The sequence below is a fragment of the Megalops cyprinoides genome, chromosome 12 (genome assembly GCF_013368585.1).
Source record: "Megalops cyprinoides isolate fMegCyp1 chromosome 12, fMegCyp1.pri, whole genome shotgun sequence".
NCBI lineage: Eukaryota > Metazoa > Chordata > Actinopteri > Elopiformes > Megalopidae > Megalops > Megalops cyprinoides.
Genome location: NC_050594.1, coordinates 4,322,638 through 4,392,007, shown reverse-complemented (window position 1 = coordinate 4,392,007; position 69,370 = coordinate 4,322,638). Strand labels below are relative to the sequence as shown.

Below are 69,370 nucleotides of genomic sequence, written 5' to 3'. Positions count from 1 at the left end.
GCAGCTGAATTTGGGCAAGATACTTAACCCACAATTTCCTCAGCAAATATCAACCTGTGTAAATGGATAAAATTGTACATCGCTCTGGGAAAGAACGTCTGCAAAACGGCAATAATATAACGTAATTCCTCTGACATTTCAAAGAGGGCTCTTTGAGGCCGGAGGGTTGTTTTTTGGTAAATTGGGCGTGTGTTGGCAGCGGCACGGGAGACGGCCTGGCTGCAGAGGGAGGAGAGGGCCCGGCAGCACCAGGAGAGGCAGCTGGCCGAGCGGCGGAGGAGACTCGCCGAGCAGAGGCTGAGGGAGGAGAGGAGGAGGGCCGCCGTGGAGGAGAAACGGAGGCGGAGGCTCGAGGAGGAGAAGGTGGGCGACTCGGGTGACCTTCGACCTCTCCAGCGAGCTCCTCGGGCTTGGCGTTCTTTTTTTCGAGCCAATGCCAGCATGAGGCAGCCTCGCATTTCTGGCAGTTTCAGGGCATTGAAATGACCAATCCTCTTACTGACGCGGCCGTTTGCGTCATTCCAGATCTCGCCAAACGGACTAAAAGCCTCTGGCGTACGGTATGCCCACACACTGTGCTTTGCTCCTTCTTGAGTTCATTCTCAGAGGTGGCGCAGATTATCGGAACCACTTGCTGGTGATTATTACACATCCCCCTTTTGCAATCTGGATTAAAACAATGCGGGTTTCTCCACATGTGTGGCTCTGCTTGTGTTTGGTTGAAGGAGCGTCACGAGGCGGTGGTGCGGAGGACCCTGGAGAGGAGCCAGCGAGCCAATCCCAGGACGAGCCACTGGGCCTGGAGGGGCAGGCTGCCCGGGCACGGTCCCGCCAACACCAACGGTAAAGAGCCGCCATCACTCTCCTACTGCGGGTTCCCTCACTGAGGGAGAGGCTGTGCCATCCACAGAGTTATTACATGTGAAAGTGCTTTCAGAATGTGGATGTATTTTTCTGTCGCTAAGAAGACAGTACGAACTGAAATTACATGTCAAGGAAAAAAGAAATGAATTTCTTAACGGATAAACAGACGCACATAATTCTAATTCATGATTTTAGGAAGTGTTGTTTTTCCTGCTTACCGGCAGATATGGCAGTTTGACCCATTTAATGTTTTCCTGCATGCGGGGATTCATTGTTACTTTGTTGATTTAACACACCAGTGTGTAGGCTACTGTTAACACAGGCATGTAGCTCTCTAATTCTAATACATGTGTGTGTGCATGCATGTGTGTGTGCGTGTGCATGTATTTTTATGTGTGTATGTGTGTATGCATGTGCATGCATTTGTGTTTGTGTGTGTGTTTATGTGTGTGTGCATGTGTGTGTGTGCGTGTGTGTGTGTGTGTGTGTGTGTGTGTATGTGTGTGTGTGTGTGTGTGTGTGTGCTTACTCCCAGCTAAGCACTGCCTGCAGCTGATGCTCTCAGAAAGCAGGTCTGTCAATTGCTTGCTGACCCTCAAACACTCCTGCCGGCCCAGGAGCTGGAGCCTCACCTCTCTGTCAGGACTTTCAGGTACACACCTTTGGCACCTCCAAGCTGGCCAGGGTTTACAGTGCTAGCACAGCCTTCCGTCCATGATCTATTAAACACACACCTTCAGCTGGGGCTAAAAAGGCACTGAATTCAGAGCAAGGAGTCTGAGGAATGTTAGTGAGCCTTTATGAATGAACCCTGTGATATTTGGATTTCATATGGGCTATGCATCTGCATGTATGCATTATGTGCATGTAGGTATGGAGGCTTTCTTTTTTGGTTGTACTACATCTGTTGCCTAACCAGTATAGGGGTGTGGCCCATTTGACTCATTACTAAAGGAAGATGTACAACTTAGTGGAACTAGCCAGACACCAAAAGAAGTATTTGGCTCAGGCATGTGGAGAAAAGCGACTTTGAAACTTCGAACTCTGCATCTTTACAAGACAAGTTAAAAAACACCAGCAACCACCATCGATGAGGTGGTCCTTTTTTCTGTGCATCCTCTCTTCATCTTGATATGTGTTGTTGTCCCTGTTTGTCCCTTTTTAGCATCAGGTCACCCCCTCAGCACAGTGTCCCTGAAGTCTCTGCCCAGGGTGGCCTTTGGCAGCGTAGACTATGGCAGGCCCAGGAATCCCCCCTCATCCGCAATGGTACAGTCCACGTTCTTCTCTACTGAGCATGTGCAGTCTTACAGTAAGACTGGCCCCACAGACGCTCAGGAATCTTGGTTCCTGAGCAAATTTCTCTGGAATACTCAGTTTCAGGCCTTGTTTTTTAAGGCTCCAGTGAGGTACATGCTAGGTTTTGATCTTAATGTGTGGATCTCACTTTTTTATTTTTCTTTTCCAAAGATGGATAAACAAGAGAAGGAGAAGGAGAGACAGTGGAATGGTCTTTCCGTTTCCATGGCTGCTGCCACCGTGAGGCCTCGAGCCCCTGCCAACCCGCAGAGCAGAGTCACAGTGCCCCCTGCTGAACGGTAGGAGTTACTGCATAGGGCCCACTACAGTTTCAGAATGCAGCCCACAGGGACCCTCTCTGTGATTCATTGTGACAGGGCAAAAGTAAGACGCAACACGTCATATAACTGGCCCAACTGTTTCCTCCTGAGGTATTGGACACATACCCAGATGTGATGTCATTTGCCCCAGTAGAATTCATTTTGGCACTGCTTTCCTTCAGCAGTATTTGTCCAGCTGAAATCCGTTTTTGGCTTGAAGATTTTTAATTTTTGGCCCGAGTCAGCAGTGCTCGTTTGCGTCAGCATTTTTAATAACACCATACACAAATTACACTGTTCAGACATTGACACGTTTCATTTTTATGCTATAGTGAGAATGTTACCCTATAACTAGGGTCTATAAGGGTGTGAAGGCCAGAAAGACTCATTTTGAATGTGACATTACATTACATTTTATTCATTTAGCAGATGCTCTTATCCAGAGCGACTTCCAGCACAAGAGAACAGAAGTGTATTTGTTCAAGTTGAATGAGCAGCAGTGTCAGACCAGGCTAGCAACACTCCCAGACCAATGAGTGTGAGCATAAAACCATTCAAGCCCAACCACAAGTTAACTTGTGCACCCTGAATAGACAAGGGAAGCCAAGTATACTATCATACGTCACTCACTAAATCACATCCAAAACACATTGTGATACTAAACATAAACGTTGTGTTTTGAGGTTTCATGATGCATAAATAAAACTCAGGCATGAGATGAACTACAGGGCTTGTTTTTATTCTGCCCACCAACAGCACGTCCCACAACCCCAGCCAGAGGCCTGGCCAACCGCTGCAGGGGACGCCCACCCAGCAACCCAGAAGGGGGTCCCCCGAGTCAAGCCACGCCCACTACACCAGAAGCATGGAGGCAGTGAGGAGGGAGGGGGGCTGCGGCGGGGAGGGGTTGGAGTGCACTGAACCAACAGCAAACGCCTTGCAGCTGTCCACCACCGAGGCTCCAAACGGTGACAACGGTGAGAACCAGAGAGGCTCAGAAATCACGGAGGGCTTTACTTATCCTGCTGAAGACCACAGTCAGTTTCATTAATCTCGCCTGAGACCTTGGAGAGGTTGCTTGCCTCTCCTTTGAGAATATGGCACAATTGATTTATCTTGATTTTTCTTGCCTGAATGCTCCTCAGAAAAATATTCCGCATCGTGTAGCTTGTTTAATTTCTGCATACAGCATCTTCAAGTTTTCCCTAGCTTCAGTGTGCTGTGCCTGTATGTTATTTCAGCAGATAACATTCCCTTTGTGTACTGATGCTCTTAGGGGCAATGATAAGGATTGGACACTGCACCTACATGATCTAGAAAGTGGGTGGGGTTAACATGTTTCATCAGTGACTGGTTGATTTCGAAAAGTCATAGTGTTTTGCTATGGATTCTGATTGGTTAACACAAGTCAGTGATTGACAGCATGCAGTAGGTCCGCCCATCCTGGGGTTCTTGAAGCTTCACTCTCCCATCACCAGGTAATGGCGTGACTCTTCTCTCCCCCAGCAGATCTGGACCAGGTTGCGCCCTCTGCAGCGCCCCCTCCTGTCGGCCTCAGCAAGCCGCGGGCAGGCACCATGGACCCCGAGGAGGCGACCCGGATGCTGGCGGATCGGAGGCGTCAGGCACGGGAGCAGAGGGAGAGGGAGGAGGAGGATCGCCGTCAGAGGGAGGAGTCTGAGAGGTAACCCAAGAGCTTTTACTGTCCCAGCAGCCAATCAGAGTCGAGATTCAGCGTGTCATGTGTGCATGGTTTCTGTGCCTGGTAGCCATTCTGGATATGTAGGCCCTCTTCTTAACTCAGCCCTATAGACAGATTCTGTTCCTTGTTGAGAATTACTATGTCCCTGATGATGTAAGTGAAAGGTCTTGTAGGTGAAAGTGAAAGATCTTATAACTGTGCTACTGGCACATTGATATGGAGACACTAGATACTGAAGAAATGGCTATCATAATCAGAATTTTTGGAATTCCCCTCCATCCAAATCTAAATTATCTTGTGTGGTGAAGTCTGATTGAGAGTTATGTTACACGGTGGAGTTTTGGGGTGTGGAATTAGGCCATGCGATGGAGCCTGATTGGTAGAGCTTCATTCGGTGGAATATGATTGGTGGAGTGGACTCGTGGCCATGTACGCTGCTGTAGGCGTGCGCGGGAGGAGACGGCAAGAAAGATGGCGGAGCAGCAGGCGCGGAGAGAGGAAGAAGCTCGGCGTCTGGCAGAGGAGAAGAGGAAGAGGGAGGAGGAGGAGAAGAACGCTGCGGAGGAGAGGCAGAGAGCGGAGGCGGAGCGACTCCACAAACAGGTTGGGAAACACAGGTCCTGGCACTCTGGGGCCATCAAATGCCGAGTCACTCGAAATACTAATACAGTTAAATTTAACAGCATTGCCACCGAGTAGATTCATTCTTATATTGGTTCCTCATTATTAAGTTGCTGGCTTCTATTACAGGCTGTATATACAGAGATTAAGCATAATGTCCATATAAGATCCACAAAGTTACATCATCATGCCAATTGTCTGTTACTGAAGGTGGCACAAACAGGTGGGAATGGCTGGCGCATCGAGTGGAGAGTTATTCGAACCAATATGGTGAAATTTAACAGTGCTACAACCAAATACTTTCATTCTTGTACTGGTTCCTCACTATCATGTGGTTTCTGGCTTCCATTACAAGCTGTGTATAGGGATCCTAAGCTAGGATCCTAAAGCGTACATCAATGCCATTACTGAAGGTGGCTTTGCTGCTTTTTGAAGGTGTAGGTCAGCATTTTGACCTGGGGAGCTCTATCTTAGGGGTGCTTGATGCTGGACATAGACAATAAGATATGAGGCATAGACATAAGTCCTACAGTCTTCCCAGCTGTCATTAAATGACTAGAAATCACAGAGGAGTCCTAAAATGGGTTAACCTTGTAGTGATTAATTGAATAAAATGTTTAAAAGGATGAAGGCACCTCCTCGTCTGCAGTCCTTCAGGAGCAGATTTAGGCCCCTGCGTTGGATGCTGATCTGTCACCAGCGGGTGGCACTACTGTGGGGTGATATGGTGCTCTCCTGTGTAACCGTTTCCAGAGAGAGGAAGAGGAGGCCCGGCAGCGGCAGGAGGAAGAGCGTCTGAGGCTGGAGAGAGAGAAACACTTCCAGAAGGAGGAGGCGGAGAGGCTGGAGAGGAAGAAGGTCAGTGAGAGTGCAGATCCTGACTCCAAGCTCCCACTGCCCCACATAAGGGCTGGTATGAGGACTAGGCTCTGGTGAGATCACCCTGGGTCAGAGGTCAGGGCAGGTAGTATTCAGATTAGTATTCATTTACCTGCTGGATTAAGGGCCTCAATCTAACCCTGAGGTGCTGTATGTTGCATGCTGCTAAATTTTTAAAAATGAATATTTTTAAAATAAATTTTAAATATTAATATTACATCACTAATGTTACTTTTACATATTTACATGTACACACCTTAGGCTAGGTTCTAATGTTGACCCTACAGACTAATATCAGGTAGAGCAGACCAATTCAAAGGCAGGCAGAACTACAAAGAGCTGCATGAGTGGTCAGAGCATCGGACTGTGTGGGTTTGACCAGCGGTAAGCCACATTGTCGCACCAGATAAGTACATTCATACCGTAGTGCCATAGTATATTACAAACATAACGTCCGGCGTGTCTGATGGGGGAGAAGTGTAGAAAAGATGATGAAAAAGAATGTGATGTGATCAAAAATCAAAGTTTTGCCAATATAAAAATAGTCAAAAGAATGGAGATGAGACGTTGTGAAGGAAAGACAGGATAATAATGATCTGTGACAGCTAAGGCTGATGTTGAAAGTGGTGAGGTTTCATTCTGTAAGCGTCTCTGCATGTTCACCTCTGCAGCGTCTGGAAGAGATCATGAAGAGAACCCGCAAACCCGACCCTGCGGACAAGGTGAAAACAGCAACACAGCATTACACACACCAATGGGCTACAGTAACAAGGTTCATACAGTAATAGGGTAAATCGTCAGATTTCGGTGGTGAATGACGCCCCGCTCTCTGTCTTCCAGAAGTCCATCTCACACGGAAATGGGGAGTTGCCCCGTCAGAAGTCAGGTATTAAGTGCTGCTGGATCTGGGATTCCTTACTGCACGTCTTGATTCCTTTTCACCTCTAATCTGTTTCATCTACATTATCCTAATGAATCCTTTTGATGACATCTGTGTTGCACATTTTATACGTTACACAGTCACAGTCTGCCATCTCTACGAATTACAAGAATTACCATCACAGGGCTGTACCTGCATCATTAAATTGCACTTAAAAGGTTTTACATATCGTTACACCCCAAGCAGCATGTTGGTTGCTTCAGCAGTGTGTAGTGTGTTGTGACATGTGCCCTGTCCACTTTAGTGTTGCCTTCAGAGCAGGAAACACCATCAGAGGCAGTGACCCAGGCCCGGCCAGAAGAAGCACAGAGCCCTGTGTGCAATGGGAGCAGCAGTCCCTCCTCAACACTGCCCCCTGCTGATTGGAGGTGAGATGTACATGTCTAACAGTCTCTGAACCAGTGATCCAAATCACTGTTTGGTGGACATGTTACGCTGTTTTGTGAGGAAACGGTTCATTTTCTGTCTCCGTTGTGACCAGGAGTACTGCAGGGGATGCCCAGGTGACTGAAAACTGTATTCCCTCACGGAAAATCAGTCTGCCCAAGCTGGACATGAGCGGTGAAGACATCGTGATCCCTGTGATAGCCTACAGGAGGGCGGGGCCCCTACGGACTCGGTCCAGCATGGGTGACATCACTTCGCCTCAGAGAGCAGGTGAGCAAACTGTGATTGTTACCCGCCCTTTCTGATGAGACTGTATTGCTGTCCATATGGATGATTTTACTCAGTATAGATTAGGTGTGTCATACCATGTTTCAACAGAAGGCAAAAGCAGCATTTTTGCCCTGGTAAGAAGAAGAAAGCATTGGTAAGAATAGTTAATAGCATTTGTTATTCATTGTTCATAAACATTTATTATGGCTGACACCAAAGCCTGTAGAATGTCTTTTATAACGTGCTGTGATCTCTTTGCATAAATTCTGATAAGTGTATCAGTGTATTGTTTGGAATCTTTATGAATGCTTATGAATGCTTATATAGCATTAATTGAAGCATTATAAGTGTCAACCGAAGTGCAACCGAAATACCTGTCATAAAGTTATTGATGAATCCACAAAATGCCCTGTTGGTAAAATAAAGTCTCGAGGTAACAAAGCCTTTCCTTACTAGGAAGAAGTTCAGATATCATTACACTGTAAATGAGGGTTATTTGCTGTTCTTGTCATGTGTGATGAGCTTAACTGAATGAATTGTCTTCTTTTTTTTCTACATTCAGAAGTTATCTGAACTCCCCTACAGCAAGACGAAGCATTCCGGGTTGGACAATTTTTAATTTTCTTCCTCAAAGGAACGGCTGAGGCAATTTTCCTGTCCTCAGGCTTTGAGAGAATATTTATAGGATGAAAATATTTTCTATCATGAACATGGCCAGATGATGGCTCTCAAATTACTGAGATGAAATGGCTTAAAACATGTCGTGTGTTCATTGGATTTTCACAATCTGCTTAAAAATGGTTTTGACCCAACATCTAACTGGGCTTGTTGGTTATTTCTTACACAGAAGAAAGTTATTTCTTATACATTTTAAAATATGTTTTTCCTTGCATTTAGTATAACATATTATTGCAAAGTGATGATTTTCTGAACCCAGTGGTTTAACATTGAAGGTAAACGAAGGTGTATTGGTTTAAAACAGTTTTTGTCCCTGTAGACTTACAACAATGTGTGCTTGGTGGATTTCTGTGTTATCTTTAAGCAGTGTAATTATTTCTTGAATATTTTCTATTCTATAATTTAACCATGTGTTCTTTGTTGTTATAGTGCACCCACGAAAAACTCTCAAGAGTTAACCTGTATAAAGTATCTGAGAGGACATATCAACTTGTATATTTGATTGGAGCAGTGATCAGATAACATCTATCTGACTGTAGCCAGTTGAACAGGTGATTGGAGAAATTATCAATTAACCTGTATATCAGATTTCAGCAATTCTCAGTTGACCAGAATATCCCACAATTTCTGCAACAATTCAATAAATTATTACCATCTCACATTATATGCTGTGAAGCATTAGTCCTAAAAGTTTGGCAATTCCATTCAGATTTAATCAGATAATTAAATATCTTTGTATGGTACAGTCAAAATGAACTGAAAACAGGCTCACTTAAAACATGGATTTGATATACTAAATCAATGCTTAAGCACACGCTTTAGTTGTTTTTATTTTAAATGAATATATAGTATATAAACTCACAACTTATTTTTTTATAAAAACAAACAAGTTTGACAACAATGCAGAAGCTTGTCATTATGTTTTGAACGATGTCAATCTGTGGTTTCCCATGGTAACAGACTGAGTCAGCATTACAGCTGCTCCGGCTCTTGTTGCATTTCCTCATGCTTCATTCCCGTCCACAGACACAGAAACTTATCTAATAAGGATAGACCTGTATTGCTTTCCTCCCATTCATTCTGTACAGCGTGTAGATGGGCAGCAGTGCAGTGCGGTGATAAGGACAAGGTAGTTAATCCACAGTTGCCTCAGGAAATGTTCAGCTGTAAAAACTGTAAACTGGATAAGAGCATCTGCTTAATGACAATAATGTAATGTAAAATTATGTAATGAGCCTCATTTGAAAAAAATATAAAATTCTGTCCAGCCTGTTGTTTTTTCCAGCTGTTATATTTGAACATATTCAATGTTCATTTCTTCAGCTGTACTTGGAATGCCTTCATGTGATATTTGAAAATCCAGGATGACCCCCTCCTGTCAGAAACTTTCGGAGTCAAAACTGTGCAATCTCACTGCAAAGTAGTTCATCTTTGCCTGAGTTTAAGCAACTGGGATATTTTTCTAAGCATCCTGCAAATTTCAAAAATTACTATGTTATGAAAAGGTACATTTTTAATTTGTTACTTAGACAAAGTGAATTGCACTCATACTGAATAGTGCTCTTCCCAGTGCAGTGAATGTTACTGCTAGAAAGATGGATTAAAGGTTCCATCTCCTCAAACACTGAAATGAATGATGACATCATACAAGTGACACCAATAAATGAATTTCATCAATCAGACCTAAAATTATTTTTTTAATTCAAGTAAAAAACAAACATAAAACGCACTAGAGCACACTAAAAAAAACTATTGTAAACACACACAAGTACACAGCTGTCCAATAGTGGGCCCCTCCTTGTCCCTGAAAACCCCGGATCCACCAATAGTGTGCCTCTCCTCAACGTGGACAGAGCGGAACAGGGCCAGGCTCATCCAATGGGGGATCAGTCTGTGCCCAGGGCTGGTGGGGGCTTGTCCGGGGTGGTGGGAGGGGGCTGGACCGTCCTCAGCAGCTCACTCATCCGATCCGTCTGCTCCTGCACTCTGAGCAGCTGCTCCTGGACTGCACTCCCCGAAACTGCAGCTGCAAAGCCCCCATCTGCAGGGTGAGCAAGTTCACATACACGTTACAACACAGGCACCCCTAAACGGCACAGGGTCTGCACAGGTACAGCAGTGTAACACAGGCATGACCAGGATGGCACAGGGTCAGCAGAGGTACAGCAGTTTAACACAGGCACCTCTACATGCCACAGTGTATGGATGACTACAGTAGTTGTAGACCAACATCAACAGTAGTGTGGTTAGTTATTAACAAACTTGGAGTAAACGAAAATGACAAAATCAACATTGACAAAATTTCTCTCACTTAAATGAGAAATGTCCTCGGCTATATTCTTGAAGCATGGAACATATTTGAATGTACAGTGTTTTATACAACCCTTTATTAAAGGAAATAAAAACAACACGGCTTGTCACAAGTGAGTATGTGTTACAGCTAAAACAGTCAATACACAGATTTCACAGAAGTGATTATGGGAAATGAAGTCCGATACTAGAAAAGTACACAAAAACTATGACACTGGACGTCACCTCCCATTACACAGCTTTTGGCTGTTAACCCCTGAAGTGGAAGGCAGCCAGCGTACATAACGAACTGAAATAACCATCGGACCAAAGCTGACCTTTCCTCAGCATGCTCAGGGTGGCGATGGCGAGCTGTTGGAATCTCACTTCCTGGGTTTTAAGGAATTTCAGCAGGTACCCCAGGACGGCGTCACAGTGGGGCCTCAGTGATGCAGCCGCTTTATGGGGTACAGTAACAAAACACATCAGCTGTGCTCAAGATCATAGGCACTATACAGGAAAATAAGGACCAACAACTCCTGCAACAACACCTGCTATCAGAGAACCCCGGGGGTAACCCAGCACTGTATTTGTCATCAGTGAAATGCATTACCGGTCAGTCCCAGCTCGCAAATGATGGAGGCAGCATTGAAGGACAGCTCTGGGTTTTCCATATGGCTGGCAAAACTCACAAGACAAGATACTTGTTCAGCAGTCATCTTCTCAGCGACGTGTGGCCTTAGTGAGTCTGTGTGAGAAGGTAAAAAAGTACAAAAACAAAGATGTTTCTGATAAACAGTGTTTACAATGCATATTTTAAACATGAAATTCCAGTATTATTTTTAGCCTCACGGGCTCCATTTGATGGAGGTTAATATAAAAGACAAATGGTAAATGAAGCAGTTAACCTTCAACATTCAGTTCTGAATTCTCACCCAGACTAGCCAGGCGATGAAGACATGATGTCACACAAAGCAGAGCTTCCTCTGTGGTGTCTGTCACAGACAGCGCCTCGAGCAGCCCGGACAGGCAAGCGCTGTCCATCACAGCCTGCAGCAGGGAGCAAAGGGTCAGAGGTTAATTCACAAGATTAGGGCCGCATTGGGAATTTGGCCATTGATCTTGGTTCTAAAAATGCGCTATTATAAATAAAATTTAACTTACTGATTGATTGACGGTTTGTTTGACTGATTGACCAACAACCTAAGAAGCTTCCCTGTGCAGACTTGATTTGATTGTGTGCATGCACGCTGTTATTGTTTTTGCTTTCCTCTGTGCTCCTAAGAGGAGGTGCACCCCCACCGTACGCACGTGTGGTCAGGGGAGACGGGGTTACCTGTTGGCCAGCTGGCAGGACGCTCAGGTTGGCTATGGTGACGGCCCCATGGCTGAGGATGGTGGTGTTCAATCTGTGATGAAGAATAAGCCCTCCAACTGTCTGCAGCAGGTCCTCCTCCACCAGGGAGTCCTACAGGCAACCGGAGCACACAAGAGGGCTCACAGTTATACAGGGTTACAGTGCGACGGAGAATAGGAGAGTCTTACCCTGTTAGGGCAGTGCTGGGATGGTTGGAGCAGTCGTACCCTGTTATTGGGGTGCTGGGACGGTAGGAGTGGTCTTACCCTTGTTGGTGGGGTGCTGTGACAGTGGGCGGGATCTTACCCTGTTAGTGGGGTCACTCTGACAGTGGGAGGAGTCTTATCCCGTTAGGAGGGTGCTGTTACAGTGGGCGAGTGTCTTACCTTATTATGGGAGGGTGCTGTGATAATGGGCGGAGCCTTACCCTGTTATGGGAGAGTGCTGTGACAGTGGGTGGAGTCTTACCCTGTTAGGAGGGTGCTGTGACAGTGGGCGGAGTCTTACCCTGTTAGGAGGGTGCTGTGATAATGGGCGGAGTCTTACTCTGTTAGGAGGGTGCTGTGACAGTGGGCGGAGTCTTACCCTGTTAGGAGGGTGCTGTGATAGGGCGGAGAGCAGGGTGATGGCTGACTCAGACACTCCCGCAGCAGGGGACCGCAGCATGGTGATCAGCAGGGACACGCAACCCAGAGCCATCAGCTCCTCCTGCGTTCTCACTGCAGAGACACACACACAGGGAGACACGGTCACCGACAGAGCTGCGCTCCCCAACACGGCACAATGCAGGTGATGTTCGTTTAAAGAGCTGCGCTCCCCAACACGGCACAATACAGGTGATGTTCGTTTAAAGAGCTGCACTCCCCAACACGGCACAATACAGGTGATGTTCGTTTAAAGAGCTGCGCTCCCCAACACGGCACAATACAGGTGATGTTCGTTTAAAGAGCTGCGCTCCCCAACACGGCACAATACAGGTGATGTTCGTTTAAGGAGCTGCGCTCCCCAACACGGCACAATACAGGTGATGTTCGTTTAAGGAGCTGCACTCCCCAACACGGCACAATACAGGTGATGTTCGTTTAAAGAGCTGCACTCCCCAACACGGCACAATACAGGTGATGTTCGTTTAAAGAGCTGCACTCCCCAACACGGCACAATACAGGTGATGTTCATTTCAAGACCTGTGCTTCCCAGCATGCTGGAATACAGATGATGTTTATTTAAAGAGCTGCACTCCCAGATCAACACACAGATATACATTTTCACTGGATATGGAGAAAACGCATACCATTTTTCATCAATACAACAGTCTATAGTCATGTTAGTCAAATGTTATTACATTTTTAGTCTATAAAAAATGTAAATGTGGAGCCAGGAAATGCTTTGCTTGATCAGGGAAAGTCTGGGGGGATGTTTTCTCAGCCTGGGCAGTCACCCTCCCTAAAATGCTAAGAACAGCTAAAATGCTAACATCTCTGTTGCACTTTGATGTGATATGCAGCAGATATTAAATCAGAGTGCGGTATTTTTCAACCTTACCATTCACAGACAGGTTCCTGAGACACCGCAAAGCCTCACAGGAATTCTGGGAAAATGAGAAGTTCAGTTGAAAGAGGCAGTTAGAAAACAAACACTTGAATTGATGTTCGTACATTCTGATGCCCACCCTCACCCCCCTCTAAGAAGTGAAAAATAAACACACAGTAACACTCTCCCTCCTCGCTGAATTCTGTCACCATCCCTGTGTTTGCCTAAGGTAGGGATGTCCGTGCTCAGGGTTAGCTCACTAACATTTGGTGAGCTAAGATTGAAAACCAGATCTATCTCAGAGTGCATATTAAAATATAAAAACTATGCTATGCAGGTAAGAATTTTAAGGGTTTCTAATAGCCCTGGATGCACTGTACTTTTGTAACACAACTGATCGATACTGTTATCCTCACGGTTTATGTACAGCCAACTGTTTTTGGAACATATTTCCCTTTGAAGAACCAAAGTATTGACATGGCTGTAGGGACTGCTTCCTGCACTCTACCTTCTCCACAGGAGATGATGCAAGAGAGAGCAGGGACTTCAACAGGAAACGGTCCCCAATTCCCAGCATCCTCGGGTGATATTCCCGCACAGCGGCTATGTTGCTCAAGGCAGAGCAGCTGTAGAACTGCAAGCAGACAGGGGGTCACAGGTCAGAGGTCAGGTGAGCAATGTCAGTGTGGAAATATATATAAAAACAGGTAGGGCATAATTCTGCAATGGGCAGGAGAATGGAAAATTCCTGCTTCTTCCTGAATAAAGATGTGTCAGTATTCACTAAAGCATTAAAAAACAGACTCCGTTGAGTCATTTCAGCCATGATAAAGCCAGACAAAACTGGATTCTTTAATGGTGTATTCATCTGACGACTTGTGACGCCTCTTCAATTTAATTGACTTCTCAGAGCAACATCACACACTATTCAGAGATACATACCCATTTAACCACTTAGCACCATCCAAAATAGCAAGTCCAAAAAAAAAAATCAAGCCCAAAAAACATTCATGATGTCTTAGTCATACAACTACCAAAAGCTTGTTCTTTCTGGTGCGTACTAGTCATGACCACACAACAGCCCCCTGCATTTTACCTGGACTTCAGAGTCAGCTGACTGCAGCAGCAGCACCAGGACAGGTAGCCCTCCATCTCGACACAAAACTCCCAGCATCCTCTCTGAGAAAGCAACAGGAGCAGGAGTGTTATGAAAGACCAGACCATCAGCTCAATGTGCATATTTGAAACTGAATGGAAACGAATGTGAACCCACATTTGGCCATCCAGCTTGACTGAACCGAATTGGATGCACCGTATGCATTTGTGCTTTCACCATCAGAAGCCTTTTCAAATTGTTCTGTTACCCAGTAAAATGTCTGAGGTTAACTCTGTTTAGCCTAATATTGACGTAATGTGTGCCAGAGAGGTGCATTGGCCCCAGATGTGGTCCTGGAGGCTTTCTTTAACATACCGGACCTGGTGAGGTTCAGAAGGGCCCCCACAGCGTTCTGCTGGACCCTGGGATCATAGGACTTGGCCAGAACCAGCATGCGCAGCACTCCGTCAGCAGAGGCGATGGCTTCTCTGTTTGAGTCTGAAACAAAGAGGCAGCCAGAGCGCATGACAACTGTACTCACAGTTACGCGACAACGACCCGTCTGAAAGCCACGCACTGAAAGGACAGAAAGCAGGCTGGGCACATATCCGCATTACCAAATGATTCTAGAATTTCTGAACAGCATTCCCTGGCAGGCAGAGTGGTTTCTCCTCAAGGCTGAGGTCGAGAAGGGGTGTACTGTTTATCTGCTCATTACTGCTGGTTACACGTGTGCTTTTAAATTTAGTCTGTCTCTGACAAGCGTGGTGTCCGGTGGCATCCATTTTTACTCAACACATTTATTTTATACTGTAATTATAAGTGATTTTCCCCGATTTTATTTTGCATAGTCATTTTGTGCTTTTATAAAACACCCGTGTCAAATACTTCACCTTTGGCGGGCATCACAGTTTCTGAACAGGACACGACTTTCTGCAGACACCACCCGAAAACCACACTAACGTGTGAGGACAGAGCAACTCTACCGTGTCTGAAGCTGAACTTTACCCTTTCCAGAGAGCACACCTGCTAAAGCTGAGTGTGTCACAATATGTGGTAACATGAGACAGTGGAGTTGTGCAGCCGAGAAAACAGGTATTTCAGAACAAAGCCTTGACATACTTACCTGAGGTTGCCAACATGGCCACGCAAGCACAGGAATTACACTGGATGGTCGCGTCTCCAGACTCCAGCATGTCCATAACTGGCTCCAGGAGTCCCATCTCTACCACCAGCTCTTTATTCACTGTAAGAAAGTCACAAGCTCGATGTATGTCCCGATCAGCACATTGCTGAATATCTATTTTCAATAGGAAGTATGAGGAGAAGCATGCTACAGGGCCGAGGAGTTGTAAAACACATTAAGCAGAAATGCCCAATACTTGTCCCTTTAGCTATTTTATAGCCATCTGATTGGCTGTACCTGATTTCCATTTTAGAATGATTGGCTGAAGTATTCTAAACGAACTTGGCTAAACCAAACTGATGACCCAGTTCCGAGAACATTCATGACTGAAGGCATGTTGAGTATGAGCTGCAGGAGTTGTATCCTTGAGCACGATACTTCACCTGGGTTTCTCCACAAACAGAGAAAATACAGAAGCTGTAAGACATTAGGCACCTTAAATGGCCCTGCAAAAGACATCTACTTAAACAGAAAATGTGACAAACGGCTGTAGGGAGAAGAAGAGGCAGAAGACTCTGGGCTAATGTCACCCCTACGGAGGCAGTGCAGAAAAAGGCCTCTTTGATACGGTGACTCTCACCATTGCGCTCCACCAGGAGGTTGACCAATGACAGAGAAGCCATCCTCTGTACCTCCAAATCACATGACCGCAGCAAGGGGGGGTACGGCTCCAAGAACAGCGAGGGCAACGGGGTCGGCACTGCAATGTCAGGAAACACAGCGCTGAGGAAAGGTGCGTGTCTGTGTCCCCTCACCTGACCACCCCCACACTGCACCATCACATCGCAATTCATTTTAATATGTGGACCCCTGCTGGTTGGTGTGAAAGACTCAAAGGCCTTTTCATGTTTTGAGCAGTCCCTCAACTACACTCCCACCGCATATGAAAAGAAATTTGCTTGAAATTTTCATAATACTGGCTGCTCAACCGTTGCCAGCTTTAACGCCCCAACAGAACAGATAATCTGTGAGATAAACAGGTGGGCCAAACACTGCAAACCTGCTGATTTGAATATGTTCTGCTACCATTTTACACAGATGCCGTTATCTCTCATTGGGGGGGGGGGGGGGGGGGGGGGGTGCACTTAAGCACTTAAGCACATTATCACAGCTACTCAAACCCTAACATTAGCTATTTACGACTGTTTTGTGAAAGCAGGGCATTTACTTCAGGAGAGCATTACAACAGAGAGAATATATTCTTCCCTTATCACGGTGACTTCTTGAGTTTCCATATCTTTTTATATATGAAATACAATATATATATATGAAATACAATGTCGCTAAACAATGAACTTCATTCACAAAGCAGACCGCAACCTGCCTGCATATCACCAGTTTTGTGTTCAGAGCCAACACTTCATCGGAAAACACAAGTATGCTTACATTGCTGACTGAGGTGCAGGAGGTACACGGATGCTGAGCGCTGCAGCTCGTGGTTCTCTGACGCTGCCAGAGTATTCAAAGCATGCAGACACTCGCTGCTCAGCAGTGGAGTTTCGCTACCTGACAAATCCAAACAGATTCCGTCATGGACAGGGCTGAAATCATCAGCCAGCTTAATGCACTTCCACATGAAACACTGGCTTTAACCTCCAGCTGTTCACTAGTACTCATTCCCACACCTGTTCCACTAATAGTGCAATGCATAGATATAATGTATAAACATTATCCTGTATTGTTTGTGTGTCATGCGTTCATGTATCAGCCACTTATTTATTTCCTGTCAATGCACACTGGTGTAATTACCAAACATTTTTTCATCGATTGGGAAGATACAAGCAAAAATGAACCTTAAAAGAATGGAACCGTTAACCTTTAACAAAGGCTTACTCTATGATGACCTTGCGCCGAAAAAAACAAAGCCATCTGGCTTCTTAAACTAACAGTTAAGTCACATGGTCAAAGCATGTTTTCTACAAGCATATAGCAACGCTGAGTAGGTGGTGGACGCGGCTCCTCTGCGGCTGTGTTACCTGTGTCCAGGTGCTGCAGGAGTTCCCGTGCTGCCTGTCTTTCGTGCTCCTGCACTAACGGTCGATAAAATGTCCTAGAGGCTGTGGTCCTCCGCTTCAGACAGCAACACTGGGCAATAGCCTTGACACACTCCTCGATCTTACGTACGAGTTCTCTGGACGCTCTTCGCACAAGAGCAACGAAGTCCTCCAACAACTGCGCGCATCGGTCACAAAGTCCTGCCCCCATAGTTTAATGCTAGTCTGAAAATAGAATAGGTACTTTTAGATTTGCTTTTGATCATAATCGAGCATAAACCAAAACACCAAAACAAAATGTAGATTGTAGATGAGCTGAAAGCTAATGCCAGTTACAGTAGTCTACTTGTCAGCGTTTAAAAAAAACTGCAGCCGACTTTTTTAAGTATCATCAATTAAAAAATGTGCAAAACTAATTTACCAGTAAGCTGGCAATAATTACCTGACGCTTTCGCTGAACTAAAAAACAAATGTCTTATCCAGTGTTAGCAATCGCTCATTCTTCTTTGTCTTGGTCATAATAAGGAGTAAATAATAAATTATTATATACAAACCTCTTATGTCGGCGTGTGCCACATACAAACGACTTGTCTGTTGACATTCATGAAGAGTTTTTCTAAAAAACAAAAACAACTTCAAGTTATCTGGTCGCTATATTCACTGACATCCTCGCCCACCTGCCAAAGCCTACAACAAAAGAATCCCGAGAGCTTATGAAACGCAACTTACCTGTACGGCGGGATACCACGTGACACCTGCAGGCGAATCGCACACCCTGAAAGCATGCGTTGAACGTGGACAGTTTGCTTTTCTCATGCCTCACAATTACGTGTGTTTGAGCGTGCATGAATGAGTTAAATTTCCCGAATCAGCCTTGAAACTGGGCAGACTCTTGAACTATTCAAGTTTTTTATTTGTCTATTGGCTATTGGATAGGCCTATGTTACTTTTTGAAACATCGTTTTTCAGTTTTGTCACGTTAAACACAATCAGAAAATTGTGATTGTGGTTGGAGATATTGCATCGGTTTGATCTGAGAAAACGACCTAAAAATTAAATTCTGTTGGAATTTGACAATCTGCAGAACTCTCTCGTGACTTTAACCATTTCTATAAGTGAGAGCAACAGATGACGGTAGAACGCTCCCATGTGCGCGTACTGCATTACATTATGCTTTGGTTTATAGTGGTAAATGTACGTGAGAGTACGCTGACCTTGAATTGGCACTTAAGAGCACACCTAAAGCGTTATCCAGCATGCTATGCACCTATGTTCCTGACGTCAAATTGGCTTAGAGCTTGTCTCTGTATTTAACGTGTTTTACATAAACGTTACTAAACATAAAAGCCTTTTCATTATTAATTACAGTTTATGGCTCTCTGTCACACTTTTTCCCGATTTAAATTTTGCAGTCTATCAGAACTCCCGCAGACGCACCGTTTGTGAGCGCTATAAAATAAATGCAGAGGCAGAGATCGGTGAGGGCATGATTCTGCCCAAAGTATTGAATCTAGAATCCCACCCAGCATTTTAAAATTATCTCATAGTTTGTAAACACAACCACGCATATTAGTTGGATGACCTTGGGTCAGCAGGTAACAACGTTAACTCCTACCAGTTAAATGCGGCTTTAGCCAGCATAAAGTAAACGGGCGGTACCTGACGCGCAGGGATTCACGCCCAGCAGTATTTTGATTGGTGGAGAAAGCGCAGAGGTTCACGCCTAGCCTTGTTGTGATTGGTGAAACAAGCGCAGGGATTCACCCCCAGCCTTACTCTGATTGGTGGAGTTGAAGTGTTTGCTCATACGTCGAAAACAGAGGCAGGTCTTTGCCATGTTGTTGTTTGAGATTTGAGAAACCATCGTAACGGGGATAACTAACTAGCTGTCTCCATTCAGAGGTAGGCGGCGGCTTGTTATGGTGTAATGATTGATAGTATTTCAGTAATATTTATTCAGGGGGATTTAACTGTAAAAAATGTAGACTAACAGTACCACTGACATACAATGATGTAATGACAGGTAACGTTAGCTAGCTCCAAGTGTGTCACTGTACTGCTAGCGTTAGCTAGAAACCTAACAGCATGTTTCAATCTGTTACCCTCCTTGACTGTAAAGTTAAGACTTGAGTGAAGCCGGGCGGCTAATTAGCTGCTAATGCGTTCGGTTGTTATTGTATGTAGCAAACTAGCGTTTAACTACTGAGATGTAGTCTATACAACTGTTAGCTAGCTAGACTAGCTACACTAAGACAACTATACAGAAAGTTCCCCAGGGAAATTAGCTACCCATCAAGCTAATTGTAGAAAACAGGTAGCAAATGAAATTTCACTTGCATGCTGTTGCCATCAAGCTAACCAAGCGCATAAAATGAACTGAACTGAAGCTAAGAAAAGCCAGGCGGCAAAAAATAGCACAATGGCGAGAGAATGCGAAACTTTCTTCTTGCAGAACCGTGAACGTTTGCAGCACAAAATGTGAATTCAGTTGGCGAAGACGTTAGCTAGCAGGCTAAAACTGCGTTTGCGGGAGAGCCTCCGTTAGCTATTTGTTTAAAACCGCGACAGGAAGTGACGTAAGCTTGCTGCAATTCGAAGTCGGATTTTGTCAGGACAGGCGTCTGCATGTGTAGATCGCGAATATGCAGATCATTTATTCATATTTTTATGGATAGACTATACTCTAGCTACGTAACTATTGATAATTGTGGCTCGCAGTCGTCTCTCTTACAATGTCACTGTGGTACTTGCCTGCCTATGGGCTAGGACTGACGAGGATGACCGGTGAAGCGTCCTTGGTCCGTATGGTCACAAGGTCTTACTGGCAGCAGACCGCTGTGTTATAGCTCACGGTACTTACTGCCTATGATGTGATTTGATTTTGCATTTCTGAAGTGACAGTGCCGCAGTACATTTTCTCTTCTTATTAACATTATCAGTAACCATTTAAGGATTTATAAGCAGTTATCTGGCAATAAATTCAGATAAGCTCTGGAAACCCTCTGACTGCACAGAGCAGAATCCAGACTGGTCGGTCTGCCAGCGGCCCTGGGGAAAACTTTAACAGTGATCCCACAAAACAACCTAATTAGAGGTTTTCTAGACGGAATGTATGTATAGTAAGGGGTTCCCCAGCTAAGCCCTGGTTTTATCCGGGCTTCAGTGAAAAAAGGAGGTGACAAAAGTTGGCGATCAGTTGACTCCTACCAAATCCCAGTCAAGCACTATACCTTGACCGGAGGTTTTGTTATACAGTTGTGTTCAACACATGCATCAGTACCTGTTTAATATTAGCTTAGTATTACAGCACATTTTTCAGTATACACCTAAACTTTACATAATTACAGACAGCATGTTAATTAGCCAGAGCTGTATTTATAAAACTGTTTTTCAGATGCATCTTGCAACCTAGTCGCTCTCACAGAGTAAAATTGACTGTCACAAGAGGTACCCTCACCCAAATTTAAGCACCAGTAGAAATAGGTAATATGTAAATGGTACGCTGCGACATCATCATGAATAATGTGATGTAATCTTATAGAGGTCATTTGATTTAAATGCACATTCGTTGCTATGAAGTACCAGGCTACTTTAAGAGCCGCACAAATGCACACCTTGGAAACGAGTTTACTAGAGGTCGACCTAGAGGCCTGTGGATTTTTTTAAAGGAAATACATTTAGGTGTAGATGTGGTGGTAACATAACTTCTCCATGCAACAAGCAGCAAAGCTTTGAGTAGACCACACTCTGCAGTTAAATGATCTTGCGCCTATTAAAAATAAAACTAAACACAGCCAGTTCTGGTATCCTGACCTGTAGGTGCCGATATGCTGAAAAATGCAAATATCCCAATATGCTGCCCAGCCTATTCATCGGTTATCCTCAAAGGACAATGTTTTCATGGGAAATAAATCTTTGTCATTAACTTTGTCAGACACATTTGGGTGTTTTTCTCTATCTAACAAGAACAGTGAAAATCAATTTTAATTTTATAAGACTACACAGTTGCTAGAGAATTAATCTAGACAAGAATTGTGAATTCACACAAATTTTATGGACAAATTACTTAAATTTGCATAGCTGGGCTTAAGCCTTATGCCTTATGGGAAATCACTTCTCTGTGCATTGTGGGAAACAAGTATCTTCCTTTTTTAACTCTCAGGTGAGTTTGGCTTTGAATGGACACTGCAGCAGTATGAGTATCTTTTCAGCATTTGAAGATGCCAGCAGGTGAGTTTTACATCCTGGCCCTCTCACGTTATCCACAGCTTCTACAAGCAACACTGACACTCCTTCTACAACACATCTGATCAGGAAGCAGCACTGAATGCTAATTATCACTCAAATGCTCATGATAGTGTTTTTCCTTTTTATTTTTGCCAGTGGAAATTCTGTACTGGATGTAGGTAGTCCACTTGCAAAGCAGAACACAGCTGTGATAAGGAATTAGACTGAATTACAATAACCTGATTTTAGCACAGTATTTCTTCCACAGACGCCATACTCACATTGGTAAAATTCCCGGTGCTGGGCAAAAGGAGACACATAATGTAATGTAATGTAAGGAGTGGTACCTGCACATACCTGTAGCTCTCGCAATGTCTTTATTGCATGGATGAACATGCAGTTGTGCAGTTGTACCTGTGAAAAGGTTGCGTGCCACCAGCTTTCGCTCCATCCTGCGATTAAGACATTTGTAGGAGCTACAACAATGTGCATGTAATGCTCCTTCATAATTGGCACTGCATTATATGTTGTGTAATGCATATAAGGATCCAGTGAGAGTGAGAGCCTCAGTAAGAGAGGGTACCATCAGAAGGCAGTGAGAGATGGAAGCAGTTATCAGTTTATCACAGCTGTGTTTTCTGTCTGTAGGAGAAAGTGAAGCTAGAGCGAAGACCAAGGCCAGATTTGATGAGGTTTTGAAGAGATACACCGATGCCCAGTCACAGAAGAAATCAGCCAAGAAGAAGGGAAATAAACCTGAAGAAAGCATAGTAGTAAGTAGCATCAGTTGTACAGGATTTGTGCTGTGTGTTTTTTTTTGTTTTATTTTTTGTGACCTTCTTGCTGTGCAACAGCCCAGTTTGGACTGATTACTCTTGCATTGCTTGGTGTTTTTTATCCTGCTGGTGTAGAAATCCACTCAGCGTTTATGGACCAAGCCATAGACAAGCTCTTCTACTAAGCAGAGCGCTCAAAGCACTGCCTAGGGATATGTGTAGATGTAAACCTGGCTGTCAGTGTTTGACAGTTCTCAGTTTTCTTGTATGTGACTGAGTGAGTATACCCCCTCTCTTCCTCTCTTTTTCTCTCTGCCTGTCTGTCTCTTTCTGTCTTTCTCTATCTCTCCCTCTCAGCTTGAGACCTTGAGGAAAAACCTTGACCTCTCTAAGGGCACCGAGGACGATGAGACCGTCTTTAACAACACGTACCGGCCGGAGGAGGGCAGCCCCCGATACAGTAAGAACAGGCTGCGGGAGAGGGAGCTGGTGGAGAAGGCCAACAATGAGCGTGCTGTGGGAGAGGATGCTAAGCGTGCCAAGAGCAAGCGGAAGAGTGCAAGGGCGCTGCCAGAGCTGCCGGCAGAGGACGACGCACCCCGTTACATTAGCCGGACCGAAGAGGAGGATGATGGGAAGGCCCGGGCCTCCAAGCTGAAAGCTGTGGTTGAGGAGGACAGTCTGGGGCGGAAACCGGGGAAGTCGAAGAAGGGGAGGGGCAAAGGGTCAGGGGAGGGCGGGGCCAAGAGGGAGGAGGCGGAGTTAGACCCGGAGGACGAGCTCCTCCAGGAGTACCAGCAGCAGATCGCTGAGGAGGAGGAGCGAGTGGTGCGGAGAACGGCCCGCAGGAAGGCGACCGAGAGGCAGCCGAGCTCAGCCGATCAGGGGGTAGTGCTGAACAATGAGGCTGAGAAAAAGAAGAGGAAGAAGCTGAGGTCACAGGAAGCCGAAGGGGAAGCTGGGTAATGTGGACATGGGTGGGAAATCCAACTTAAAAGACTAACAGCAACATGCCATCCATTGCAGTGAAAATATACATGATTTAATACATGTGTGGGTAAAACATTTTTTACGTGTATTCTGAAATATTTTAGATGATGCTGGAGGGTTTTGTAAGACAACTATGGTTAAGCTATTGCCCATGGGAAAAGGAAAAAGTGAATTGATCTTAGTGCTGATTGGTTGGCAGTGAAGCATGACAGGCATCCTCTGCTGTGTGCTGCCTCAGCTCTAACCTTGTTTCCGTCTTTCAGTCCGGAGTCAGGGGAACAGGAGGGCAGTCAGCCAGGCCAGAGGAAGTCTAAACAGAAGATCTCCTCGGATGCAGAGGGGGAGGGGCCGAGAGGACGAACGGAAGAGGCGGAGGACGGGGAGGAGGGGGAGGAGCCATCCAAACTCAAAGGAAAAAAGAAAAAGAAACGGAAAAAAGGTAGGCAGCGTGTAACAGAGCATGCCTCCGTGGTGAACCAACCAGAATTCTAACTGCAGGGTTGCAGGTTTGATAAATAAATAATTGGTATAAATAAATAATAAATAAATAATAAATTGGTAAATTTCCAGCTGTACAAACGGATAATATAGAAAATGTAGGATGCCTTGGTTAAGGGATTCTGTTCAACAAATAAAAAGGAAATGTTCAGGTATCATCATGTAGAGAAACGGATGTTTTTAGGTAGCAGTTGAAATTGGGGAATATGAGTTGATATTTTTCAGAGCATTCAGCAGCTCAAAGCCAGGCACATGCTTGTCCCCAGACCCTCGTTTCTTTTGAGAGAGAGACATTTTCTGCTCTGTAAACCCCCTGATACCACATCTGTCTGTCTGTCTGTCTGTCCCGGGCTGCAGAGGTGAAGGAGGATGGCGAGGGGGAGTCGGAAGGCCCTCAGAGGCCTGTGTTTGACGACAGCCTGGTCCTGGGCGTCTACGTCCACCGGACGGATCGGCTCAAGACAGACCTGATGGTGTCCCACCCCATGGTCAAGGTGCACGTCATCGACGAGGCCACAGGTCACTACGTGAAGAAGGAGGACAGGTGAGTCGTTTCACACCCTGCAGGTGAACCGAAGGAGACGAGTCTGGCAAAAGCTGTGACCATAACCTGTAGCACTATACGTCACAATAATATAAAGTAATGCAAGGACAGTGTATTGTGGTACAACCACACAATTGATTATATATACATCTGCATGTATTTCCAAATGAATTGAAAGTGGGAAAAAGACTTACCAAAAATGTTATGTTACATCTAATCCAACTGTATGATTAACAAATGAATGTGACTGATATGGATGAGAATGTAGAACAGCCGGTGACCGTTCGCGTCGGTTGGCTTGACTGTGTAATGCTTACGACAGCTTACGCAGCTTTATGTAGAGTTCTTCATAGATAGCGTTGCTAGTATTTCTGTGTGTAAGCCGTAAGGCTCTGTTTATGCCCCCTGTTCCCCACAGCCATCGGCCGGTCTCCTCGTTCTACGAGCAGGAGAAAGTGGAGCACATCCTTCCCATCATGACCCAGCCGTTTGACTTCAGGAAGCACAAATCCACCATCCCCGAGTGGGAGGAGCAGATCATCTTTAACGAGCGCTTCGGCTACTTTCTGCAGAGTGACGCGGAGAGCCCCAGAGTCATGCTGTTCTTTGAGGTGAGGAGCCTGACGGACTGCAGGAGGGTGGGAGTATTTCAGCTGGACTTTGCTGCTGAGGGCCAAAGGGTGCTGATGTAGTGCTACATTGCATGGTGCAGTTATGCGATGTTGAAAACTACAGCAGAGTCGAGTGGCATCAGGGATGTAAAGTATGTGCCATCGGTATTTCTCAGGTCAGAGAGTTGGAATTAGAATCACTCTTGGGGTTAAAGGTGAAGTCATCCAAAATTTGTTACAGGAGCATGGCTTAAGCTGTGCAGACATTAAGTACTTCTGCTTCTCATTCGCTGGACACAGTGCTTTCGCTGCGTAAGTGTGCATTTGTGTATTTCAATTTGCATTTGTGTATTTGAATTCTCCAGATCCTGGATTTCATGAGCATGGATGAGGCGCGGGCGAACCTCGAAGTGGACCACCACGAGCGGGGTTTTCGCAAAATCGCCTGGGCGTTCCTGAAGGTACGGCTCAGGAAACATTGCGCTATAAACTGGGAATAACGTTAAAGTCGGAGTCAGAGCAGGGCGGAGGAGCGCTCTCACTGTGGTCCCCTGTCCCGCAGCTGGTGGGGACCAACGGCGTGCTGAATGTGGACACTAAGCTGAGGCTGCAGCTGTACTGCCCGCCGCGGGCCAGGAAGCAGCCGCACACCGTGGAGGTAGTGGAGTGGTGGAGACGCTACCCCAGGAACCGCTACGCCTCCACGCTCTACGTCACTGTCAAGGGCCTGAAGCCGCCCGAACATGTGAGCTCCTGCCCCTCCTCATCTTCCTCGCCCTCTTCCTCCCCCTCCCCCTCTCCCTCCTCCTCTTCCTCATCCTCCTCTCCTGACCTTCCTCCTCATCTTCCTCCCCCTCCTCTTCCACAATGAGATCCTCAGAGATCCTCAGAATAATGGCACTGTGCAGACACAAAATCGCTCCTGCTGTTCTTGTCAAGGTGACATTTTTTGATCCCACCATTATTTCACTTGTGCTTTACTTATTTCCAGCTGCTTGCTTCACTTACAGTCATTAAAAGTCATTTACCGATTCAGATTTCCCTGAACTTAGCTGACAGCAGGGTGTAATTCAGTACATAAAGAGCATATATGAGCGTTAAGTCCTGTGTGAGTGGTTATCATAGCAGTGTGCACACTGATATGTATATAGAGCATATATGAGTGTGAGTCCTTGTTTGAGTGGATTATCATGCCGCTCTGAGTGTGTGCAGCAGACGTGTCAGCGCCGTGTGTCCCCCCCCCCCCCCCCCAGGTGGACCCCAGCGTGCGCTCCATGATGGCCCTGCAGCAGGAGCGTGGCAGCACCTCCTACAGCGAGCTGCAGAGCGAGGTGCTCCGGAAGAGCGCCCTCCAGCTGCAGGAGGCCAAAGCCGACATTGTGAGGTGGAGCCGTGCCCCAGGACAGGTGAACCGTGCCCCTGATACCGTCACACCTTTCATCCGTGTTGAGTGTTGAATCCACTCTGCACATTCTGCAGTCAGTGTGCTCAGCTCCGGTGTGCCTGTAGTCCTCTGCATTCACACTGTCTCCAGCAGGGGGCGATCAGTGGAAGTCCCATTTCACATATGAGCCCTGCAGTGTGAACAGAATCCATTTCGAGTGATGAGGTGAAGTTTTCACCACGGGCTCAGATTGAGCGTAAAGCCTGTGTCTGGGGCCAGGGCTGTCCGAGCAGCTGCCTGAAACGGGGCGGTCTCTTACGCGGGTCTCCCTCGTCTCTCCGCCAGGTCTGCCGGATCCCCAACAAGCCCATGCTGTCGCTCCGGGGGGGGCAGACGGGCTGCTTCACGCTGCGCTTCTCCCCCGATGGCAGAGCTCTGGCAGCCGCCTGCGCCGACCGCGATGCCTTCCCCGTCATCGGTAAGTGCCCCGTCGCCAGGGCCCTCGCCACAGCAACGCCACGCACACTACATTAAACGCCTGCTCCTGTTATTGCATTTCACCAAAGAGAATGCAGGCAGAAATGGCATAAAGGGTGGAAGAGAGACAGGCAGTCGCATCTGATTGGCCTGTCACTCATAAAGGTTTGTGTCTGCTAAATGTCAATAGTGTAATAATGTAATGTGTCGTTTGGTAGGGGTTTAGGGTGTTAGGCTTTGTGCACCCCATAATGGGTGGAATTATCATGGGGTGACGATGACTCACTGATTTTGGTCATTTAATTGGTTTATGTGAGTTCCTCATGCTCAACAGGCAGCTACATCCACAATGGAGTCACAGTGTATGACTTCACCATTACCGCTGTTCAGAACTCGATACCTGTGTAAGATCTATCCATGTCCATGTGCAGGAAATGCCAGCAGATCTCTGCTGTTAGTAAGAAATAAACAGGGCGGTTAATAGCAAAATAGGCATATAAGTACTGCACTTGGGTTGGAAGAGAGTAAACCGAAAATCTTTTTTGTACATTTACAACACTGTTTGATGCTCATTGCTTCCCTTTTTTGTGCCAGTGTATGAGATCCCATCAGGCAGGGTTCTGACTGCCTTCAATGGCCACCTCAGCATCGTGTACGATCTCTGCTGGTCCAGAGACAACCTCACGCTGCTGTCTGCATCATCTGATGGCACGGTCAGGTAAAGATCCTCACGCGAAATCTATGGAGGGGGATCAATACTCTGGGGAGGAGAGATGAATGCATTTATATAAGTTTGCAGTCGCTGACAGAATAAGATTCGAATCACTGACTTGTCGTTAGGAATACAGAGTTCCATTGTGGGCCCTAGTGTTTCATTGATGTTGGAATGTCTCCAGTCAGTACTTTGGATTTTAATAACCATCAGTGAGATAACATATCTCTTCTACATGTCTTTTGGGACAAAAGCATTGGGCGTGGCTAAATTAATTGGTGAATGAACACTGTAGTTTATCTAATGAGCAGCACTTGTGTAAAGAGTACTTGTTGAAAAGTGCTTGAAGTTCAGTAGTACACATTGAGGACGTATGGGGTCCACGTCGACAGTAGACAGCATTTTTAATCTAAAAGAAACCTAAAATGCAAGTCACATTGAAGGGACCACCAGGCTAACACTCATCTAGACAGTTATAAGTGACTGGAGGGCTACTTAAAGTACTTGATGGAGTTGAGTAGTGCCGTGTTTCCCAACCCTGCTCCTGGAGGCACACTGTCCTGCATATCTTCTATGTATCCTTCCTGCTTGACTAAATCAGGTGTGCTCAGCTAATCAAAAGTGCCACTGATGAGTTCAGTCAGGTAGGTAGAGCAGGGATAGATAGAAGATATGCAGGACGGTGTGCCTTCAGGAGCAGGGTTGGGAAACGCTGGAGTAGTGAACACTGAAAAAAGACCAGAAGGGATCCTCATCAGCAGTGAAGGCAGACTCCCGTTTCTTTATTTCCATACTAAGCCACCGATCCAAAGAATATTTTGCATGAGGCTTTAGTTCAGTTTGGAATTTCCGTCTCCCACAAACCCCGGCTGACGAGCCCCCCTGCCTCCCCAGAGTGTGGGACGTGGAGCGGATGGACAGAATCGCCCGGAAGGTTCTGCCGCACCCCTGCTTCGTGTACTGCGCGCGGTACCACCCGTACGCCCAGAACCTGGTCGTGACGGGCGGCTACGACGGCCTCCTGCGGGTCTGGAACCTCAGCGTGCGAGACGTGAACGGGCAGCTGCTGCAGGAGCTGGAGGGACACAGCAGCTTCGTCAATGCCCTGTGTTTCGACGCGGAGGGTACGGCCCGCCCCCGTCCCAGTGCCGCTGCCCCAAACTGCCCCCCTGCTGTTCCATGCACAGTCAACTCCCTGTAACTGCATAACGTACATAAATATACATTTATGTTGCATATAAATATGGATAAGAGTGTCTGCTAAATGCCAGCTGTGTAAGGCGTTAGTTAATTGCATCCTTCAGTTACGTAGTATGGAGCTGGGCATGGTTTAATCCCACGTTCTTAACTTACTCCTGTTAAGGCCATACTCTGCTTAAGGGCATAATATTTTGTTTAATAGTGTCACACAAGGGTTGTGATATTTGTTTTGTCAAATGGTCCTCATTTGCTTAACATTTTTATAACCACTGCCGTTTCCACAGAGCACCATTGTGGCTGCATTACAGAGCCTAGAGTCACTTGCAGTATATAGTGTCTGTCTAATATTTTAACTCAATTTCTGATTTCTAATAATTTAATTCAGTTGTATACAGAAAAATATGTGTGTATATATATATATATATATATATATATATATGTGTGTGTCATATTATGGTGAAGAGCACATCATGTTGGAGCCCCAGGCGGATGTCACCCCCAGCCCGCTGGAGGTGACACGGCCGTGCCCCTGTCTCTCCCCTCAGGACTGCGGATGTTCTCCGGGGACAACGTGGGGCTGATCATGGTGTGGAACACAGCCGTGGATCAGCGCTCCCCGAAGCACCCCACCCAGCTGTGGAGCATCGAGAAGGTGCCTGCCGTGTTCAGCCTTCGTGTGTTCAGTATTTGTGCTCTGTGCTGTGTTCAGGTTTTTTACGTTTTACGACCGGTCGTGCTGAAGTGTAATACCTTTGAGATTTCAAAATCATGGGCGGTGGACTGGCTGTTACTGATGTAGTGGCCTCAAAGTGGACTCGCTCACTCATTCCACTTGCAGAGGAGTCGCTGCTTAGGCTCTGTGAAATAAACCAGGTTTTGACAGTCATTGATAGGATCTCAATCAGAATGCAAGTCCCTTTTTATAAAATACAATGGAGCTACTACAAAGGTACTACATATGTTCAAAAGCTACTACACTTCTCTGTCCCATATGACGTTAGATTAAAATAGCCATATGCTGTTTGGTGGCATATATCTTTGCGTGCCAGCAATTTGTATTTAAAATAGCTTAATCCTCCCAGGTGTCTTGTGTTGAAATTGATTCTCAAGATGTTCCACGCAGCCAGACAGTTTCCAGGAAGGATGTGGTGTGTTTTGAACAGTCCTGGAATGTATCTGCATTGTCCACACGTACTGCTGAAGTTTCAAGCAGAACGCAGCAGCCATGATATCTCTGGGAACAGAGTCTGTTCTCTCCTACCCAGGAAATCGAGGAGGCCGATCTGAAGGGTGTTCCCATCAACACGCTGGAGGTCCACCCGAATGGGCGTCGGCTCCTCATCCACACCAAGGACAGCGTGGTGAGGGTCATGGACCTGAGGATGTGAGTATTCTGAGAGGAACATTCGCCAGCATTTCAGTAACATGTATATGAATGGCTCATTTATGTGTAGAGTCATTGTCGCCGTGTTAAAACAAGTGACCCCAAATATCAGGAAGACATTGTTAAATCTGTCAAAATGTATTGCATAAATCAGGAAACAAATACTTTGTTGTCATTTTTGTATCTATTATATATGTATATATAGGAGAGTGTACATAAAATTAGAATTGAGTTTGACAGTATATGAGAAAAACTGTGTATTAAAGTAGCAGTAATTTATGTTAGCCTTGTTTTGTTATTTTGAGATCTTCATAGGAGTATGAATACATTGTATCCCCATACATATCAGTACATACATCTTGATATATCAACCTATTGGTATAGATGGATACATGTCCAGTCAGCCAGCAATAGCTAGCCTTGCAGTGTGATGCAGTGCAGTGTGTGTGTGTGTGTGTGTGTGTGTGTGTGTGTGTGTGTGCGCGCGTGCGTGCGTGTGTGTGCGTGTGTGTCTGTATCCCACAGCCTGGCGGTGAAGAAGTACACTGGAGCCACCAACTACAGAGAGAGGATCCACAGCACCTTCAGCCCCTGCGGGAGCTTCCTCTTCTCCGGCAGTGAGGACGGGATGGCCTACGTGTGGAACGCAGAGACAGGTCAGACCCTGCCCCGCCTTGCCACACCCGGCCTCGCCCTGTCACGCCCCGTTTCCCCCTTCCTGCTACGCTCTTCCCTCACCTGCCACACCCTGCCCTGAATGCCACGTCCCACCCCACCCATGAACTCCCAGCCCCACCCTCTTCATCCTGTCACACCCAGCCCAGCCCCACCCTGCCTGGCCCTGCCCCGCCCTGCACCCGTCTACCCCATCCTGCCCAGCCACGCCCACCTGTTGAACAATTGTGAGATTTAAAAGGAGATATTCTGGACAAACTTGTGGCAAATAAATATGCAGTTTGACTCCACTGTGGTTCAGCTTTGCTGTTTTTAAATATCTGTTCCTGCAATTCATTTTACTTCAGAGTAAGCCGGAGAAAGAAAAAAACAGGTGCTCAGAATTGCATTGCAAACACTTTAATTAAAAAAAATTGTATTAGAAGCAGTACAGCTGGCTTTCAAGCAAGATCCCAGCAGTCATGGCAACCGAGTCACATAACACGTTTGTTTCCCGGGACACAGGTGACCAGGTGGCCGTGTACTCCGAGCTGTGCTACCCCACGCCGCTGCGAGACGTTGCCTTCCACCCCCACGAGAACATGGTGGCCTTCTGCGCGTTCGGACAGAACCAGCCCGTGCACATCTACCTGTATGACCACAAAGGTGACACGCAAGGACCGTCACATCCTTCACCTGCGTTCCACAGCCCCCTCCAAGGATACTTACGTGGCTAAAGTCACACCTTTTACACACCTGTATGGTAGTGCTTCACAGGGTGCGGTCAGCCATGTTTAATGGATAGACATCTTCAGTGGTTATATTGCATTTTTGTAGCCGGAGCTCTTATAGAGAGCAGCTTACATACCTTATCATTTTCACATGTTGTCTGTATATACAGCTGGATAATTACTGAGGCAATTCAGGTAAAATACAACAGCAGTGCACCCACCTGGGAATCAAACCACCAAATCAGCACTTTTGGGTAAATATCCTTACTGCTAAGTCACATTTCTGCAGCAGTTCAGTGCCTCGCAGTTGTTCTTGGTAAACAAGACTTTCTAACTGGTAATTCATTTAATTAAGTAACAGCTCCACAATGCAGATAAACTGGAATAGGTTTGTGTCGCACGTAGTTGGTGTGAATTAGTGTGATTTATATGATTTTATATGTTATTAAACTGGTTTGACATGCCTTCTATTTTTCAGTCAGGAATGCTGAGTCAACAACAGTTGTATATGGAGGATGACCATACCACTTTTGTGACGAAAATCATGAATTCTTGTATGTCTGTCTGTCTGCCTGTCTCTCTGACTATCTACCTGACTGTCTGTCTCTGTCTGACTACCCGCACACAGTCACCCAGATGGAGGTGGAGACCATGAAGGGCACGAGCAGGGCGGGGTCGACGGACACCAAGACGGGCAGGAGCTCGGCCACCCTGGCAGCGTTCCAGGACCCCACCGCGCCTGCCATGGACCGTTTCGCCAGCGCGGCGCGAGTGACGCTCAAGATGCAGCAAGTCAAACAGAAGCTCGACTCGGTTCTGGTGAGCCCTGGTGGAATTCTTACCTACTTTAGGTGCTTTTATCCAGAGCGACTTGCATAGGTTACAGTTTTGACATGTTAACCATTTATACAGCTGGATATTTACTGAGGCAGTTGTGGGTTAAGTACCTTTGCCAAGGGTACAGCAGCAGTGCCTCATTAGGGAATGGAACCAACAACCTTTTGGTTACAAGCCCTGCTCCTTTTCACTGTGCTACACTGCCATCCAGATGGACGTTTCCATGGAAATGTTTTGTAATTCGCACTGACGGGACGTCCTTAATTTTGTTTTTTGCTTGCATGTTGAAACCCTCCAGCACATTGACCCACACACAATGTCTGACACATTTCCTGTTGGATTCTTTCATTTTTAGGCTCCCCACCCGAATCTCTCTGTGGACTACATGTATGATCAAGGTATTCCATATTACATCTTGGTTTCTGATATCTCTGTCTTCATTAGGAGAACATGCTCTGAGTTGCTGAAAAATATTCACTGTACATCCCTAACTTTAAAAAGAAGTAGACGTTTGAATAATGTAGTTGATGTACATTCACGCAGGTGGCGTTTCGGACATGGGGAGGGACCTCAGCCTCTTGACTGGAGGGGCCAGTGCAGTCATTAACACTGTGAGTCACCCCGGTCACCCACAGTGAAGCGGCTTCTCCAGCACCCCTACTTCACAACCAAATACACAGGACATGCCTCTGCATGTGTATACATACAGACATTATTCCTAAAAGTTTACTTTAATTTAATTTATTTATCTTCTTATGATGATGGTGGTCAGTGTCATAATAATAACACTTGCAAATAATTATGTTAATTATTAGAATGATGCCACAGATCAAAGAATATAAAAATGTTCCAATATCTGTCTCCTCCTCTCTCTTCTCTTCCTGCGTGGGGAGGATCTTTCCTTCTCTTTTTCTGTTTTGGGAAGGATTGCTGCTTCTCTTCCTGGCTGGGAAGGATCTCTTTTTTTTCTCTTCCTGTTAGAGAAGGATCTCTGCTCTTCTTCCTCTCTCTTGCAAGGAATGATCTCTGTTGTATCTCCCTTTGGTGTCTGCTGTTACAGATGGGCTCCAGTTTCTCTCTGCCGGCACCATCGCTGCTGTCTCCACACTCCAAGCACCGTCTAACCAGCACTCTCCTCCCCCCTCCCGCCCTGACCGGCCAGTCCAGTGAGTAGCACTCTCCATGCGGGTGACTGACCGTCAGCATGCCCCTCTCATGCAGTCCGGACAGAGGTCCCCAGGGACTGAAAGGTTGTCCGGGCTCTCTGTACACGCACACAAAGGAACTTAGGAGCATTAGGGTGGTGTTAATATTTCTCAGTTTATATTTTGGTTATATTTCAGTCCTGTACATTTACATTTATTCATTTAGCAGACGCTTTTATCCAAAGCGACTTACATAGGTTACAGTTGTTTTACAATGTTATCCATTTATACAGCTGGATATTTACTGAGGCAATTGTGGGTTAAGTACCTTGCCCAAGGGTACCGCAGCAGTGTCCCAGTGGGGATCGAACCTGCAACCTTTTGGTTACGAGTCCTGCTCCTTAACCACTATGCTACACTGCCGCCCTGTACCTCCTACTGATTTTAGCATGTGCATGTGGTCATTCATGTTGTTGGCTCCATGGCAAATTACTGCAGCTGCTCCAGTTCGGCTGGTCACGGATAGCACACGATAGCTCCACACATTCTGATGGGCTGCCTAACAACCTCAAGAGCAGGGTGGTCTGTTTTCAGGACTAGACCAGGCATGTCGTACAGGTAGATATTTACAGCACTGCCAGACTGGACAGCGTTTGTAGCGGGTTTTATTCTGCTCATCGTGACTCCTCCTCTCTCTGCAGCCGGTTTCAGCCCAGTTGGCCAGCGGCTCGGCCGGGTGCCGTCTTTGCGAGTTCAGACGGTAAGACACCACGCCACACTACCGCTGCCGTATCAACTGAGAGGTGCTCTTTACATTATTGGTATTTGTTCAGTTATTTTTTGCTTCAAAGGAGACCTGAGACGTTTGCTGAAAAGAGAGAATGCCTTATGTTTTAGCTTTTAACTTTTGTTCTGAGAACATGAAATTGATTTACTTTTCTTGAATATATGAATTTGATCACTCATAATCAGTAATCAGACATCATAGTGGGTTTGTCATTTATTAAACTTAATTTGGAGAATGAGTGTATAGGGGAAATGTTCGCCTTTCTGCAGGCCACATCTGTATGTGTGCGTAGCCTTCCTTTTGGTTGTGTAATACAGGCCTAAAACAAAAGGCAAGGGTATAAATGAGATGAAAGAGAGATGATTTATGCGAAAAATAAACATGTTAAAATGCAGATGGCAGCAGCCGGGGTGGCGTCCTCATACAGGTATAACCCTGTGTTTGCTGGTGCCTGACACAAGATTCATTTCCTCCACAGAGCTTCAGTGATCAGTCTGCCCTTCGAGTGGAGACGGATTCTCTCAATCCGGTCCAGCAGACGGTGAGTTCACATGTCATCTGTTACCGTCTTCCACAGAAAAGTCTGACTTTTCCTCGCTCAAACAAAGCAGTTACTGTGGCTTCAGGATCTCTGAGCAGATGTGTGCTGCAGTAATGTTCTGGCCAGGTGCCGGGTTTTTGTTCCTGTTGAGGAAGATAATGCAGAGTTTGGGCTTTTCAGCTTCCTCCTCATGGGATGTTTGATTCGGTCTTTGTTTCGTAACTGTTAGTTTAATGGTCAGCAGTTAGCCAGTGTGCCATATCTTGGTATTTCCTCAAACTGTCCCCTTTCACCAGAGAGGTTTTTTTTTAAACCCTGTATTGTGAAATGCAAAGTGTGTGTGATATATAGCTAACTCTTCAGTGTTACAGACTGAAAAGTCATATACAGATTAGAGACAATGTATAATGTCAGTAATATGAAAAAAGTATAGCAGATTGCAGGAGTTTATCAGCTCACCTTCCTGATTGAGTAGAGAGCAGAATATTGTGTGGTTTTTTAGTTCTTGTGATATCGACTTTGACCTGCTCCACTTGCCCACCGGATCTGACCCCACCCCACCCCAGTCTCTGCTGTAGATCTGCAGTGGGAGTGGGTGCAAGACTCCTCCCCCTTCTCTCTCTTCCTCCCTCTTTCTCTCTCTCTCTCTCTGCCTCCCTCTCTCCCTCTCTCTCTGCCTCTCTCTCTCTCTCGCTTTCTCTCTCTCTCTCTCTCTCTGTCTCTCTCTCTCTCTCTCTCCCCCTCTCTCTCTCTCTGCCTCCCGCTCTCTCTGTCTCTCTCTCTCTGCCTCCCTCTCTCTCTCCCTCTCTCTCTCTCTGCCTCCCTCTCTCCCTCTCTCTCTCTCTCTCTCTCTCTCTCTCTCTCTCTCTCTCCCTCTCTCCCTCTCTCTCTCTCTCTCTCTCTCTCTGCCTCCCTCTCTCTCTCCCTCTCTCTCTCTCTGCCTCTCTCTCCATCTGTGGCACATCCCTCTCTTCTCCATCTGTGGGATAAAACCATGTCCCTCTTGTCCCCCTGGTTCAGGTCGTGTCCCTGTACGACTACAGCGCCAACCGTTCAGACGAGCTCACGGTTCGCCGCGGTGACATCATCCAGGTGCTCTACAAAGACAACGACAACTGGTGGTTCGGGCGGCTGGCGAACGGACAGCAGGGCTACTTCCCGGCCAATTACGTGGCGGATGAGAGTAGGCGGGGCTTCTGGGTTTTTTCTACCATGCCGTTTGGTCTCTTTCGTTTCGTTGGGGCACGGGAGTGGTGGCAGGGCACTGAGCCGTCTCCGTGGCGACCTGTGTTTCAGGGGGACTGGAGGACGAGCTTGCACATGCCATAGAGGGAGAGAGCGTGCGGTCGGAGCGGCTGAGCCAATCAGCTGGCAGATCCACCCCGACAAAGGTAGACACTACAGCACCAAAACTGCCTGCCTCCGCTTGTTAACCTCTCTTTGTACCTGTCTCTCACCTGTGTCCCCTCTCTCTGTACCTGTCTCTCACCTGTGTCCTCTCTCTCTGTACCTGTCCCTCACCTGTGTCCTCTCTCTCTGTACCTGTCTCTCACCTGTGTCCCCTCTCTCTCTGTACCTGTCCCTCACCTGTGTCCCCTCTCTCTGTACCTGTCTCTCACCTGTGTCCCCTCTCTCTCTGTACCTGTCTCTCACCTGTGTCCCCTCTCTCTGTACCTGTCCCCTCTCTCTGTACCTGTCTCTCACCTGTGTCCCTTCTCTCTCTGTACCTGTCCCTCACCTGTGTCCCCTCTCTCTCTGTACCTGTCCCTCACCTGTGTCCCCTCTCTCTCTGTACCTGTCCCTCACCTGTGTCCCCTCTCTCTCTGTACCTGTCCCTCACCTGTGTCCCCTCTCTCTCTGTACCTGCCGCAGGTGTCAGCAGCGGTCAGTGCTTTAGGGGAGCTGAAGTTCATGTCTGAGCAGGACACCGATGCAGAGTCCGCCGTCCTCCCGTGAGTCAGAGTGTCACCTTACTCACGTCATCTGTCCTGAGCACACACACACACACTCACACACTCTCACTGCTGAAGCTGCAGCATGCACACAGTCTCCCTGCTTAAGCTGACTGCTCCCAAAGTAGACCCACCTCTTGAGGACTGTCACAGCGTGTCATATGATTCCCAAAAAGATGCCTATCTATGCTTGTATTTCAGGGTTCAGAAAAAGAAGAAAAAGGTGAAGAAGACAGAGGCCCCCATGTCGCCTGTCCGAGTGGTCGTGACCAAACCCGATGAACCCAGTACCTCCCTGAAGAAGAAAAAGAAGACCAAGAACAGCGACACACATACGGGACAAACCAACAACGGCTTTGAGCCAGATTACTAGATCCATACATATAGCATTATCTCAAGCGAAACAATAACCTAATCTATTAGACTGAGCAGATAGTGAGCTAGCTACTGAGCAAGCAGATATATTAGTGAGGAGAGAGTGAAGCTTTATGACCTCATAATGGATGGAGCTGTCATGGGTTGCCAATCACTGACTGGTGAGAGCCAATCAGAAGAATTTGCCCACCATGACGTAAGTCAGAGAGTCCCTGATAACATAAACAGGGTCCACCCATTTTGGAGTTCATGAAGCCTCACTCTTCCCATTACTGGGAAAGCATTATATTAAACCTCAGTAATAGAACTTGTGCAAAATAAATACATGCCATACCACAGTGCATACTTTTTCCTCGAAAAAAATTATGGCGGGTGTCAGTTCATTTGAAGAACTAAGCCACGAACAAGGAAGAAGTTTGCTTTTGTAGAGGAAGGGCCAACAGAGAGGTTCTAAGAGCTGTTTTAACCAGGGAGTTTGTGGGAGGAGACACTTAGCTAGAACAGAAGGTAAATGTCAGGTGCTTCAGAATGTCTGTCGTACGAAAGTTTGTATTGATTATGTGGCTTGTGTTATGTTTTCTCTTTTTAGTTGGTGTAATTACTGTCTTATGACACAAAATTGCTTCTTTGTGTATTCTTTTTTTCATTTTGTTTTTAGAATGTAATGCAGTGTATTTTTATAGAGAATTTTATATTTTATACAATAACTTATATTTCTATGACATAATCTGCACTAAATCCGGAGGATGTATTACTATTGACTTTTTTCTAAATTTTGACATTTTGATAAGTGTTTGTATTTGCTTTAAATGTATATTGAAGGAAAGACATTTGTCCACTATATGTGAAGTATTTGCACAATTAAAGAATAACACTATCATGGTACAGATATATTCAGAAGTTAATTAGCCAGAAAAGTGATTGAAATACAGCACTTTAAATGGTGGTGTTTACCAGATAATCGTGCAGTTTGGAAAAAAAATGGTCTAAATATTTCAATTGCCTTGTTGTCATTTTTGTGTAGATACAAAGGTGAAATAATAAAGTAATTCAAAAACATACGTGGCTTTGTGAAATGACATGCAGATGAGTCAGCCCTCACTGCCTGTCAGAAACATAATAGTAGTAAAACATAACAGTAGTAATAATGTTTTTGATCAGCTGTATGGGACTTCTGTTCTTGTGCATCATTAGTTGGGTTTGAAGAAGAAACAGGAAAAAGGAAGATTTAAATCAGAGAGAGTAGTTTTCTGAGGGTGTTATTCCAGAACTGTTCTGAATGCTGGAGTCCCACTTTTTTATTGTGACTTCATGCATGATGCTTCCTGCTGTCTTTGTCATTGGTTAGCATAGGCCAAAGGAAGGGGTTCGAGCCTGCTGGGAAGACAACCAGCCACAACCTCATTAAGTGTGAGACGTTCCTCATGCGAAGGGCAGGTTGATTTTGGCAACACCCCTCACAGCTAATCTGAAGTGTTTTCTTGGCAGCTGTTGCCCTGTTTTTACCACCCAGTCCTCTAGGCACCAAAAGGAGACACCTGTCATCCTAGGGTGGAGTGGGTGGAGCCTCCTGTGACCACGCCCTTGAACTGTAAATGGCCACACCTACTCCCTGAGTCCCTGAGCTGTCAGGCATCGCCGTCTCACTCCACCCGGAGAGGTGTGGCATCTGACTCTGAGCAAAGAGAGCACTCAGCTGGGAGGCTGCCCAAGGACCTGCAGACTGGCTTTAGATTAACAGGTCTCTACAGCATGTGGATCAACCGATATAGTGAGCCAAATGAACAACAATGAGCTATCCAGATTACTTTTACATCAGTGATTCTATACTGCCTCTGCAGATCAACTCCCCGAAAAAGAAAAGCCAGTTGTTTGACACAACAAAAAACTGTGGTATCCCATTGGTAACTAGAAGAAACATTTGTGTGAATACAGCCATTCTTGTACTGAAGAAGTTTTGAGATAATGAAGGCTTGTTTTCAGAACACAACAGCACATTTCTTGCTGTAGAGAGGAAAGGGATTTTGTCTGACCTCTGATAAGAGTTACTTTTCATTCTCAGTGGACCCCCCAAACCCCCCCCCCCCCCCCAAAAAAAAGCTATCCCTGTTTGGTCATGCTGAGTAGCACAGTGAAAGGGAGAATAAACTGGGAATCAGGCTTCATGAGGACTCATTCGCAGCAGTCAGGAGGCATGTGGTCTGTGCAACCCAGGGTGAAGAAAATGTAACATATTTACATGCAAGATGCATCGATGTGGGCCTGACCAGATCACACACCGTTCACTTATGTGTACGTTTTGATGGCCGTATTTCTGCTACGGCCATGAATAAGTGACACTGGTGAAAGTGCCAAATAGCATGCATGCAAGCATTTGAAAATCAGACAAAGAAGAATAGCTGTCATATGCATATATATCCACATAGCTATGTCAAGGTAGACACCATGGGAAGAATGCAAACAGAGCTACCTGTTGTTATAGTATTGCAGCAGAAAAAGCACAAGCTATATCACAAATTAATGTCAGTTAGAGGAAAATTACATTTAAATCTGAATGTTTTTAGGCAAACACATGAGATGTGGAAGAACATTTCTCTGTATTTACGCTGTAAAACAAACCAACCATCTGTTATTGAAATAGTTTTTTTTACATGTTGATACTCTGTGTACGGAATACTGCATTCTATTCATTTCAGTTCACAGGTTTCCATCGCCTCTGCTGTGCTTTGGCCTGTCCGTTTCCCACAGTTTCTGAGACAGTTAAGACAAGAGAAGCAGCAGGGAAAGCGGCCAAGGCTCCCCGATGAGGCCTCAGTAACGCTCGCTGACGTAAGCGCTCTCTCTCTTTAGACATGAGGGTCGGCTCGACCTCCTTCACCCTCTCTCCTCTCCCAGAGTCTTCACCGCTACATTGCACTTGAAAGCGAGAGTTCGGGCAGCTGGAGAAGCATTTCAGACGTGCCTCACATCTCGACTTTATCATCAGACTCAGAAATACTGGTGAAACACAGCTGTGTGGCCTTGTTCTCACTCTTTGGGGGAAACACTGCCGGTCAGAATATACATATCTGAACAAAATACCCACAGCAACAAGAGGCAGCATAAGGGGTTGGCAGCAGCCTGTATCATGCCCTGCCCACAAGATCAGTGGCGCCTCGTACCTGTAAACCTGGAGGTTCATACCTGTGAACCAGAAGCCTCAAACCTGTTGCGTCTCTAGGAGGCACTGAGTATTTAAACGACAGAGTTAATAAAATAACCAGTCAGAACAACATCAGTGATTTCAGAAGCACGACTTCTGCAGATGGAGAACGAGTCCTTTGTATGGCTGAACTTCAGACAGCAAGCTCTACAGGTCTAAATGATGTATTGTAATGCACACAAACAAAAACCAGCATAGTGCTGGGGTCCATACTGTAACTACACATTTTCACACACCTTTATGTGCATTCAGATCCGGAAATGCTCTCACCTGACTAGACTCAGATGTCACAAGAAAGCTAAATTCAGTCTTTGAAACAGTCTGTTCCTCAGTGAGAAAACTGGGCTAGTGATAAGGCTGGGGAGCCTGGTCCAGAATTCTGACAGCCTGTGTCCACACATATGCTACAGTACAATTCTACTCCTATAGCCAGCTTTGATTTACATTGGAACTGAAATATATTTACATCTCAGAAACAGGAGACAAATGGTACGATGAAGTAAACTGTTTTCTTTTATTAAAATAACTACTGTATGGATGTAATGTAATATGTAATATATATGACAGACTACAGACTAAACTTTACACATTTCAAGTAAAAAGCTTTTATTAATTTGTCAACAATAAAATGTATCCTTTACAAAGAAATTACACAGTCAAGTGGTTACAATCAAGTACATTGAATGATACAGATAAGATTGCCATAAAATCCATATGAACGATATTTTTTAAAAAAATGGGAGGATGTTCTACATATTACATGTTAGTGGTCCTTGGTCTCAGTGTATCTCTGGTCAGTTGGCTGAATTTTAGCCCAGAAGAGGAGAACTTTCTTCAGGAGATTCCCTACCAACCACTCGAGAAGACCTGGGATCAAGACATCAAAGTGTTTCACATCACTGAATATGTACATTTGCTGCTTTTTCTACGCATACAACACTCAAAAGAAAAAATATAAAAATACACATAGAAGACTTTAACGTGCTAAAATGAAATAGACTTCTATTTAAAAGACATAAAGCATTCAAAGAGGTCTGTTATGTTACGAATTTGATTTTCCTTGTTTGCTCAAGATAATTCTTAAACAAGAATGTATAAGATTAAACATTATTTCATATCACCCATATTTCTCCAGAATGTGATGAATATTTCATTTTTTGGAAGAACACAGATAGTTTCTCTGCCTGATATACTGATTCCTCAAGAGCAAGCCTTACCTCTTTCTCTGAGCTCCTTCAGAGATGAAATATGCACCCAGGAGGAAGGACTAAGAAGAGAAAAAATGCAGATTAGTACACTTGAAAAACATGAGTATGCCCCTGCATTTTATTAAAATATCAAATACTCTTATCCATCTGTTTCACAGGGGCCATCAAGGCACCAAATAAACAAATAAATATATACAATAAATAAATATAAACAAATAAATAAAACCACATTGCTGAAAGTTCAGGCCTCTGTCCTGTATGAATAGCCACTCTGTTTTTGGTCCAAGAGTAACTGATTTCTCTTCGTTAATTTCCAGCTAATACAATTTGCTGACTTCCTGGCAGACACACGGAAGATGAGACAGAATCAGACTGGTACATTGAGAATGTGATCCTGCAGGTTTGGTGGGCTGCAGGCTACAGATGGCTCGATGGAGACGGTTCTGTACTTACAGCGATAAAGCCAATTCCTCCTTCGATGGTGGCTGCCCACTCAAAATTCAGAGTCTGCGTCATAAATCCACCGAATGTTGGTCCAAAGAACATCCTATAAAAGGTCGATACACTGTTTTTTTTAACCCTTTAAATGTATAAAAGTTTTCTCCTTATGACACTCCTTAAAGATTCAGATGCTGGTTACACTTTAATTTTAACAAGATTTTACATGAGTAATAGTTTCATGAAAGCAGATTAATGAACAGTTTACATGAATAGCTTAATGAAAGCCTGTCAAATCCATGTTCCCTTGAAACATGGCGCCGGTGTAACACAGTGGTTAAGGAGCAGGATTTGTAACCGAAGGTTACCGGTTCGTTTCCCCGCTGGGGCACTGCTGCTGTATGCTTGGGCAAGGTACTTAAGCCACAACCGCCTCAGTAAATATCCAGCTGTATAAATGGATAACACTGAAGAAAGCTGTACCTGATGTAAGTCGCTCTGGATAAGAGCGTCTGCTAAATGCCAATGTAATGTAATCCCCCAGCAAGCAGAACACAGCTGGGAAAACCTACCCAATGGACCACACAGCTCCAAACAACCCTGACACCAGTCCTAAAGTACTCAGGCCTTCCTCAAATCCATTCTCACTGCAAGACAGAGAAGGTGAGTTAGAGTTCTCGCACAAAATCGAATCTACTGTGCATTGTGTGTACTGTGTGTAAGCAGCGCGTGTGTGTGTGTGTGTGTGTGTATTATGTGTAGATGCAGTGTGTAAGTGTGTGTAGTGTGCGCCTGTAAGCTGTGTGTGTATTGTGTGAAAAGACAGCGTGTACATGTATGTACTGTGTATATAATGTGTGTCTGTATGCAGACAGTATGTGTGTGTACTTACTATGCACAAATGAGGATCTCTGGGAAGGTGGGGATTCCAGTCATTCCCAAGGAAAAGCCAATGATGGTCAGCATAAGGATCAGCAGCCATAGCTGACTACACAGACAGAGAGCTCACTCAATAAATCTGCCCATGTACATGCATACCATCACAATAATCAAATAGTCCCAGACTTATGTGGTCCTTATAAGTGGTATGCACTGTAACCTAAGGCAAATCATTAAATAATGTTTGAACATAGCGTCCTCAGCACTATTTTTGGGAAACACTGATTTAAGCAACAATCAGGGAAATTTGCACGTTTACAGTTATAAACACACAGCTGTGTAATCTTGCTTGTGTAACGTGGTGAACAATGGATTCATTCTCCACATACATCAATAATTTCCATCTTGCATCTACAGCTTGCAGTTTTAATTTTGACCAATGAATTCAGCTGTCGGGGATGTTAGCCGATTAAATTCAAATAAACGCAACAAGCGATAAAACATTTCAACCGTGCGTGAGATTAATATCCAAAATGTGTAGAGAGTCTAAATGAGCACACACTCACCCCTGTATGTGCAGAATGGGGGTGGGGCCCAGGAAACAGAAGCCAATTGCTGTTGCCAGGCCGCCCACAACCATAAGCCATTTCCTAGCGGCCTGAGTCAATGGGAGCATCAACACAGTAAATAACAGTCTTTTATAGCATCACCAAGACCCGTCCACTTCGGCACCCTGAACCCATCCGAACTGTAGAGGACTTGCTTCCTTCATGAACATTTTCAGACAGCAGGTCCCCACAAAGTAATTCTAGGTGGCTCAGATTCTCAATAGAGAAACCAGAGCTGTCAAATTGCAGATGTATAGTCTGGATGCTCAAAAAAAGTATTCATTAATAAGAGGCATTACAAACAAATCAGAAAGCCACTAATCGACATTTTATGTGTTGAATTCCTGTAAAGGTTCACTATCATTACGCAGTACCTAAAATGCACAAATAATGCTACACATTTTGAGGAAATTCTACAAAATTTGTACAGACGGACGATAACAGATTCTCCTCCAATCACATGGCTCTACTTACAGGAAACTTGTCGCTGACGACACCCAGCAAAGGTGATGACAGACAGTAGGGCAGTGATACTCCCAGCAGCAGCAGTCCTACGTAGCCTGGTTTCAGACCAAACTGTAGATCCAGGAAAACACTGTGAATGATGCCTTTCAATCTCACACAAGAACTTTGCATTTCATCAACAGAGTGAACTACAATTCACACATCGATGACAAATCATACTGATTTACTTTTACACGTTACTGGTAAATACCATTACAGTCCGAGACAAGAATTACAGCACATTTGGAGATACGCTTTATGAGAAATATAAAAATCAGACATGATCAGATATGCTTTGACAAATGCTCCAACTTTACCTTTTCTGTGGCAAAAATGGACAAGGTTGCGTCCAGAAAGCCCAGTCCTGAGCTCAGCGTGAATATAACGAAAGAGATGAGAAAGATTTTCGGACGGGTGAACAGCCTGATGAAGGAGTCCTTGCTGGGCGTGGCATCTGAATGAGAAAATTTAAACATCAGCATTAATTTTTCTCCTCTGCCCAATAAATACATGCATGAACAAAGGAGTGGCAAATATTTACTGAATTTAAATAAGTGAATGAGCACTGTGAAATGACAGGGAATAGACAAGGTTAAGGTAAAGATACAGTGCTTGATGATGGACATGTTGAATTATTACATACATTTAAGGCTGGAACACAGTACTGGTGTGTCCTGATCTATCCCTCAAAACAGTCATTGCGGTTATTCTACACAAGAGAATGGTACTATGCTTAATGTACTATGCTTAATTTGGAATTTCTAGCTTGCACCCAAAAAAGGTTTGGAATGAATGAATTTCACCATGGGTAGCGAAATGCATCCAATGCCTCACTGAATTACTGCAACCTAGCATAAGCAGATGATACTACATATATAAATACACAAACACACACACACACACACACACACACACGTGTGTAATGTGTGTATATATACACACATGTATACAGTATACATGTATATATAGTTTATTCCAAATGTACATTACACAACATTCATGAGGCAGCATCAGTTCGTGCTCAGACAACATCTAAATCAGCCCAAGAGAAACTCAGCAGGAAGGGAAACTCAGCATTCACAGCAGTCTTGGCCCGGGATCGGAGATCATCAAGGCATTACATAATGGCATTTAGAAACCTGTCAATGCAGACACTCACCAAAGTTTGGCAGCATGTACATGTTGAATGGCACCATCAGAGAGAGAAAACAACCCAAAATAATGAAGGGGATCTCGTATCCAAATGACTGATATAACAGTCCCCCCAAGGGGGGTCCCAGAATGAGCCCAAGGCCTGTGAAAATCTCCAGACTGCCCTGAAAGTAAAACAACATTCATGCATTCATCATCACAGGTTCATACTGCTTTGCAGTTACATGTTGAACATTTGTGATCTTAGCACCGTTTGGCACTGACTCTTGTTCATGTGTGGCTAGTGGTGTCCTGTTTGTGCAACTTTTCATGCCACTCTGTAAAGTCACTCTAGATAAGAGCATCTGCCAACTGACAATAACGTAATGTAATGTTCATATGTAGCAGACGGATTAGAGTGAGCAGTGTTTTTAAGGAACAGTCACGCACCAGACTGCACACATGTATGATGTGCCCTGATGTGGAGCTGGAATCCAACCAACTGCAATTTATCCTTCACTTACAAAAAAATTAAAAGGGGACATTTTCAGTTCCTTGCATAATATTTCTTGCTCATTAGTCCCACAAATGAAAACAGTGGAAATATGTAACAATGGAAAAGTAAAGCTTGTATAATCCTTTTACCCTAAGGGCAAAGAGCACCCTGCCTTAATACCAGCACTATGCACAGAAACATGTAACCAAGCCTGCTCCTGTGGGACACAAAAAAAACCCACACATTGTTGCCTTGCAAAACAAAATAACGACATGTTAATGCTCATACTGTTTATGTGTGGCCCTAATGCATGGCCACATACCATTCAGGCTTCGCACGCGCAGATTAGCCAGACTTACCAGAACAGTCGCTATATTGTTGGGGAATACCTTTGCAGAAATGGCAAAGGAGGATGTCATCGCGGCCGCGAAGCCCACGGCATCGACAGACCTTATGATGAAGCACAGCACAACGAAGTTCACCGTCCCGGGTACTTTGTCCAGCAGGCTGCGATGAAAAAAGAAAAAAAAAAAAAGAAAAAAATGAGAAAGGTATATGTAATCAGTACATTGACTTATTAACAGCACACAGGAAGGTTTATGTAAAGCATTAGTGAAACACATTAAATTCGTCCTATGGGGTGTTTGTCACTCAGTGTTTTTTAAGGCCATCTGATAAGCAAGTGCTTGGTATATCCAGAGGTACACACAGTAATAAAATAGTCATGTAGTTTTATAACTGTAATTATGCTCACACTCACTGGTCTGGGAGTGTTAGCCTGGTCTGACGCTGTTGCTCGTTTAAATTGAATGGATACACTTCTGTTGTGCTGGAAGTCGCTCTGGATAAGAGCGTCTGCTAAATGCATGTAATGCAACATAATGCAAATCAGAGCCTCTGCTCTGATTTACAGCACGTGTTGAATATGAAATATGTTTTCTTTTCTCAGAAAACAACAATAAATATGCTGACCTTCTGCTTTTAGTTCTCACCGTGCCTTGTACCATGACTAAGCTGCAAACTACAAAAAATGCCACATTTGTAGGGAAATGGTCAACAGTTCAATCTAAATTGATTGTGTTCAGTAGTGCATATGAATAATGTATTTGTTGAATCAGAATTACTTTTACTCACAAGCCAGATTTTTTGTTCACCTTCAATTGGCACATAGAGATCATTATCCTGCCTCTTTTGGCCAAATGAACAAATTATTCAGCTGGAAGTAGATTGACGTCTGTGTGCTTACTATTGAAACCTTGTAAGCTTCTCCCAGATGTAACTGTAATGCGCTTTGTGCTTAACTTTAAGGAATGAACTTAAGTCAGTATTACACTGTATTTTTGCATTTTTTTCTTCCTAATGCATTATTTTAATTCATTTAATTTTAGCAACTGCCAAACTCAAAATATTGCGTGAGAATCAAAGCAAATGCCACAGTCACTCAAAGCTGAGGTGTGAAATTATAACAGAATAATAGGAAAGGCTTAATCACAGACAGGTTAGCCGTACTTAATGCCCAAACTTACCCAAAGAGAACTGTGCAGCCTGCAGACACAAATAGCCCTGAAATCAGCATGAATTTTGCTCCGATGTGAACAATCTGAAGAGATAAAACTCCGAGTATGAAAAATTGGCACAGTGTACGGCAGTTTTCCTGGAAATTGTCAAAGGGGCGAATTCACTTACATATTTACCCAGTATTAATGATCCCATCAAATTGCACAAAGCATAGCATCCGAATATAAGGCCAATAACAGTCTGACTGGCTCCTTTCTTCTTTGCCTGGATTAGAAACAACCACTGCTGTCACTTCCATAGAACACTGTAGACAGACAGACAGAATGTGCATAACGGTGCAAGCACTAAGATGGACCACTTATGTATCAGCTACAATACAACTGCAAGGATGCTTCCAAACGTGGCTATGTATGACTGCTAGCTAACAAAGGCTCTTCGGCAGCACAAATTCAGACACAGCATGACAAATACAGCAGGCTGTCCCTGGCTAGCGATCATACGGGAGCCTTGACCACAAAATTTGCTTGGAGTCAACAATGTGTAGATTTACATTAGAAATCACTGTGGTATAAGAGATAAATATCTATATTCCACAGTTTGATTCTGCCTGGAATTTGGGGTTGGTCCAACAATACAGCCCTGGAACAAGAACAATAGATGCAATATTACATCAAGACTACAGATGTCAGATATTTTTCATTTTAACAAGGGGCCCTTCTTACCAACTTTTCACATGAATTACATTTATTTACAAATGAGTTGCATTTTATTTTGCAAAACTTGATGTCTAATAACACAAGTTAACCTCAAGGGAGAACTGTCACACATGAATGAATCTATTCTTGTTTGTTGGATGAACCTTGTGCAGCGGGCGCCTGTACCTCGTAAGCCCTCCTGTCACACATTGCTCAACGCGCGCGCACTTTCACGTGCGCCTGAGTCCCCGAGGGTCTCCCCAGCCCAGCACACGTGGTTCCGACAACAATGACCTCATACAGACACCGCCACAGAGTCGTATTGTTCCATATGAACATGCATACTTCCCCGGAAGCCGCTTAAATGCCGTTTCGCTAGCCTCTGAAAGGATATTCAATATTCTGTCAAAATGAGCTGTGTCAGGAATCACCTCATTCGGGAAAAACGGGCCCAATATCGAGTAACAGATCATAGAACTGAAATTGACAGATGCCACTGATATCAATGTCAGGATCTGCTGTCTTGACATCCTTTGGGTTGCTCCCGAGGAAGCTTCACCTGGCGCACTGTTATCTGCGAAGTTGCAATGGAAAGGCAAAATGACAGTCAAACACAGACTTCGAAATACAGCAGTTAAGGTTTATTGTAAATGATTACGCATTTACCGTCTCTGTCTGGCTGGACAGCATTCTGAATTCCCTGTGGGGTGGTCACTCAGGACCATTTCAGGATAACAAACTTTGTTTTTAAGTATGAACAGCTGTCATACGAGTTGAATTGTGCCGTTCATGAAATACTGCTGTGTTTTACAGACTCACCAACAATAGTCTCAACTGGCATATTTCGACACTGGACCTAATTTTTTAAGTTACCGTTAGCAATACCAAGAACTGCGAACTACGCGTTTAATAAAAAGAACCAACTTCGAGAGCATGCTACACGGTTGTCAAATATCACGCATTCAAGTGCGATTGTCAAGGTGAATGTGTGAGAGTTGGCAACACTAAAACCAACTGTCACTTACTATATCGCTCTATCGCTCAGTTATAACAACTTAAACGACAACGTTGAATTGCTGGCAAAGTAAATAAAACGCAGTAAATAATTCAGTGTTGACTTAGACTAGTAACGTGGGGCTGGTCACTGACCTGTTTGTTGAACGCCGTTCGGATCCATGCTTCTGACGTTCACCGTTGGACTCCTCCAGATTCACCTGTAAGGTCAGCTTCAGATCGTTGTTATCCACCTGAAGCTGTTGACTTATTCGCCGTTCTCTCTTCAAGTTATTTATTTTATGACCAATGTCTCATTTTCTTTTACATATATCCGGTCCTTACCGAAATTATTCGTACAAACGCGCACACAAATTTGCAGCCGCTCAGGGAGCTGATAGGTTACAAAGTTACAAAAAGCTACGTGCACTGTAGTTTTAGTTCTGGGCTTTCGGTACAGTGTCTCATTTGCAATCTGGACCAGGTTTACACTTTCTCATTGGCACACAGCTTGTGAGGACAGACTCAGAGGATTTCTCCTTTTAATCGTGGTATAATGTTGAAAATGCGACCAAGCATATTGAACCTTATGCATGGAATTGAAATTCGTCCGATCCTAAATATCAGGATCAGGGAAGAGGAGTTAATCGTTAAAATATAGGGGATCTATAGTCTTATATTTTCCGACGCTCAATCGCGTTGGTAATGGAGTCAGTGCTGTTGCTTTTTTATACTTGTCTTTTCCGTCTGTTTAGCGTCAATGTTATAATGTCCTGTTTTTCCATATTCTTTCCCCTTCTCATGGCTCGTCTTTCTTTGTGAGTTTCTGCTTATTATACTTTTCTATCGTATTGTCCCTTCTCTCTCCTTTTTTTTTTTTTTTTAAATCTCGTCTGTTTTCATGCTCCATTCTTATATTTCTCCGTCGTAAGTTCTTTCTATATCTGTGCATAAGAAGAGTTAATTTATACGTCACTTCTTAAAAATTGTATGTATCAACAAAGGTCACGACAGTGTTTACAGAAAATGCTGAATAATCACGAATTCAGAATCAGAATCTATTGCACAATCCTAAACAAGACAAAAGGAAGAGCAAAGTTAGCATTTCATTCTTTCTCGATGCTTGCAAGTGACAGGTTTACATGGAGATCAAATGGCCTGGTAACTTGTCAATTGTCCATCGTTCAGTTATCTAATTACCATTTCAGTTCAAGTATAATTGTAAATACAGAGAGAGGCCACCAAAGAAAGGAAACAGAAGAGAAGTTTAGTTCAATCACATAAATTAGAATATTATACTGTAAGATATTCAAGGGAAAATAAATGATAATAATCAAGGAAGTAGATGCATTTTTAATAATGGGAGCAGTGTATAGCATGGATTACACATTCTAAATTAATTTCATTCCACTTTTCAAATACCAGAGATAAAATATTCCCGGTCAGGAATGGTTTACAGTGCTTCTCGTGATCGAAACCCTTTGGCATTGGTGTCTGAAAAATGTTAATCTGATAAGTTCTCAGACCCTTAGACTGAATGTTGCTTTCTGTCTTTTTCAGATTCACTATTTCAGCAAACCTGTAAAATTTTGATCAGAGTTTCTGCTTGGCTCCAAATCCAAGCAGCTTCTACTGTGTTCTGATGATCGCTTTGACCCCTCTGCTGTTGCAGGTGTTGACGTCCTTGTTCATCATGACATCAGACAGCCGAGTCAGATACAACTTAGCTGGCTCCATTAGGGTCATGCACAGCGGGTTATTGCTCTTATCAAGTTTTGCAGTATGATCATCCCAAATCATACCCCTCAAAAGGCTGTGGAACCTACTGTCTATTGACTTGTGAGGGTCACGAGCAGAGTTTTGCATCGCTTCTTTTGAAACGGAGATTTTTTTTTGTTTGTAGGAGCACTCTGTTTTGAATCACCCTGCACATCTGAAAGTTGGGGTTGTTTGTCCTCATTTAAACTCACAGGCATGTGCTTGGACTCCTGCCAGAGAGCTTGGAGGGTGAGCTGAATGACTGCCAGGGTTTGTCTTAAGCACCCGGTTGCTCCTTTACTTTCAGGTGCTGGGATTGATTGTGCTTTGTGGAACCTTCCTGACCTTCTCAGCCTTTGAAGACCCTGATTTTGTCATTTACAGTCCAGTCGCATTTAAGCTCGGGTCACAAGACGAGCCAGCACTTCCAGCCTGTCTACTTCTGCCCCAGCTAGTCTGCTGACCTTGTATTTTCAGTGGCCGCTTTGATTTGTGCAGTTTTTCTCCAGTTCCATGGAGCTGTTACCCACAATCTATCTTGTTAGACCCAATGGGCTTTGGGTTGGATGGTCTTTGTCCATCGTAGGCTTAAGAAGATCTGCAGATCTCTTAATAGAGTCATTCACAGTCTTACTCAGCGCAGTGGCATCTCTTAATGGTGGGCCTGGTCTTGTTGTGTCTTGTAGAAGAAGATTTAGATCATGGCTAAAGCAGAGCACCTATGCTGATTCACTTCATCATGGATGGGCTAATATCATCCTGTGCATCTGCTCAAAGTCCATTCAGATAAAATGAACATCAAAGGATCAAACCTCCACCAGCAAATGACTTCATTTAATCATGCAGTGTTATTGATGGGAGGGGGCTGGTAAATCATTATCTACTTTTATAGCCATTCGATGATCATGTGCTTATTGTGAATTTTACAGGTGCTTATTAATGGAAGGAAACCAGGGTGAAACATGTCACCGCATGATCATTGTATGTTAGAAATGCAAAGTGGGAGTTATTGTATGCTTATGATCCAGCTTAATGCACAATTTTGCTCAAAGCAACACTGTTTATGAAATCACATGGACATTCACTACTGAATAAGTGAGCAGATACAGTACATTTTCATTTTTGATTTAATGAGGTTCTATGAGACTAAAAAAAGGCTCTAATAACAATTGCAATTTAAATGTAGTGTTTTTCGAGAATTTAGGCAAAGTTCTTATAACACGTGAGGGTCTGCTGATGTTAGCCAGCATGACTGTTTTGATTCTATGAGATAAAGATGGAAGGTGAAAAGGCTTGTTTACCTGTTACAGGTACTTTAATTTTTAAATATTTTTAGATCATTTGTCTGGACATTAGAGCCAAAATGTGGCAAACGACACAGAACAGAGTGACAAAGTGCAAACATATTTAAATTTGTCTTAATTAGCATTTTCATGAACATATTATTTTATGTACATCAATTTTACGTAATTTTACTACATAGTAGGTGAGGAACCCCGCTCAGATACCATGCTGTGTGTGGCTGCTTCCGGCCTGGCATCACCTCAAGTGTGGGCTGTCTTATGCAAATGAGCTGACACCTCTATCCAATCCAGTGCAGGCTGAAAATGCTTTTCAGCAAATGCGCTGCTTCTGTGGCTAACGTTTCTCACACTTTACTTCCACTCCCAAGCAGGCTGCACCTCCTCCGTACGCAAACCTGCCGTCGCACCCGGGCTGGCCACCCCTTTACCTGCATACATGTTCGGGCTTGTTCCCAGCTGTACACTCTGTTGGCTCAGTGTGGGAGTTCCTTGAGACCAGCTGAAGCTGCCGATTGATTCAGGTGCCTTTGTTCAGCTTGCTGCAGTGTGGAACAGCCTATAGGTGTAGCTGTAGAGAACAGCTGCAGAGAATTGTTACCCTCTGGTTTTTGCTATATCTTTTGTGATGTCATAATCAATATGATTATAGGTTTTCTCTCATCCTGGCTCTTTGATTTGATTGGCAGATACTCTTAAAAGGTGATTTCCATGGCATATACAAATTATTTAGATTTTATGGAAGCATTTCAGGGCCAGTACCTTGTTCAAGGGTACAACAGCAGTGCCCTAGTAGTGAGTTAACAGCTTTCAGCCCTTGGCCTTATCAACCACACACTGCTAGCCAAGGGTCAGACTACATCAGCATACCACACAGGGGTGCACACAATTTGGATTCTACAAGAAAAGCAGGCTCAGTATAAATAGAGTTGATGGTCCACCCTCCAGTTTTAATGTTATGACAAACGCGAGGCATGGAGTTACTACGGTTACTACATTCAGCCGCATTGGTCTCCATAATCCACATTTAGCCCACATCAATCTAATTTACAATCATAGACACCAGCGTTCATTTCAGTGCAGCCTGATGTCTAGTTTCTCCTTTTATCGTTGTGTTTTTCTAGCAGATTTAGTGCATGGTCTTTGTGTTGGCAAACACATTTTCCTGACCTGAAAGTGCAAGAAACGTTGGGATTTCGTTGCAGGTTCTTCTCTGAGAACTAAGTCTTGAGCATTTGAAGCATGTTTACCCATAGCATTTTTTTCTTGGGCTTGATCAGTTTCGTATTCGGCACATTAGTTATTTTTGTTCTAATGTTGCTTGCACGTTGCAAGAATTTCCTCTCCGGAATCCTCGTGAAAGTTAAGCGAAAGTGTCTCAACAACACGAGCACATTGTGAAGGTCGCCTCTATGATTTTCCTCAATTGTCAGTTGCTTGGCTTTAGGGGCAAGAAATGGCCAGCAGATGGCGCCAAAGTCTCATGAAACGGAGGTTAGGACGGAAACCCTGAAAACACAGGGTATTCTTTCAGATATGAACGACTCCGATGTGTCTGGTAGACCAGTGGAAAGCTCAGAGAAGTAACTTTCGCCTGGATTCATTCAAAACCCCTAAGGCATATTTAGGAAGAGTGCTATTCAATCAATCAATCAATCAAGCAAAAAAAAAAAAAAAAAAATCCATTCACAGCTTTATCTGGTACTGTATTATAGCAAAACAACTTTTTTCCCTCAAGATGACTTGATTGTTTTGAACTGAATCCAGGATTCACTGTTAACACAACACAGAGCCGTACTAATATGAGAAGGTTTGAGCTTTCTTGAGTGAGTCACGCTTTCCCTTAAGGGGACCGTGGTGCTTTTCAGTGAATCCAGGAGGGGGGTCAGTCTGTGCTTCCCACAATCCTCGCTGCTGGGGCGGGGCACGTGTCATGGAACGCGAGAAGGACGCTCTCGTAGGGGGGCGGGGCCGTCAAGGCAACCGGCGGGGGCTTCAGCGGGGTGTTATTGGTCCGGAAGGAGGACATCCGAACCGGGGGGGTCCTGCCGGTACGCTCGTTGTCGTGGGCGACAGGGTCGCCCGGCAGCAGCGGGTGGAAGATGGCGGCCCGGAAGCTGGGATCGCCGCCCTCCGGGTCGTCCCCCTCCAGCGAGGCCCGGCGGTACAGCCCGAAAGTGGCGCTGGCCAAGCTGGCACCGCTGTGGCGGAAGAAGCCGAACCGGTCGCGGTGCGGGCTACGGGGGGAGGCACGCGTCCGCCTGCTGATGTGGGCCGAGGCCCGTCGCCGTGCCAACCACGTCAGCAGGATGTAGATTAGCGTCCCGACCAGGAGACCCACCAGCATGGACAGGCAGAAGACCAGAATCAGGCTGCCTGGAAAACAAGAGAGCCGGTGAACTGCTCGCGCCCCGCGGAAAGGAGAAACGCCTGGAACCCCGGGTGGATATCAGTGCAAGACTGGGGGGTCAGCAACCGGATCGTAGCGTGGTAAAGAGGAGGGCTCATAAACGAAAGGTTTCAGGTTTGATTCCCTGCTGGGACACTGCTGCTATACACTTCAGGTACTTAACCCAGAATTGCCTAAGTGTAGCCTATGTTAGTCGCTCTGTATGACATAGCCTGCTAAGTGATAATATTGTAATGTAAGGTAGTAACTGATGCAAGAAACATTCAGGATTTCCATGGAAGTCGAGTCTTCCTGATTCTGGTTGCAATTTCTTTGTGCTTATGTTAAAGTATTAAAAAAATTTTAAAAATTGCCACAATGTGCCAGCTTGAATGTCCGTGGTGCCCATGTTCTCACCACTACTGAAACGGACTGTGACCTGTTTTCTGCTAACATTCTGTTTTCGATTTCAGAAAACATAAGCGACAGCTCCACTGGCAGGAAAACATGAATGTGTAATGAGTACACTCTTATTAAGGAAGGCAATAACACACAGCAATAACAACACTGCGTTTGATGAGTCAAAGCCCAATTTCAGCATAACTGCATCAGGAAAAAACAATGCTCTTCATCTAAACACAAAAAAGTTTACAGCCTCATGCAGTTACACAGTTTGTGTTTTTACTCCACCTTTTGTTCAATTCTTTCTCTATTAGTAATTGCACATGACATCTGTATAAATAGTTAGCTGCCCCTTGCCCTGCCTATGTTAGACCATTGCAAGACCATTCAATGATGGAAATAAACATGTTTGCACAGCAGTTATGAGATGCATGTTAGTAGTATTTCTTTAAAGCTTCTTTAAACCATATTTATGGCAATTTTATCATCTGCTTCACCATCCTGTCAAATGACGCCAATATAAATATTAGCCATGACGTGTCACCACCACAATGAGTGTGAGCGTGAAGTTCGGAAGAAAGTGCCAGTGGCTAATGAAAACGAGGAGCTCAGAACTCTTACCAAAGTCGTTTATTTGCAGAAGGTCCAGAATAAAGTCTCTCTTTTTGTCCGTCATGACACCCGCACGAACCCTGACAGAGGGGACGCCTCTCATCCGCTCGGCTCCTGATGCCCCAGTTAGCACTGCACACTGAAATGGCCAGCAATCTCTCTGCGGTGGCCTGGTGTTTCTTTTTCTGTTTTTTTTTTTTTTCTTTAAAGGAACCTCACCATCGCCTTTCCTGCTTTTGGACTTAAAATTAGCAAAGCCCTCCTTATCAGCGTGTGACAGGATTCCTGGGAAACGCTGTCGTTTCCTCCCTCGTCATTTCCTGCGATTGACGTAGGGCAGAACAATGGTGCCCCGCCTTCTGGAAGAAACGCATGCACTCTCACCCACCCCCCCCAATCAGCGGAGACCCCCCCCCCCCCCCCCCCCCCCGTGCAGCTTCCTCTCATCGCCTCACGCCTCCACTCTGAGAACCTCATCACTGACCCCAGAGTGGCACCCCTAACCCATGGCCCTGTGAAGCTGGTGGTCCACTCCAACTCCGGGGTGTTGCCTAAGAGGTCGATTTGCATAGCTGGTCCACCATCTTGCTGTGGGCCGGCTTGCGACGGGTGCGAGAGTGGGACAGATTCACGGGGAAATGCAACAATTCAGCTTTGGCAAAACAACACTTCCCCCCTTTGAGAGAGAAATGAATTGTAGAAGCAAACAAGACATGAGCCGGATACCACAGATCCGATCACAGTGGCTCTATCTTTGTCACGCAGGTAAACTGTGGGTTTTCCCCGTTCATGTGACTGCTGGAAAAGCATTGCTGTATCAGTGAAAGAGGGCGGGTCATGAAAAGGACATCTGGGCCCGGAGTCAAATTCAGCACACAATAATGACCATTAGCCCTTCACAGACTGTAGCGCGTAGCTACTGGACCTTGCTTAAAGTAAATTTTTGGTTCGTCAGCTACCATACGTCATATTTTCAGGTACCTACCACCCTGCCCACCTACCAACAGCATGTTTACCTGCCCACCCGCTGGTAACAAGCCTGCCTGCACTATATGCAAAAAAGGTGAATACTCACATAACCTGAGGGGCTGAAATCGGCTGTCAGGTTCCTTGCTCGTGTCATGTTGTGTGCACAGTGGATTCCCTAAACCGCCTTTTCACACTTGACTTAATGTTTCCGTAGAGATACAGCTTGAGAGTGTGACAATAAAAAGTCAGGTGTCTCAGCCATTGAATCCTATCATGGTTATGGCGGGTCAATGGGCTCTGTGGCGCAGCTATGGAGACAAAACATGAGACCTGCCACTAGGTGGCGACAGGTGGCCTTGGCTGGTGATGTATTGCACTTCTCATTCCAAATACAAACATATTCAAATTCTAAAGAGTCCTACCTGCCTAAATACTGAAAGCATTGGTGTCCTCTCTTGGTTCTGATCGTCTTGGAGATGCCCCTCAGCCAGAAGTTACTGGTATCTGGAACAACAAACCAAGTTTCCAAGTTCCAATCAAGTAAGTAACAGTGGAGCTGTTATGTACACTAGAGACAAGTGGATCTCCATCATACTGTCCTAAAGTGACCCGGAGCAAACAACGATAGAGACATGGAAATGGAAGACATAATTTTATGTGTGAGTCAGAATGCAACAATTTAATTTCCAAATGCCAACAATTAGCTGACTTCAAAGCCTAGAGTTAGTTAATTAAACAAAGACACATCAGAGGCAATCACCCACCAATTATGAAGAATCAGAACATTACATTCCATTTGCTCAGCAGGTACTCCTACCCAGAGTGACACAGTTACACACACTTCACCCATTTATCCAGCTGGGTATTTACTGAAGCAAGTACAACAGCAGTGCCCAATAAGGGAGTTAAACCAGAAAGCTTTGGGTTATAAGCCCTGTAAAATCTGATGTTATGACTGTAAGCTGAATGGGCCTTTTAATTTTGTCATTGATTAATCAGGCATTGCCACCCCTGCTCATTTTAATTTGCCCTTCCACGGACCTGAAAGAGGTTAAAAAAAAAGATGTTGGGTACAGGGTGAGAGAGAGAGGCGTTACATGATTGCCGGCATGATGAAATAAAAACCAACGTCATGCGGCATGCGTCTTCCTGAACCGGGCAGCTGAGATGTGGAAATAAAGCTCTGCTCCTTACTGCTGCCCCACTCTGCTGCCCGATTGCACAGAGTGTTGCGTGGAATGGCATTGTGTCACCAAACTAAAGCCACAAGACTCTGATATCTCCAGCTCACGACCGCCGCGCTGGCGGGCGTGGCTCGAGTCTGTGTGCTGCAGCTAGCTTCACTCTGAAAAGGATGTGGAGGCACATGTGCAGAGCTCTGTGAAGTAAAAGAGAAACCTCTATGCAAAGAAGCATCTCTGGTAACCCAAAAAAACTGTCTCTGCAGCATCCGGTGTGTTACAGAAGCCAGCATACCACAGGAAGCCTGCAGCTCTCGTAGACATGGCGGAGAGCTGTCAGAGCAGGTAACACACCAACTTCCTGTCATTTCTCCGTTAACCTTGATACCTGTGTAAAATGTGTGATGAAAGCAAAGCAAAGTTAACCTGGGAAGGTCAGCGATCACACAGCAAGGCAGATACACAAGTGTTCAGAAGTGTGTTTGAATGAAGTGCTGATCTCTCATGATAGACAGATATGCAGGACAGTTTATCATCTTAGGAAGCTACTCCGAGTTTCTTTTGATCTATCTTTATGAAGATCATTTTTTCAAAAATATCTACATCACTGAAGCTTATTCAGCTGTAATTGGTTTAGAGAAGGCTGCATGTTTCTCTTACTTTCCATCTGTGTCGGTTTTTCTGTGTGTGGGTGTTTCTCTCTCTCACTCTCTGCGTGTGTGTGTTTTTTCCGTGTGTGTACCTCTGTCAGTGTCTGCACCAGGAGTGTGACAGGCTGACACTGGGTCACCCTCAACCCCCTGAGACACAAACAGAGTGGGTCACCCAGATGGAGAGCGCAGCCTTCCAGAACGGGGACATCAGCATCGAGGAGATGATCGAGAAGCTCCACAGGGTAAGAGGCGCAGCGTTCTGTCTCCTGGTCTGCACACTACGATGCAAATGACATCCTCAGATGCAAGTTTTGGGGCTGTGCAGTTTACGCTGCATAGCTGATTTATTTAGAAGTGACTACACAGCACCGCACAGAGCAGCAATCAAATCCTATTAAAAGAACTGTGATGTACTTCAGAGTTACCTGGATTACTTATTTATCCCTTTTGATCACACAGCATAACTCGGAGTGACTTTCTGTCATGTTATTTGTTTACTAAGTGTTTGTGAGATTTTCTAGATTTGCGAGATTATGAGGGATTTTTGCTAATTGTTGGATTTACGGATTAGACTACGTGAACCGACTCATTATTTCAAGGATAATCCTCCTAAAATAAAACAGGCAGAAGGACAAACAAATAGGAAAAGGAATAATATAAAGAATAGTGTTATGTAAAATGTTATGTTTTCCATCCCCACACATAGCAGTTTTCCAGACACCTGTATTCTGCAGGGGACAAAATTTTGTACATTGATATAGAATTCTGTATTCTGTCAACCTTAAAGACAGTTTTGTTTTATCCTGAGTTTCCACATTTGTTCATATTTCAAATATTAGCTTGCAATGACAGCAGTATCAATAGAAATTTGCAATGAATACTCATTACATATCAAACTCATGATCAAAAGTTATGCTTTAGGCATGATACAGCTTGATCTTATCACAGAACTAAACTGCAATTGTCTGCTTTGTGATCTTGTAGTCAGACTTTGCCATGAAATTTAACACCCTTTGAAATCAGCCTGAGAGACATGGCTGGCCTTGATGATGTCACAGTGGGCGTGTTCTTTTTGGGGCTGAAGGTTCTGAGGGCTGCACACTGCTCAGTCGCCTGTCTGTGTTCCGTGGCAGGATGTCCAGGAGGAGATGATGGTGGCCCAGGAGAACAGGCTGCACCTGCAGAGGGTGGGTGAGCGTCTGGCCCAGGTCAGTCCCGGCAGAGAGGCCCCCGAGACCCAGCACACACCCAGCACGGACCGCCGGCGCTGGCAGGAGCTGCTGGAGGTCACAGGGGCCAGGTGAGAGGTGGGGCCTGGGTCGTGACAGGGAGAGGTTGATGCTCGAAACCCCTGCCACGCCTCCAATGTCCAATGCTATAGCCATAAGAGTCCTCCTTATGAAAACTGGTATTGCTGAAATGATGACCAACATGGAAAAAGATTATTCTTAGAGGTATGTATGGTAGTGTGTTGGTAGGACCAGATGAGTGTTGAATGAGTAGGGGTTGAGTGGGGATTTAGGGTCAGGTGCAGGTAGGTGTTAACAAAGTATTGTGGCTGGGGCCAGGTGACGGTTGATAGAGTATTATGCTATGTGATTGGCTGGCACTGCTTTGTGACAGGATGAATAAGCTGCAGGAGACGCTGAGTGCTGTGCAGCAGCTGGACAGGGGCATGAGTAGCCTGCGGTCCTGGCTGGCCCACATGGAGACCGAGCTGTCCCGCCCCGTCACCTACCACACCTGCGACTCCCACGAGATCCAGAGGAAGCTCAGCCAACAGGAGGTGACGGCACATACAGACATGCACACACGCATGAGCGTGCGTGTGTTTGCACATACACACACACCATGCATGCACATACATACATACACTCTCCTGCATCTGTGATCGTTGACCTCAGATCCCCCCTGTCTGTCTATACAACCAGCCAGGCATTGACAAGCACGGTTTAACTGAGCCCTGACCTCTAACCCCTCTCCTCTCCGTGTAGGAACTTGAGCAGGTCATCAAGGAGCATAGCATAAGCAAGGGGCCTCTGACCTCTGACCTCTGACCCCTCTCCTCTCTGTGCAGGAGCTGGAGCGGGACATCGAGGATCACCGCGCGGCCGTGGCGTCTGTGCTGAGCCTCTGTGACGTGCTGCTGCAGGACTGTGACGTGTGTGCCACCGACTCCGAGTACGACTCCGTCCGGCACGCCACACGCTCCCTGGACCAGCGCTGGAGGAGCATCTGTGCCACGGCCAGCGAGAGGAGGCGCAGGTGACAGGCCTGCTCACTGTCCAGCTTTACCAGAGCAGCCCCTGCTCCATTCATTGCTGCTCGGCCATGCAGGGTGGGGGTCACAGATATTCTACATTGTGAGCAGATATTCAGCTCCTGCATTGTCCTCTCTCTGTATTACCCTACGTAAGAGGTTCCAGTTGAAAATGACAGTTTCCGGTGTCGTCTGTATTGCAATACTACCTATAAATACTCTGTTTTAGACTATACCCCTTCAAGAAAGTGCACAATCAACCAAGAATTAAAGAACATTCATAGCTTCAACAATGGCAGAGACAGAACTTGAGCACAGGGAGCTGAATACCTGCCTCATATATAGAACATCTGTGGCAGAGTGGTGGCGCTGTCTACATCTGCTGTTCAGACGGGGGACATCTCTATTGCATGGATCTCAGTGTACAGGCAACAATCTCTGTTGTGAGTGTTGTTGAAGTTATTTTCCAAGTTGGCACCACCAGAGGGGCCCAGTGTCCTGTCTGTTCATATCCAGGTTATGAGTGCAGTAATTTTTACATTTATTTATAACCTTGCAGACAGCCTTTCAGCACTTTCCATCTGCTTATATCATTATAATTATGGTCATAATAATATGGAAGCTGTGCCAGGTTTGGATGGCCCAGGGTCAGAGCTTGTCCCAGTATCTGTATCTGAAGCAGCTTGATGTGCAATTAATGCCGGACGCCATTCTATCCCAGGGTCAGGACCATAAAAGTAGCTCCATAATGCTGAGCACCAGCTTTTTTTTATGGCTTGCCTGGGGTTTGGTCTCGTAACGTCCCAGCATAAGGCAGACCTCCTAACCACAGGGCTAATAATAATCCAGCAAAGACGATTTTAACAATGCCACCAGGATTGAGGAGACCAGGAGCCAATGGCAGAGGTTTCTGGAGGAGTTCTCGCGTTTCGCGGACTGGCTGAAGACCTCAGAGAGGGTGGTGCCTCTGCCCGACTCCTCGGGAGTGCTCTACACCACAGCCAAGGAGGAGCTGAAGAAGTTTGAGGTACCATCACCTGTCACTCCCAATCTCCCCTGCATGTCACATGGCAACACCATAACAAAGGTATTACTGCTGGGTCGCAGTCATTAATCGCTGGGTCACGGTCAGCCCTCACAGAAAAGAAGTACATGTTAAACTATAAAATCCTACATTTTCAAATACATTATCCTACACCAGTTATTTTGTGAGGAACTGACCTGAACCATCATTGTGTGTGTATGTGTGTGTGTGTGTGTGTGTGTGGTGTGTCTGTGTGTGTGGTGTTTGTGTATGTGTGTGTGTGTGTATGTGTGTGTGTGTGTATGTGTGAGACAGGCCCTGGAGCGGCAGGTCCAGGAGAAAGTGGCCCACCTGGATCTCATAAACAAACAGTACCGGCACCTGAAACGGGAGCACCGCACCGACGCCTCCCGCCAGCTCCAGAACATGGTGCATGATGGGAACCAGCGCTGGGAAGACCTGCAGAAGAGAGTGGACTCCGTCCTGAGAAGACTCAAGGTGAGCGTTCAGGGGGAGAAAACTGACAGTCCGTGTTAAATACAGATTCATACTTTTCTCAGAGTCAAAAATTAGCACAGTATGGAGTTAACCTTGCAGTACTATTTACCTCAGGCCTGGTATCATTCCCAGTTAAAGTTTCAAACAAACCTTTTGTCTTTAGCTCCACATATTTTAAAAGCATAGATCTTATGCCACAAATTGTTTCCCTCTCAGGTTTTGTACATTTTTCATTCTATGCAGTTATAGGAGGCTATAGGAAGGAGTCCTGTAACTTCCTATAACTAGCAAAAGCTGATTAACTGTCTGTTAGCTTTTACATATTCTTAAAGCGTGTTTTGAGTAAGGGGACAGAGAGGGGTTAGTGAAGACACTCTTCCTGTCTCCCGTAGTGCTTCATAATTCAGAGGGAGGAGTTTGAGATGGCCAGGGATGCTATCCAGATATGGGTGACCGAGATGGACCTACAGCTGACCAACACCGAGTACTTCTCAGCGTGTGATGTGGAGGACAAAGTCAAGCTGCTGGAGGTGGGGCATCCGTCCCTTGACCCACACTTCATAAGTATTTGTATAATGCAGCTGCTGATGACTCATTTCACTCTGTTATTTTTCTAACAGGCCATGACTGGGTCTCTAATAAGACATTTATTTTTTACAAAATTTTATTGTGTTTTGATCTAATGCTTTTTAAAAAAAAAAAAAATTGAGCTATATTCACTTCAATGTGTTGCTTATACAGTATGTGGATTGAAGGTATATAAGTAGGTGAGCTACTTCAGCACGTACTCAGCTGTGTAAAAGGGTAATATGTAAAAGGCTATGTGTACAGTCCCAGATAAGGATATTTGATAAGCAAATTAATGGTAATAAATGCACTGTAATTTGCCCTTGTGTCTACAGATGTGGTGAAGAATGATAACAAATATTGTGCACCTTGCTACAATACGCACATGCTGTTTGTCATATTACAAACAACAAGCTTTTTTCTAGTTTAAAATTTCCTATCCTAACACATTTGCTATTTTGAAGGTATCCATAATCAACATGAACAAAGTGAAATCAGCTGATGCATCCTATTCAGTTTAATTTACGGGGCATTCGCTGTATACTGAGTGCTGTCTCTGCACTCCTCCCACAGGCCTTCCAAGAGGAGATCTCTCTGAACCGGGGTGAGATAGAGCACCTCCGCCACCAGGGGGAGCTGTTGATGGAAAACAGCGAGCCCCCAGATGTGGCCGTCATCGAGGAGGAGCTGGAGGAGCTGCACAGGTGCTGCGAGGGGGTGTTTGGCCGCGTTGAGCGCTACTACAGGAAGCTGACTGGCCTGCTGGTAAAGTGCTCTTACGCTCTCACACCCGCATTCTCTCACAGACACTCATGCACACTCCCTCACATGCACAGACTTGCCCACATCTTCATTGATTGTCATTTTCAGGCACCTACACTCTCACGCTCAAATGCGCACGCTCAACCATTATGACACATTTCACCACACACTCTCTCCCACACACACACACACACACGCACACACACACACACATATATATATATATATATATATATATATATATATATATATATATATATATACACACATGTACATTTAGGGGATTTCTTACACAGCCTCACTGAAACTCACACTTTCTCATGTTTGTACATTACACACATTCTATGTCATAACAACACTGTTTCATAGTACAAGCACTGAGTGTCTCGAAATTTTTCATTCTGAAAAATGGCATATGCTAACTTTTCTACAGTTATTCAAATTGAAAAGGCATGGGTCAGCACAGTATATCTTCAACACAGATTGACAGTTCTACTGTATAATGTCTCTTTATTGAGAGAAGCCTCAGGATATGTAGTGTGGACACTGTGTCAGAAGCTCATGAGCACCTCCTTGTGGTCATCAGTTGAGGGAAGATGAGCACGACCTCTCTGACCCAGAAGTGGATCTGGAGGAGGCGGGGGATCTGTCTGACCTGGTAGGCAGTGAAGGTGCAAGTTTGCTGAGCCCGCCCCCCTCCACATGGACCGAGCGTTTGGGGCAGGACAGCCCCGTCAGCATGGGCTCCATCCCCCTGGAGTGGGACCATGGATATGACCTGAGTCTGGGGCTGAGGGGTGTGGCTTGGACCCTGGTGTATGAGCAGGGAGACTTACCCCATGACCAAGGTGAGTTTACTGCTGATCCCTGAAACAGAGTAACTCACTATTCACCTCAAACAGACACACACCGTCCACCCCTGAAACAGAAACACACTGTTTACCCCTGAAACAGAAACAGATTGTTCACCCCTGAAAGAAGCACACTTTTTCCCCCTGTCCCAGAAAAAAGTGTTCAATTCTGCCCCAGAAAAATACTGATCACCACTGAAACAGAAAGGCATTGTGACCCCTGAATCAAAAAGGCACTGTTCAGCTTGGGTTTGGTGAACCTGAGGTCTCCCTCTCAGAAACTCATTTAGTGTTTGTTTCTCCCTGTGGTGCCCCCCCCCCCCCCCCCCATGATGATTCATGGTGCATGGTGCTTCACCCCTGCAGGTGAGCAAGGCTCCCCGGTCAAGCTGACTGAGAAGCCCCTGAACACCTGCTACTACCGGCTGCTGCATATAGAGGGCGACCTGGAGACCCCTGAGCCAGACCCTTCTCACACAGGACACATGAATGTAGTGGGCAACCTGAGGGAGGAGGATGAGGGGAGCGAGAAGGGGGAAGACTGTTCAGGATTTGTCTGTCCCACCAGCACAGAGACAGAGACAGCAGGTAACCGACGACATCCATACAACAGTGATGCAGGTGGGAATGAGGTGTGTATGGCTATGTCAGGTAGCAGGTGTGGCTGACTGTGTGTATGACTGTATTGTGCTGGAGCTGAGATTGACCATATTTTGCAGGCGGTGTGATGGAGCCATTGGAGCCGACCCCAACACAGGCGCCAAGTGGAGAACACTGCACGGAGCACAGTTTGCACCAATGGCAGCAGTTCAACCCTGACCTTCACAGCGTGAGGGAGTGGCTCAAGCGGGCGGAGGCGGAGCTGGAGCAGGGGCGGGGGCTGTCCCTCAGCGTCGACGCCCACTCTGTGGATCTCCACATCAGGAAGCTGAAGGTGAGACCTCTCAGAGAGCTGAGGATCTCCGCAAACAAGACATGGCTGTTTCTCGCCTGGGCCCACTCTCCACCACACATACTCTCACCAGCTATGACCAGCACATCCTCCTGTCCTCTCTGCCCATCGTAAAACTGGACTAGCTCATAAGACTAGCTCATCCTCTTGACTTCTCTCATCAATGAGTTTTCATTGCATCATATTACCAGGTAGCATGTCAAATTGGTAGTCCAGATATGAACCGAAGCTTAGAGCGGCTGACTTTACTTGCGCAGTGTAATGGCACCCCTGTGGCCCTTGTCTGTTCTCTGTGGTCTGCAGGGAATCCTGGAGGAGCTGGTGGAGTGGCAGCAGAGAGTTGCCTTGCTGCAGGGCCTGTCCCAGCAGCTGCCGGCCGCCGGAGAGGGCAGCGACAGCCTGGAGGCTGAGGAGAAGGTGTACGCCATCAGCACCCGGCTCACAGGGCTGCTGGGGGAGGTCAGCAGGGACATCGAGCGGCTGGAGAGGATGGTGGACATCGCCAGGAAGCAGGAGGTCAGTTTGCCTCTCGCCAGCTAAAAACCTGTGCTCCACCAACATCATTGGCTGTCTGCTCATTGCGCCGGCTCCTGTCACTGGTAGACCGTCTTGATTTGCCTGGCCTGAGTATTCTCTGTCTCCACCCTCTGTTTTTTTGGACACAGTCACAGGATGAATGTAAACTGACACAGCACAGACCAGATGTCAGCTGTCATCACCACAGGTACAGTTCCTCTCAACCACCACCAGCGTGTAGAGCTCTCACAAGCAGCACACATAATTTTCAGGGAATGATTATTTATGCTATTAAATTACCCTAAATCCACATAGTGAAACTAATTCTTTCCTGGTGTTCTATGTACCAGTCGCATTCCATGTTCAGAATGCCGTGCGGTTGAAAAAAAGACAGGAAAAGAAAACCCATGGCTGGAGGCAGCCCCATTTGAGAGAAAGAGAGGGTCAATAAATTATTTGTCCTCAACCTTAAACACTATCCAATTCCCCCAGTTCATTGTCCTATTGCTTGTGTGTGAATAGGTCCTCTGGTGGCAGCGGCACCAGTTCTCTGAAGTCTGAGGTGGGGCATTGGGTGGAGCAGAGGGCGGGGCAGAGGGCAGGGCACGGGCCCTTTCTCCGGCGCGTGCTGTGGACAGCCCTGCCCATCCAGCTGCTCCTGCTGCTGCTCATCGTCACCGCCGCCACGCTGCCACCCGCCAAGGAGGACCACAGCTACGCCCTCGCCGACATCCTCGTGCGGTACTTCCACCTGGTGCTGCACTACGTCAACGGGCCTCCGCCAACATGAATGCACAGAGACCTGCTGAGGCTTAGGGACACTTCGCCTGTCACCTCCACCCAAAGACTCCACAAATAACGGCACACAATTCTACCTCCGTAGTTGCTAAGGTCAATAGTGTCGTGTCTCTGTCCTGCTAAATGCAGCACGCTGCTTCTTTAGCTCCCGAACGTGTCAGGGTGGAGCAAAGCGCCCAGGACTCAACCATCCTGCCTTACATGAGACAGACTGTGGAGCTGCACAAACCAGCCATGGTCCAAAACAGGGAGAAAAGCAAAAAGATAAAAGACTCTTTTGACTGGATACCACAGATCTGGTTCTGCTGAAGCCATTGTTTGAAAGGACGTTCTTACTTTGATGAAAAGCTCTGGTTCTGAAGAGAAGAACAGTCTGTGAACAGACTGAGAACAATGGAAATGCTGTTTATGTGTTTATACAACTCAGGAGGACTTAAACAAAGCCCTCTTTGTGTCTGAAATACACATACAACATACCTGTATATTTATGGTTACAGTTTATTTTAAAAGATGTAAAAATGTGGCTTGGATGTTAAATAAATTAGCTCAGAATGACAAATTTATCACAAAGCAGGATTTTTAAATCTTCTTGAGTAACAGAAAGGTGTAATTACTATAATTAAAGGAATCTAGGGGCCAGCTGCAGTGTACGTACTGGTTTACAGCACACATATCTATTACATTCACAATAAAGGGTAGCTAAAATCTGGAATATAAGGAATCTTTTCAAATACCATATAAGGCACATTTCAATACATCAACTGCATTGCCATCAGATTTTAATACATTTCTATGTATTTTCCGATACTTGATATATTCTCTAATATGCTGTGTGTTGACATAGTTTTACTTTTTTCTTATATTTTTGTATTTTATACTTGAGCACATTACACTTACAGAATAGTAACAAGTATGAAATCACACCCCCCCCCTTAAGATGGTAATCAGGATCTGTGTATGCAGTAAAACACATACTTCAGTGACACATTTTCAGTTGAACTGCTATATTTTCAAGTTTTTCATTTTAAAAGCAGGTCACATTTAAACTCTGGTGTCCTTACAATCACGACAGGCACCAGACTAGCAAAGCACAGTGTTTCTCAGAATGGAGACATAACTCACGTTTATTCACTGAGAAATGCACTTCAGCAAATCTCACTACTAAGAAAGCAATATGAATTCTGCTATATGGGCTCAGACAGCCACGCATCTCCCTGATCTGACTGAGAGAGGGTGGGGATGGCCGTGTATCTCTGGGGTGTCAGGCTTGCTTCCTCCAGGGCTGCTGTCTGTTTATTTAGCACTTGCTCTGGCCTGACCGGCCCACTTAGTTATCAACAGAGGACGCACATACAATCATCAGCTGCAATGCATCATTTAATTGAAATTGCAAAGGAAAATACGGGAGTAGAAATTACAGGCAATACCCAAGCAATTAAACAAACCTGGACAAATCAATTCTGTCCATGACTATAAAAATACCACACACCACTTCTGTCAGCTGTTCCTGGCACCCCTTCTCCACCCCATCTTCCCCCCTTTTCTTTACCCTGTTTATGACTCCCCACAGGGGGGGTCAACAACATTTGCCCACGGCCAGGTGTGATTCCACTGTCTGACTCCAAACCAAATAAATTACTGCTATAACCACATCGAACTCAACCTTCACTCTTTCACTAAATGGAAATTCCGATCTACTGAATCCCAACAAGTTCCAGACAGAATAAATCATCATGACAGAATTAAACACAGGACTTGGGGAAACAGTAGCATACGCGCCAGCCTTTCAGGGATTGTGTGCAACCTATGGGTTTCCCATGATGCAATGGGAGATGGGCAGACAGGCCTCAGGCCTTTAGGTTGAAGCCTCTGTGGAGGCCGGTGGGAGGGCTTTGAGGGCAGCAATGGGAGGGGTCTCTGAGGGGGCGGAGCCAGTGCTGTGGTCCTTTTGACTGAGGGAGAGATTGGGGTTCTGCTGTGACGGACGGTGGCAGGGGGTGTCCGGGGAAAGGTGGGGGTGGTGATGGTGGTAGTGGTGGTACGGGTGGAGCAGCCACTCCAGACGCTTGATGATTTCGTAGTCTGGGACGGCCAGGGAGCTGGCGTCCAGACCCAGCATTTCCGACACCACCCTGCGGAAGTCAGTCAGCTGGAGTGAGGGGAGAGAGAGGAAAATAATGAGCTGGCAGAACTACTTTAGAGACTTTTGTACAAGCAAAAAGCCAAGTGTATGGATCTTGTTATTTTCCCCATTTTTGATTTGAGGGTGAAAGTTCTGATTGGCTGCATCCAAAGTTCAAAGGAAAGTTGAATGCAGTTAGCTGACACATCTGTCAATGGGCAGGCAATCACACGCATTCTTGGGCAGAAACAAGCTGCACATCACATAGCACAATTTTTCTTAGTAGATGCTGTTATCTAGAGCACCTTGCATCGCTAACAGTTTTTACATGTAACACAGACAGCAGTGTAGTGTAGTGTTAAGGAGCAGTAACCGAAAGGTTGCTGGTTCAATTCCCCACTGTGCCACTGCTGCTGTACCCTTGGGCAAGGTAATTAACCCATAATTGCCTCAGTCAATATCTGGCTGTTTAAATGGATAAAACTAAGTCGCTCTGGATAAGAGCATCTTCTAAATCACAATAATTTAATGTAATGTTATCCATTCATGCAGCTGGATATATACTGAGGCAAACTGGGTTAAGCACCTTGCCCAAGGGTACAACTATAGTGTCTCACCCTTGGATCAAACCACCAGCCTTTGAGGTCCCGAACCCTGTTCCTTACCACTATGTCACAGTGCCACGCCCAGTACTCAGTGACAGGTGTCAGGTGCCCGCTGTCCCCTCTCACCTGTCTCTCCGTCTTGGTGAGCTCGTCCACGGTGTGCCTGAGGGTCCTCAGCTCGCTGGCGTGGCCGTCCAGCAGGCTCTGGGTTCGCTGCTGCTCCTGCATGGAGCGGAGCCCT

General features: G+C 45.4%; 6 protein-coding genes across 6 annotated transcripts in view; 2 read left to right on the top strand and 4 right to left on the bottom strand.

The window, feature by feature from the left end:
• Positions 1-11,152: 11,152 nt before the first annotated feature.
• On the bottom strand, positions 11,153-18,084 carry LOC118786841 (vacuolar protein 8-like). Its single transcript, XM_036542177.1, has 12 exons — positions 17,967-18,084; positions 17,395-17,637; positions 16,805-16,924; positions 15,999-16,118; positions 15,359-15,478; positions 14,608-14,730; positions 14,233-14,315; positions 13,645-13,770; positions 13,149-13,194; positions 12,192-12,325; positions 11,586-11,717; positions 11,153-11,299 (listed from the first exon to the last, which is right to left on the bottom strand). The coding sequence occupies exons 2-12, from the start codon at positions 17,621-17,623 to the stop codon at positions 11,153-11,155; spliced, it is 1,380 nt and encodes a 459-aa protein (XP_036398070.1). The 5' UTR covers positions 17,624-17,637; positions 17,967-18,084.
• A 1,153-nt stretch (positions 18,085-19,237) lies between these two features.
• Positions 19,238-37,963, top strand: ahi1 (Abelson helper integration site 1). The gene is made up of 27 exons (XM_036542176.1): positions 19,238-19,314; positions 21,575-21,642; positions 22,288-22,412; positions 22,773-23,377; positions 23,669-23,844; positions 24,261-24,447; positions 24,866-25,058; positions 25,424-25,519; positions 25,621-25,803; positions 26,312-26,464; positions 26,788-26,920; positions 27,514-27,637; positions 28,526-28,755; positions 29,377-29,483; positions 30,097-30,215; positions 30,741-30,871; positions 31,395-31,535; positions 32,229-32,419; positions 32,793-32,835; positions 32,981-33,048; positions 33,498-33,603; positions 34,284-34,342; positions 34,848-34,910; positions 35,931-36,093; positions 36,207-36,301; positions 36,783-36,862; positions 37,064-37,963. Exons 2-27 carry the CDS (start codon positions 21,633-21,635, stop codon positions 37,233-37,235), a joined length of 3,753 nt encoding a protein of 1,250 aa, XP_036398069.1. The 5' UTR covers positions 19,238-19,314; positions 21,575-21,632; the 3' UTR covers positions 37,236-37,963.
• A 3,145-nt stretch (positions 37,964-41,108) lies between these two features.
• Positions 41,109-49,350, bottom strand: slc18b1 (solute carrier family 18 member B1). The gene is made up of 14 exons (XM_036542689.1): positions 49,066-49,350; positions 48,348-48,490; positions 47,390-47,485; positions 47,230-47,303; positions 46,063-46,210; positions 45,236-45,392; positions 44,394-44,530; positions 44,047-44,148; positions 43,531-43,622; positions 42,978-43,073; positions 42,658-42,732; positions 42,101-42,194; positions 41,657-41,706; positions 41,109-41,306 (listed from the first exon to the last, which is right to left on the bottom strand). Exons 1-14 carry the CDS (start codon positions 49,091-49,093, stop codon positions 41,249-41,251), a joined length of 1,350 nt encoding a protein of 449 aa, XP_036398582.1. The 5' UTR covers positions 49,094-49,350; the 3' UTR covers positions 41,109-41,248.
• A 4,338-nt stretch (positions 49,351-53,688) lies between these two features.
• On the bottom strand, positions 53,689-55,440 carry LOC118787452 (myc target protein 1 homolog). Its single transcript, XM_036543022.1, has 2 exons — positions 55,381-55,440; positions 53,689-54,344 (listed from the first exon to the last, which is right to left on the bottom strand). Exons 1-2 carry the CDS (start codon positions 55,433-55,435, stop codon positions 53,854-53,856), a joined length of 546 nt encoding a protein of 181 aa, XP_036398915.1. The 5' UTR covers positions 55,436-55,440; the 3' UTR covers positions 53,689-53,853.
• Positions 55,441-58,350: 2,910 nt separating this feature from the next.
• LOC118786839 (nesprin-1-like) lies at positions 58,351-66,646 on the top strand. The gene is made up of 14 exons (XM_036542175.1): positions 58,351-58,416; positions 59,308-59,474; positions 59,798-59,960; positions 60,252-60,439; positions 61,311-61,461; positions 61,774-61,956; positions 62,349-62,486; positions 63,097-63,288; positions 63,872-64,133; positions 64,503-64,724; positions 64,856-65,070; positions 65,392-65,604; positions 65,754-65,812; positions 66,127-66,646. Exons 1-14 carry the CDS (start codon positions 58,351-58,353, stop codon positions 66,392-66,394), a joined length of 2,487 nt encoding a protein of 828 aa, XP_036398068.1. The 3' UTR covers positions 66,395-66,646.
• A 1,595-nt stretch (positions 66,647-68,241) lies between these two features.
• Positions 68,242-69,370, bottom strand: part of ccdc170 (coiled-coil domain containing 170) — an 8,024-nt gene continuing 6,895 nt past the window's right edge. The window contains exons 10-11 of the mRNA XM_036542174.1: positions 69,256-69,370; positions 68,242-68,551 (exon numbers count right to left, since the gene is read on the bottom strand). The exon at positions 69,256-69,370 is cut by the window's right edge and continues 122 nt beyond it. Of these exons, the coding sequence (XP_036398067.1) occupies positions 68,258-68,551; positions 69,256-69,370 (409 nt within the window). The 3' untranslated portion in view covers positions 68,242-68,257. The remainder of the gene's footprint in view (positions 68,552-69,255) is intronic.

What these genes read in the sequence shown, in the direction of transcription:
- LOC118787452 (XM_036543022.1), bottom strand. Translation starts at nt 55,435, where the DNA reads ATGACGGACAAAAAGAGAGACTTTATTCTGGACCTTCTGCAAATAAAC. An exon ending in TCTGCAAATAAACGACTTTG is followed by an intron (nt 54,345 to 55,380) that starts GTAAGAGTTCTG and finishes CTTGTTTTCCAG; the next exon opens with GCAGCCTGATTCTGGTCTTC.
- ahi1 (XM_036542176.1), top strand. An exon ending in AGCTGTGGAGCATCGAGAAG is followed by an intron (nt 29,484 to 30,096) that starts GTGCCTGCCGTG and finishes TCTCCTACCCAG; the next exon opens with GAAATCGAGGAGGCCGATCT. An exon ending in CCAGTGCAGTCATTAACACT is followed by an intron (nt 33,049 to 33,497) that starts GTGAGTCACCCC and finishes CTGCTGTTACAG; the next exon opens with ATGGGCTCCAGTTTCTCTCT.
- LOC118786839 (XM_036542175.1), top strand. Translation starts at nt 58,351, where the DNA reads ATGGAGAGCGCAGCCTTCCAGAACGGGGACATCAGCATCGAGGAGATG. An exon ending in ACAAAGTCAAGCTGCTGGAG is followed by an intron (nt 62,487 to 63,096) that starts GTGGGGCATCCG and finishes CTCCTCCCACAG; the next exon opens with GCCTTCCAAGAGGAGATCTC. An exon ending in TCCACATCAGGAAGCTGAAG is followed by an intron (nt 65,071 to 65,391) that starts GTGAGACCTCTC and finishes TGTGGTCTGCAG; the next exon opens with GGAATCCTGGAGGAGCTGGT.
- LOC118786841 (XM_036542177.1), bottom strand. Translation starts at nt 17,623, where the DNA reads ATGGGGGCAGGACTTTGTGACCGATGCGCGCAGTTGTTGGAGGACTTC. An exon ending in CAGGAACCTGTCTGTGAATG is followed by an intron (nt 12,326 to 13,148) that starts GTAAGGTTGAAA and finishes GTGTCTCTGCAG; the next exon opens with TGAGAACGCAGGAGGAGCTG. An exon ending in TCCTGCCAGCTGGCCAACAG is followed by an intron (nt 11,300 to 11,585) that starts GTAACCCCGTCT and finishes TCCCTGCTGCAG; the next exon opens with GCTGTGATGGACAGCGCTTG.
- slc18b1 (XM_036542689.1), bottom strand. Translation starts at nt 49,093, where the DNA reads ATGGATCCGAACGGCGTTCAACAAACAG. An exon ending in TCGTCAGCGACAAGTTTCCT is followed by an intron (nt 43,623 to 44,046) that starts GTAAGTAGAGCC and finishes CCATTGACTCAG; the next exon opens with GCCGCTAGGAAATGGCTTAT. An exon ending in GAAGGAGCTCAGAGAAAGAG is followed by an intron (nt 41,307 to 41,656) that starts GTAAGGCTTGCT and finishes TCTTGATCCCAG; the next exon opens with GTCTTCTCGAGTGGTTGGTA.